Genomic DNA, 60,110 nt, shown 5'->3' with positions numbered 1-60,110 from the left:
AAAAAATATGAAAGCATGTATGGAGATAGTTTAGTGCCTAAAATAATGAGATAAATCATCTTTATATTTCTCATATCTCTCAGATATTGGACAGACACTCCAGAGCAAACTTCATTTAGATTTTTGGGGGGAATTATCTGTTGTTCCATGTAGTTGTCGTGATGTGATTAATGTGACAATGGCTATTTTATCAAATCAATGAACTATGTTTAAGTATTACCTGATTCAATTAATAATGTAACAATTAACTCATTAGTAACTTGGGGCACCACCGAAAAAGTTTGTACAATGTGTTACCATTTCTCGAATTAACTCAAGAATATGTCGATGCCATTCATACTTATTTCCCTCATTAAAATGCAAATCAATTTATAACATTTTAGACATACATTTTTCTGGATTTTTCTGTGTTATTCTGTCTCTCACTGTTCAAATAAACCCACCATTAAAATTAGAGACGGATCATTACTTTGTCAGTGGGCAAACGTACAAAATCAGCAAGGGGATCAAATACTTTTCCCCCCTCACTGTACATGTGGAAGCTATGCTCATGAAAAAGGAACATGAAATACCACCCATTCGAAAAGAAATGCAACACACATTTACTCTTGTATTCCTTTGTCATCTCTCTGTTGAAACCACTCGTCCGTCTATGGTGAGTAGTTCGATGTAAGTCTCTGGTTGTCCACCAGAGGTCACAATGTCCTCAGTTGTAGTAGTTCATTACACTAGATCCTTCAAAGGTACACACGCGGTAAACAGCTGCAGACTGAAGGTTCCGATGTAGTCTTTATCTTCTTCACTCGAGAGTTTGAGTCTTACCATTTTCTGGTCTGGTAGTTTTAAACGCATTTCAACGTATTCAGCTCACACTGCACATATACTGGTTTTGATGTTTGAAACAATTTTAACGTGTAGCCACCACTCCACACTTTCTGGTCTAGTAGTTTTAAACCATTTCAACGTGTAGCCACCGCTCCATGCTTTCTGTTCTAATGAAAATTTTGTTAGCAGTCGTTTTATGCACTCACCTTGAAAGACGGTTCCATCACGTTGTCACTGACTGGGCAAAAGCTTACATGAAAAACAATTATGCTCTAGAAGGCTAAAATCCCATTTAATGTTCACACAAATTTAATATTTAATCACAATTTTTACAACATTTAGATGTAAATCAGATATCTGGGATGTATACAGTTGTAGAGTTACAGTTATTTAGTTATACCGTCGTAATGATATCACAAAACAAACTTTTGACAGGATTTATTTTTTGGAATGGTTGGTGAGGATACAGATGTTTGGATTTGAAAACTAATGCTCCCATGTCCAATCTTTTGAGGTTTGAGATTTTGGCAATAGTCTCTCTCTACATAAAAAGGATTTTTGACTTATCCATACTGCAGTGCAAGAGAGAGAAAGTTTACTACCGGTCGTTGAAGTCAAAGAACCGGCCCCACTCCCCCTCTTCCTCTCTGGTGGCAGAGTGAGAGGGAGGGGGCTATCTTTGATCCTCACCCAGGAGCGAGAGTCATGGCATAGTGAATCTGTTATTCAATGTGTTTCTATTGGCGAATAACAGAAATGCCAAATTACATTTTTCATCCAATAATTTTTTTATATATATATTTTTGATACCTTAATTCAAATTCAAATATCTAAATGATCCTTGGTATGACCGTCTTAAAACAATTCAATTTGTTAGTCTGGGTCACAGTGACCTGGCCCTGCCCAGAATAACAGTCAGAGACAATTAGACCTGGATTCAAATTGTAATTGTTTTCTTTCATGAGAGTTTGATTGAAAGTCCCTTCCCATCCTGCACTCTAGGCAGTTTCAATCAAATATTGAAAGTGTTTAGAAGAAAACAGATACTATTTGATCGCAGGTCTGGAGCGAGCCATCCAACTCCACTGTAAGCCATCAATCTCTTGTGGCAGACAACTGATAGCCCTTTAACATTTAGAGGTACTTTTGGGGCAGTTGTTTGGGGATAAGGGTTGAGAGGATTTTGTCATTGGCCGTGAGTGTTTTTTCTGGGACTCACAGAAACAATTAGGTGCCATTGTTGTGAGAAAGGACCCATCTTGAGGGACACAAATAAACAATAGAGCATATAAGTCTTTTAGCCAAAGCAAGATATGGTTACTTGAGCATGGTTTACTCCACCGACTCGCCTCTGTTACATCAGTTGCACATTGACAACATTAAAACATATTCTGCCCCACCATAACCCTCATGCTGCCTCTTCCTATAATAGTATGCGTGATCATGTTCTCGATTAAACAGCCAGGCCAATTAAACCCCCTTGAGTGAGCATAACAAATCGCCCGAGAATCCAACCACGTCCTTCCTTTTCAAAAGCAACAGATGTGCCCGCCGACCGTCGCTCCTCTCTTCCTCACCTTTCCTCTCCTCTCTGCTGCGGACGGAAACACTCACATTACACATATGAATGACTGGTCTGAAAAAACACTAGTTGGGCAAGCGAACAAGGCCTTTTTATCCCTGCTTAATTAAAAAACTCCCAGCATGGTTAATTAATAGAAATACATCCGCCATGCTACACTTGAGACAGAAAGTGGTCCCCATCCCTGGCTGAGCTGGAGAACCCAGGTATGTAGAATAGGGGTGGGGAAATTGGCTCCACTTTAATGCATTACTGGGCAGATGAAAGAAGAGCGTGAGAGCCAGGGTGCGTACCAAAGGCACCCTATTCCCTAAATTATGCACTGCTTTTGACCCGGGCCGTAGTCAAAGGTAGTGCACTATATAGATATTAGGATGCTATTTGGAACACAGCCATTGTCTAGTGGTTGGAGGACAGTAGGGATGGTAGGTACCTATCAGATGCTCAGGTAGTCACCCACTATGCACTTATGCTCATGTAACAGGGTGGTTTGGAACCACACTCAAGTGAAGAGTAACCTTGCCTGAGACCTGAAGACTTGCATTGGCTCCCAGAGTTAATGCCTTGGCTTTATCTCTGCGGGCTAATATAGTCTTGTGGGTAGTAGTCTTGCACAGTATGTGAGTCGTTCCTATCCTCTGGTAGAATCAAGCTGATAGAGTCATGGATGTAGCGAAGGTGTCTTTAACAGAGGGATGAAAGTGAGAGACAAGTGTCAGTATTAGCATCACAATGCCCAACCCTGCCTTTCCCCGAGACCACCTCCCTTTTTGTTACCCATCCACCCTTTTGTGTACGATGACAGGGGACTGTCTTAGTTTACCTTGATTAGTGCCTTTCATTAGAGCGATACACACCTCCGCGTCTCCTCGTCCCTTCATCACGATGAGAGATGAGCGATAAGAAAGGAACCAGACTCGTTGTCCTGTGATGTGAAATGAGGACGGACGACCAACTGTCTCAATCACAGGTGAGTACTATCGTTCCTTAATGTGCTTTCACACTTTTCCTGTTTTCTTAAAAAAAGGTGTTATTCTTTTGTAGATAAAACATTTTCACATCAAGAGTTGGATGAATTGGAATTCGTCTCTATTGACTACAGATATGGTATCTTGAATAATTTGACTCAATTTTGAGTGCAGATGAAAATTAGCCGGCTGGTTAAATCCGGCAAATTCAAATACATTTGGATGAATGTGCAAAGTTACAGTTTACAGCTTTATTATACGTTTGATAACAATATCGGTCGCTCTTTAGTAAACTATTTTTCACATTGGTTAGACATGTTGTGTTATGTGTGCTTTGCCATTGTCTTGCTTAGGTTCCCTGTCTTTTTCTCACTGTGGCATAACATGCCGTTTTTGAGCAGTGACAATATTATTTTCTACATTGTAAATTTAGTCCAGTCCCAGTTTATATCAGTATCAGTTTCCACATCTCCACAATTAAATACACAATCCACAGCCATACATGTGAATTGACCCTTGGTGAACATCTAGCATTTTTAATCTGTGATAAATCTGTCGGCACCGAAAGTAATAAAACTCATATAAACCGGCCAGGAGTCAAATTAGGATTCATTTGAATGAATAATTTGCAATTATTACTAAACTCACATGCTACCCTTCTGACAAAGATATCAAGTGATACTCTCAAAATGATAAATGATGGATTTACAGTAATGATAAATATACTGCTAGACAATTTGGAGCAACCCCTCACTTCCAATAGAAAGTGAAGTGAATCTGCTTACTTTAGATAATGCCATAGGAGGGCTCGTACAAAAATAACATGACTCCAAAGTGCAATAGGCTAACTCCACTCCAAGGTCTTTTTCACAAGGCACAAAACAGAAGAAACTCGGCTGAAATGGGAAGATACGTCTTTCCCGTTGCACAATCTTTTGAAATGCTGCACCCTAATGAACAATCCCAACATACAATCCCTCTGCTTTGAATGTGTGGATAGATTAAAAGGGATGAGAAGGAAACGACAAGTGTCAGTCATTAGTAATGATTAGATAAGAGGTAGAAGCTAAACAAATAGAGGACATCCAAACTCGATTAGAGTGGGGAGCTATGTGCCGTCCACTCCAATGGATTTTATTGAGCTTCATGCTATTATGGGTTTTATATAGACTAACTGTGTTGCACTCCTCTGGTCATGGAAAGTAAATGTTTAATGTTGGTGGTTGTCAGCAACGTTGCATCAAATCCTCTCTGCAGCGATTCTCAAATGATGCAGATATATGGACACAACACTCGATAGACAGGAAGACCAGCCTGATCGCCACAGATAGACAGCGATTTTGGAGTCTGGAAAGGTCTTGAGGACATCGATATAGGCCTTCTTCGGCACTCAACTCGTGGTGTTCGGAGCCGAAGAAGGATGCTTAGAACACTATACCGCCGCAGTTCACAAGCCGCGAGAATACTTGAAACTTCAAAGTAATTAGTCCTAACCTTTTAACCACTCAGAATTCAATACCTACTGTAAAACTTAACTCTTTGAGTTGTTTATAATCAAGACGAATCTAAGTGCAGACTATATATATATATATATATATATATATATATATATATATATATATATATATATATATATATTTGTTTGTGTATATGTATATAATGGTGTGTTTAGACAGTATGGACAGTATTTGAATAGAAAAGGTGTACAGCAGTAGTTATATAGGATGAGCCATGACTAGAATACAGTATAAACATGATTAAGGTGACCAGTGTTCAATGACTCAGTTTCTGTTCTTATCCTGTAACCACACAAAATGAACGAGTCAAAAATAGATGTTCAATCCATATTACATCGAAAGTATGAGATCCTGTTGAGGAAGACAGGCTCTCTCTCTCTCTCTCTGTCACACACACGTTCTTCCAACCTCACAGAAAGACACGCACAAACACCCACACACATTCCCTGCTGCTGTGTTCTGATGTGTTCTGCCCTCCTCTCTTGACCACTCAGTAGTGGGCACCGTGTTCTGTCTGTCTGTGTCTGTTCACACGCCCCCTTCTTAGAAGACCAGAAGCAACAAGCAACCCTATGTGCACTGGGTAGAGTTATTATTTTAGCTTGTACTCATACTGTGTGTTGAAGGTGTTTGTGTGTGGGTTGGTGTGTGTGTGTGTGTGTGCGCACTGTGTGGAGTCTGTCTGTCTGTGAAGTTGGGAGAACATAACATATTTCTGTAATCACATCGACCCGAGATCCATCGTGGCCCTTGATCCATTGAACCAATGTCCAAAACTCCCCAAAACCCATCATGCACTGGAAAGAGCCAACACATCGAGTTTAGTGGAGATTAAACTCTCTGAAAAATGTGGAGTCTGGGACAATCCAAATCGAACTGCTTGTCCCATTAATTGTCCCACAGACATTGTCTGTCTGCATGGTAAATGGCACCCTACACTCTTTATAGTGGTGTGGGGCCCTAGTCAAATGTGTGCACAATATAGGGAATATGTTGACATTTGAGACAAGACATTCTGTGTCAGGCCGAGAACTTTGATTAGATTCTGTTTCATTGCAGAGCCGATATAAGTAGGTTATGTGGAGTTGCTTGTTTTTAAGTATAAATAAGGAAAGGTGAGAACTATCTGATAGAATCAGGTCAACTGTCATAAGATGAGAGGAATGGTGTTCCTTCCTGCTCTTTGCTCTCTCGTAAAAGCGTGAATTCTGCCCATGAGAATGATGACAACGATGACGACTAAGATGACCAGAATATGAATGACAGTGTTGTTGATGATAATGATGGTAGTAGCGGCAAGAATATTCACAAGTATCGTGACCGTGATAAAGATGATGAGGATGACGAAGGCCTTTGTTTTGACATGTCAGTGTGACTGACAGGAGCAGGGGATATTGCTTCACTCGGCCCCCTTCCCTTTCCCCTCATTACAGCACTACAGTCCCTTTGGTGTTAATTAAAAAGCTATTCTTACTGAACCAGAACCGTTTCTCTATGCTTCCTCTGCTTTAGTCTCCCAAACAATGAACACCTCCAGCTGCTGCTTTCCTACCGTAGTCACTCGATGAGTTGCGTACCAAACGCCCATCTGAGTAATATTATGTTCACTGTGCATGATAATGCCTAGCAGATTAGACATTATCACTGCAACAGCAAAGCAGTGCTCACCCTGCTTTCAATCAGCCCCTTTCAGGAGTATAGTGGACACATTAGAACAGTTTCTGGACAGATGCTATTCTGATATGGACACCATACTTGACCACTAACAAGCTAGTATGCCAACCAGCCAGATAGGAAATCCCCAGAACACCCTGCAAGCATCAGTTATGTTCAGGAGAGAAAGGAGTATACTGCTTTGTGCCATGGTTAAATGGGCCACTCAAAGGGTTCAGTTGAAAGGTGTACAATGTTCTGCCTGTCTATCTGTCACAGTGTGTGATTATGTTTCCTGCTGGACAGTTCCATTCCAACAGAACTGATGACAGCTGTATCCACAGGGGAATATTCTTGCAGGTTCCACTGGGGAAAAGGGAGCCCAGGGAAGGTCAAACAAAGTGCTTTCTTTTGCATTGTGCTTGACAGTTTTCCAAAATGGCCGCCTCCGAGTCTCACATAGGCATCATCCCAGCAAACATGACCCCATTGGCCCCATGTGGGTAGATGAGCAAGGTGAGCATGGGCTAGCACACACCAAGTCCACACCAGCCCAGCTCGAGCTAGCCCCCTGCAATCCAACACCAGCCCAACGGGCTAGCCCACACCAGCCCAACAGGGGCTAGCCCACACCAGCCCAACAGGGGCTAGCCCACACCAGCCCAACAGGGGCTAGCCCACACCAGCCCAACGGGCTAGCCCACACCAAGCCCAGCTAAAGGCGGGGACTCTTTAGAATAATTGGTGGGGGTGGTTTGAACACAGTTCTTTTTGAGAGTGTCGTTCCAGTTTAAGTGTTCTGTTGTGTGACGGATACATTTTTAAAATTCTTGTACACTGCCCATGATGAAGTCATCTTACTTAAAAAAAACTTAAGTGCATATGGTTAGAGTGGAGGACTAGCAACCGAGAGGTTGCAAGTTCAAATCCCTGAGCTGACAAGGTACAAATCTGTCGTTCTGTCCTGAACAGGCAGTTAACCCACTGTTCCTAGGCCATCATTGAAAATAAGAATTTGTTCTTGATTGACTTGCCTAGTTAAATAAAGGTTTAAAAAATATATATATATATATATGAGAAACTTAAAGGTAGACTCAGCAAAATGACTTTGCCACAAGCAGCACTGCAGATATTGAGATGAGTGAGATTCAAGACTTCGCTCTCTGTGCGTGTATTTGTCCATGTGCATGGGCTCGCTTCATGCTGTTCATACCGTGGTAGACATGGCACCAAAACAGAAGAGAAGTTGTGCCTCGCGCTTTGACGCTCTTAGTTGTTGCGAAAAATGACCCACTGAATTTATGTATTTAATTAAGTTGTATAAAAAAAATAATGAATAATTCCTATTAAATAGCAAAGGCGCATTACATCATGCCAGTGTGAGCATATTTACTGGGATGTGTCTCGCTGTTTGATTGTTTCGAATAAGATTTGCCAACATCGTTCATTTGTCATTTCCTTTGTGCTGAGAGAGAGAGAGAGAGAGAGAGAGAGAGAGAGAGAGAGAGAGAGAGAGAGAGAGAGAGAGAGAGAGAGAGAGAGAGAGAGAGAGAGAGAGAGAGAGAGAGAGAGAGAGAGAGAGAGAGAGAGAGAGAGAGAGAGAGAGAGAGTTGGTTTTCCTCAGATAGATCACCAGGGAGATTGCCGTCCAGATAGGAACCCGGCACCAGAACTATTAGCTTCTTCTGCCAGGCTAAAAACACACAATTTAAGGTTTAACTATCGATGAAGTGCCTCGGAGAGGGATGGATTAAGCAGAACCAACATAATTCTGGGTGGTTTGTTTGTGTTGATAAGATTGTTTGAGCATACGGAATGCTCACAGGGGCAGTATTTTCTGTTTTGTCTGACCATACTGCTAAATCATGCCGAAACGTTCACATCATAGATGTTGTGTGTATTTTGACAGAACAAGACCAAGCCATGGATAATACCAGTTTGGGATGGCCCGAGGATCTGGATGGTGATGCCAACCTTTCTTCTCTCCATGGCAACCTGAAGAACTTCTGTGCTACGTCGTCGAGGCACCAGGCATCCCGGGTAATCCTGTATGCCTTCTTTACGGCAGGCATCTTGTGCACGGTGGTGGGCAACTTCCTGGTGGTCTTGGCCATCGCTTACTACAAGCAGCTGCAGTCGCCCACCAACTCGTTCGTCATGTCCTTGGCGGTGGCCGACTGCCTGGTGGGGTTGGTGGTCATGCCCTACAGCATGGTGCGTACCGTGGAGGGCTGCTGGCTCTTCGGCGCCCTCTTCTGCCGGGTCCACTCCAGCCTGGACGTCATGCTGTGCACCGCATCCATCTTCCACCTCAGCTGCATTGCCTTCGACCGCTACTATGCCGTGTGTAACCCCTTGGTCTACCACCTGAAAATGTCCCAGGGCCGGGTAGCCTTCCTGATCGTGGTCTGTTGGGCCGTCCCGTTACTCATCTCCTTCGGTCCCATCATGCTGGGCCTCCACAAGGCCGGGGTGAACATGGTGCCCATGCCGCCCGAGGACGCCTGCGTCTTCCTGGTCAACCGCATCTACGCCGTCATGGCCTCCCTGGTGGCCTTCTACCTGCCCATGGGTGTCATGCTGGCGGCCTACTGGAAGATCTACAAGGCGGCCAAGCGGCAGGCCATGCAGATCAGCGCCATGGAGAGCCAGTTTTCGGCCGGGGTGGGCAAGGACTCCAGCAAGAAGCAGAGGCACCGCAACGCCATGAGGAGGGAGAGGAAGGCAGCTAAGACCCTGGGGATCATCATGGGGGTCTTTCTCCTCTTCTGGCTTCCCTTCTTCACCGTCAACATCGTGGATCCCTTCATCGACTACAGCACAGCGGTGGAGGTGTGGGAGTTTTTCCTGTGGCTGGGGTACGTTAACTCGTCGCTTAACCCGTTCTTGTATGGGTTCTTCAATAGATCCTTCCGTAGGGCGTTTATGATGATTATGGGATGTCGGATATGTCTGTCGAGCTCCTCACCGGGTATGGACTTATCAAAAGAGAGCAACGAACGCAAGGTCAACCAATAGGAGACTAGAATTGTAACACTCCACACCTGGACGTGGCATCGACCTATCACACGCCAAGAAAGAGGGCAACACACAGACAACCAATAGGAGATTGGAGACTTTTAAAATGCTTCAATACCGGCTAATTGTGTATAGGTAGAGGGCAATTTAAGGGATGAAGTTGTTATTGTTATATTAGAGAGAATTAAGCCCCTGACTGATGAAGGAATTGACATTTAAAACAATCTGTGCATTTCTGAGGGACAAAACTGAAATAAACACAAGATTGAACTGCAAAACACTCAAATGACAGGGTGCAAATAAACATTGTATTTTGGTAGCAGTTATACATAAAAAAAGATAAATAAAATACATTTAAGAAAGAAAGAAGTGAATTACTCTTCAGCAAATGTTGTTCTAGTTTGTAAATAAATACAATGTCTGGCTCTTCTTTTGTATTTCTGAAAACATCAGCAATCCAAAATATATTGTCATGTCTGCTTGTCTGAATTGGTTACTCGATTAAGTGTTTGGGTTTTCTATGATGATTGACGTCATTATAATATATAATGATGTACATAACCAAGGTTATTGTAGTTTTTGATATTTTTCTTGTATTTCTATTCGTTTTTTTATTTTTATTTCGAATTCAGTTTAGTTTCAGTTAGCTGAGGTGATTTGGTCAAGTGTTAAATGATCTATCTAGAAACAATTGATCCTTGACTGAATGCTCAACTTGATTATCATACAAAAATAACTTTACAAATGAAAAAGATACACTTACAGTTTTACCACAGATTTCCACAGTAGTTTCTTTTGTGTAACACAGCTTTGGGCCGACCAGTTTTTTTTGGTTCCCTCCCACGTTTCCATTAGCTCAAAAATCCTCAGTGGGAATCTGTGTTAAAATGTATTTGTAAAATACTTTTGGGCTGATATGAAAGTAGAATTTCTGAAGTTTCCATATTGAATGCAGTGATTATCAACTTGTAGGCACGGCGTCTGTACAGTTGTACATGTAGGCCCCTCTGTGTTCAATTGTTCAAATTAGAACCCTATGGCTGTATATCCCTGGGTTCTTGAGAGCTAAGGTTAGGCGAAGTTTAAATTATAAAGTCAATCTTAATGTAACCTTGTCCCCAGGCTATTGCTCACAGCGCATATAAGCCTGGTACAATAACGATTCAAAGTTACCCTTAGTGGGGCTGACCATAGAATTCTATGGGATTGACCTTGAGTAAAGTATTTGTCATCATCAAATCACACAACTGCGAGGCATGGCTTTGTGCTTGTGCTAGTGTACCGGGAAGGGCTAGGGGGAAAGTGTTGTGGGAGATGATTGGTTGCTAACGAAGGCCAAATTTGACATGTTGGTTCACCAGTCTCTTCGCACATTTGGGATTTATCTTAATGTGACTTGGATTTGAAAGGAATAGCGCCGAGAATGGTGCAAAAAATATGGTGATTTTCATATAAGAATAATTCAAGTTAGCCACCTAGAGGTTTTTTGATCTTTTAGTAGGTGATCGCTAGTGACAGTGATGCACAAGCTAGGCATTTTTGAAACATCGCCATCTCCTGGCCACATTAACCCGCCAGATTCAGTTGCTTGAAAATGATCAAAAAAGCTTGAAAACCCCATTTAGAGTTTTGGCCAAATTTGAACAAAAACTAAAAATAAACATAATTCATGCTGGGTTTTATTTTATTTTAAATCAAAGGGGTTTGACAATCTGGACCCTCTCTTTCTAAAATTATCCGCAGCCATTGTTGCAAACCCTATTACCAGTCTGTTCAACCTCTCTTTTGTATCGTCCGACATCCCTAAAGATTGGAAATCTGCCGCGGTCATCCCCCTCTTTAAAGGGGGTGACACTCGAGACACAAACTGTTTCAGACCTATATCCATCATGCCCTGCCTTTCTAAAGTCTTCGAAAGCCAAGTTAATAAACAGATCACTGATCATTTCGAATCCCACCGTACCTTTTTGCTGTGCAATCCAGTTTCCGAGCTGGTCACGGGTGCACCTCAGCCACGCTCAAGGTATTAAACGATAGCATAACCGCCATCGATAAAAGAGAGTACTGTGCAGCCATCTTCATCAACCTGGCCAAGGCTTTCGACTCTGTCAATCACCGTATTCTTATCGGCAGACTCAACAGCCTTGGTTTCTCAAATTACTGCTTCGCCTGGTTCACCAACTACTTCTCAAATAGAATTCAGTGTGTCAATACGGAGGGCCTGTTGTACCCCATAGTACCCCTGGCAGTCTCTATGGGGTACCACAGGGTTCAATCCTCGGACCAACCCTTTTCTCTGAATATATAAAAAATGCCGCTCTTGCTGCGGGTGATTCACTGATCCACCTCTACGCAGACGGCACCATTCGGTATACATCTGGCCCTTCTTTGGTCACTGTGTTAACAAACCTCCAACGAGTTTCAATGCCATACAACCCTCCTTCCGTGGCCTCCAACTTATCTTAAGCGCTAGTAAAACTAAATGCATGATTTTGAACCAATCGCTGCCCGCACCCGTCCGCCCTTCTAGCATCACTATTCTGGACGGTTCTGAGTTAGAATATGTGGTGAACTACAAATACCGAGGTGTCTGGCTAGACTGTAAACTCTCCTTCCAGACTCATATTAAACATCTCCAATCCAAAATGAATCTAGAATCGGCTTCCTATTTCATAAAAAATCCTCCTTTACTCACGTCGCCAAACATATCCTCGTAAAACTGACTTTCCTACCGATCCTCGACTTTGGCGATGTCATTTACAAAATAGCCTCCAACACTCTACACAGTAAACTGGATGTAGTCTATCACAGTGCCATCCATTTTGTCACCATTGCCCCATATACCACCCACCACTGCGACCTGTATGCTCTCGTCGGCTGGCCCTCGCTACATATTCGTCGCCAGACCCACTGGCTCCTGGTCATCTTTCAGTCTTTGCTAGGTAAAGCTCTGCCTTATCTTAATTAGCTCACTGGTCACCATAACAACACCCACCCGTAGCACGCGCTCCAGCAGGTATATCTCACTGGTCATCCCCAAAGCCAATACCCACTTTGGCCACCTTTCCTTCCAGTTCTCTGCTGCCAATGACTGGAACGAATTGCAAAAATTGCTTATGTTGACTTATATCTCCCTCACTAACTTTAAACATCAGCTATCTGAGCAGCTAACCGATCGCTGCAGCCCATCTGTAAATAGCCGATCCAATCTACCTACCCCATATTGTTTTTATTAACTTTTCTGCTCTTTTGCACACCAGTATTTCTACTTGCACATCATCATCTGCACATCTATCACTCCAGTGTTAATTATCTGAATTGTAATTACTTCGCTACTATGGCCCATTTATTGCCTTACCTCCTCACGCCATTTGCACACACTGTATATAGACTTTTTTTCTATTGTGTTATTGACTGTACATTTGTTTATTCCATGTGTAACTCTGTGTTGTTGTTTGTCTCGCACTGCTTTGCTTTATCTTGGGCAGGTTGCAGTTGTAAATGAGAACTTGTTCTCAACTGGCCTACCTGGTTAAATGAAGGTGAAATAAAAATTTAAAAAATGTTTTTTTTTTGGAGTCAAAGATAATAGTATAGTATAGTTTTAGTTTATTCAAAGAGGTTTGTTAATTATTTTATTTCAGTTTACTAAGTATTTTTTTCATGATTGGTTTTCGTTTCAGTTTTTGTTTACTATAATGACCTTGTACACAACTCTGATGAAAGTTTTAATAATCTTATATAGTCACCTTATAATGAGGATACTGCCCACACTCTGTTTGCATAGAGTTCTTCTCACTACCGACTATCGTGTTGATTAGAGAAGAGAGAAGCACACAGAAGTAATTTGGCGCAACTAGTTTATAATAAGAGGATTGTCTCTCTATGACTTGGCCCTGAATGTGCGATGTGTCCCCTGCCAATTGTGGACCCATTACTAACTAGTTTCAAATTGATTGCTGTAATAAAGCAGTATGCACAGACACACACACATGCACACACACACGGTATAAACACTTGGGTTTAGATTGCCTCTCAGGACATATTTGTTCGAGGAAATAGCCGGGGCGAAAATAGAATCTGAAATATGGTTATGTTTTGATTAAATGGTGCTTATGAAATGATTACTCCCTGTGACTGGATAGACAGGGTCAAGCACTGGCACCAGCCAGTCTGGCCGTGCCAAATAAGAATAATAAGGGAGAGGATGGACTTTAGGTCCATGCCAAGGAGAGAGAAGGAGAGTGGGAGAAGAGGAGAGAGAGAGAGGGGAAAAGGAGAGAACAAGTAAGAGAAGGAGAGGGTGTAAGTGAATAACAATGTGAAGAATGAAAAGAGGGAATAGAACGAGATGAGAAAGGAAATTCCACCTGTGTACTTCTATGTACTTTGTCCAAAAACAGATCTCCCAAACGTTCTCTCTATTCTAACAAAGTGAGTCTCCACTTTATTTTAGAGACCAGATGAACCACAACTAAATCAGATCCTGACCAACATTGGAAACAGCCAAGAAAAAAATATATCCTTCAAGCAGAATACTGAGTGATATAATTTTGGGAACATTTATTTGAATTTTACAGGATATATATTTATGGCAGAACCAGGGGGAGTGGAGAGACAGATTGTGACTTGAAGCATAGCTTTGTCATGCTGAGTGCTTTCTGTTTACGCCCAGAGAGATTCACATCTCACACACACCTCAGGTGGATTAGTCATCTGGAGGTGCAACAGGAAGAACCCATGCACACACATGCACACACACACACATGCACACAGGCACATCACACACACATATTTCAGATGTGCTTCTCAATCCTTCATCTGTGACAAAGAGTCTTGAGATCAGGCTTGTGTGAGGGAGACGAGAAGAATAGGAATGCATATTTCCCATGTTAACCAAAATACACAACCTGACATGTAACTGCATACGGTTTACCTTCTCACTAGAAAATGATCAAAACGTTCCATTATTCTAATGTTTCTTCCTATAACTTGCCCTAAAAAGGACCCTACCCTATTTCATCGCAGCGGGAAGCCTTTTTGAGAGGCGTTAAAACACGTGTCCTCCTGGACTTCCCAATCTGCCCTTGTTTGGATGATTATTGTGATAACAACAGTTCTCCCTGCATGGGATTGGTGATTTGGAAGAGAGGAAAAGGAAAATGTAACTTCTCTCCCTGTGAAAGGTTACATAGGCTGTTTGATGAGTATGGCTGATATGTTATGGCTGTTTTAGTCTGCAAGAAACATCAAAACAAGCTCTGATGGGGGATGAACCTCCTAGACTGGGTAATAGTTTATGTTATAACACAGTAGGTTACCACCCTACAGCTGTGTTGCACCAGTTAAGTTAGTCAGTAAAGTCACATGTAAATCGTACTAAATCCTTAGGGATTACTAGTGAGATTATAATGAGTGGTTTATTGCATTTGGTTACACCATGGACATGTACAGTGCATTTGGAAAGTATTCAGACCCCTTGACTTTTTCCACATGTTTGTTACGTTACAACCTTAATCTAAAATGTATTAAATTGTCCCCCCCCTCATCAATCTACACACAATGCCCCATAACTTTTTAGAAATGTTTGCTAATTTACAATATATATATATATATATATTTTTTAATTTAATTTAATTTCACTAGGCAAGTCAGTTAAGAACAAATTCTTATTTACAATGACAGCCTATCCCTAGCCGACTCCAAATCACAGCTGGATGTGATTCGGCCTGGATATATCACATTTACATAAGTATTCAGACCCTTTACTTACTCAGTACTTTGTTGAATCACCTTTGTGGCATCGATTACAGTCTTGGGTGTTCTTGGGTATGACGCTACAAGCTTGGCACACCTGTATTTGGAGAGTTTCTCCCATTCTTCTCTGCAGATCCTCTCAATCTCTGTCAGGTTGGATGGAGAGTGTTGCTGCACAGCTATTTTCAGGTCTCTCCAGAGATGTTCGATCAGGTTCAAGTCTGAGCTCTGGGCCACTCAAGCTGGGCCACTCAAGGACATTCAGAGACTTGTCCAAAGCCACTCATGCGTTGTCTTGGCTGTGCACTTAGGGTCATTGACCTGTTGGAAGGTGAACCATCACCCCCACGCTCAGGTCCTGAGCGCTCCGGAGCAGGTTTTCATCAAGGATTTCTCTGTACTTTATTCCGTGTATCTTTCCCTCAATTCTAACTAGTCTCCCAGACCCTGCCACTGAAAAACATCCCCACAGAATGATGCTGCCACCACCATGCTTCACCGTAGGGATGGTGCCAGGTTTCCTCCAGACGCTGTTCAGTCCAAAGAGTTCAATCTTGGTTGCATCAGACCAATGATTAGTGTTTCTCATGGTCTGAGAGTCCTTTAGGTGCATTTTGGCAAACTCCATGTGCCTTTTACTGAGGAGTGGCTTCCGTCTGGCCACTCTCCATAAAGGCCTGATTGGTGGAGTGCTGCAGAGATGGTTGTCTTTCTGGAAGGTTCTCCCATTTCCACAGAAATTCTGGAACTCTATCAGAGTGACCATCAGGTTCTTGGTCACCTCCCTGACCAAAGCCCTTCTCCCCCGATAGCTCAGTTTGGCCGGGCGACCAACTCAAGGAAGATACTTGATGGTTCCAAACTTCATCCATTTAAGAATGATGGAGGGCGCTGTGTTCTTGGGGACCTTCAATGCTGCAGAAATGTTTTGGTACCCTTCCCCAGATCTGTGCCTCAACATAATCCTGTCTCTGCGCTCTGAGGAAAATTCCTTCGACCTCATGGCTTGGTTTTTGCTCTGACATGCAATGTCAACTGTGTGACCTTATATAGCAAAGGGTATGGAATACTTATGTAAATACAGTACTTCTGTTTTTATTTGTAATACATTTGCACAAGTGTCTAACACCTCTCTTTCGCTTTTCCAATATGGGGTATTGTGTGTAGATTGATGACGGTTATTCTTTTTTTAAATCCATTTTAGAATAAGGCTGTAATGTAACAAAATGTGGGAAAAGGGAAGGGGTCTGAATACTTTCCGAATGCACAATGTCGTAACTACAGTAGTAATGTATTATTAGTGTTAGTTGTAGTTAGTGTTAGTAATGTAGGCAATTGTTTATTAAAAATAGTATGCCGTTGTGATAACGTAGCCAATCAGTAATCAGAAGAAGACTCCTATTACCATGGTTACCAGGCAGATAGCAAGCTATCTAGTTAGCTAGTTCAGCTAGCTAGCTGACATTTATAACCAGTCAGGGAAAAAATTGGAGAACAGATGGTTTGAAAACAGAATTATGTCATTCTTTCAAGGCTGTGTGTGTGATTCAGTGTGGGACAAACTAAAATGTGTGTGTGCATTAGTGTGTGCATGCCTGTGTGCACATGCGTGCAACAAAAGGCTGCACCCTCAGCTACAGTACCACACCTCCCACTAGACAAACAAGCCACAGCTGAGACAGATCAGGGTCTGGCCGTTAGCTTGTTAGCCGGTCAATACCTTTCAGGTGTGCAGATCTCACTCTACTAGCTCGGCAGAGCAGTCCAGTGAACGTCAGTCTATGGTGAGCGGAAGTCCTTGATTCTCACTGTTGTGCTTTGTTAATGTTACTTGCTACGAAATACGCTTTTTGTTTTGATGTTTAAAAGTGGAACTCTGTAGAGCTCCGACAGAGCTAGGTTTTGTTTTGTTCAAAATGTTTGCTAACTCAGGTGGATGTCCAACTTTTTCCAAAGCAGTGGTCCAAAGAACTGCAGACTGCCTTGAAAGGCCAAGTTTTAGCCGGGGGTTAAAATTCTATTCAAAAGCCTTCTTGTTTGCACCGCGCTCCTTTTTCCTGTGGCTTATCCCCTTAGTTTCCTGGGAGCCCCTGCCTATGCTTGACCACCAGACAGTGGCAAAACCCTTGCACTGTCACAGGCCATTGATTTGGATACAAAGTAACACTGGCAATCCTGTCGTCATTCCTGCAGAGATATTCACCTACATATGAAGTATGTCATGGCACCTTACAAGAAAAAGATTGTAGTTTTTAAATCTGCAGTAATACTGCAGTCGACTGTGGTATTTTGGACACAGTAATTGCAGCATACTGCAGTTATACTGCACTCCAACTACAGTTAGAGTGCAGTGTACTGCAGTTACAGTATACTGCACTCTGACTGCAATTAAGGGATGCGGTGATAGAGCTGACAGAGCTAAAGCGGTGGCAGAGCTAAAGCTGTGTTTGTCAGACCATGAGGCATCCCGAAAATTGGTCTTCTCACAAAATCGTCTGTAGTCTCCGAACGGTTTGGCTTACAAACTATTATGACCCCTCTGTGGAGAGATGAGACTCTCACAAACACAATGGTTTTGGTCTACGACTTCCACAATGTCAGAAGACTCGCCAACTTCTGTTTGTAGTGTCTAAACCGCTTGGGCTACACACTAATATGACCCCTCTGTGCAAAGGTGAGACTGTCAGGAACATGTACGGTACCAGTCATAAAATTGGACACACCTGCTCATTCAAGTGTCTTTCTTTATTTTTACTATTTTCTACATGTTAGAATAATTGTTCATACATCAAAACTATGAAATAACACATACGGAATCATGTAGTAACCAAAAAAGAGTTAAACAAATCAAAATACATTTTAGATTTGAGTCTTCAAAGTAGCCACCTTTGCCTTGATGACAGCTTTGCACACTCTTGGCATTCTCTCAACCAGCTTCACCAAGAATGCTTTTCCAACTGTCTTGAAGAAGTTCCCACATATGCTTAGCACTTGTTGGCTGCTTTTCCTTCACTTTTCTGTTCAACTCATCCCAAACCATCTCAATTGGGTTGAGGTTGGGTGATAGTGGAGGCCAGGTCATCTGATGCAATACTCCATCACTCTCCTTGTTGGTCAAATAGCCCTTACATAGCCTGGAGGTGTGTTGGGTCATTGTCCTGTTGAGAAACAAATGATAGTCCCACTAAGCCCAAACCAGATGGGATGGTGTATTGCTGCAGATTGCTGTGTTAGCCATGCTGGTTAAGTGTGCCTTGAATTCTAATTCTCACTGACTTTGTCACCAGCAAAGCACCCCCACACATCACACCTCCTCCTCCATGCTTCACGAAGGGAACCACAAATGCACAGATTATACGTTCACCTCCTCTGTGTCTCGCAAAGACACGGCGGTTGGAACCAAAAATCACCAATTTGGACTCATGGCCTGAAATCTGAGGTGCAGTTAACTCCAATGAACGTATCCTCTGCAGCAGAGGTAACTCTGGGTCTTCCTTTCCCGTGGCAGTCCTCATGAGAGCCACTTTCGTCATAGCGCCTGATGGTTTTTGCGACCGTACTTGAAGAAACTTTCAAAGTCATTTTTTTTCTGGATTGACTGATCTTCATGTCTTAAGGTAATGATGGACTGTCGTTTCTCTTTGCTTATTTGAGCGGTTCTTGCCATAATATAGACTTGGTCTTTTACCAAATAGGGCTATCTTCTGTATGCCACCCCTACCTTGTCACAACACAACTGATTGGCTTAAAGGCATTAAGAAGGAAAGAAATTCCAGAAATGAACTTTTAGCAAGGCACACCTGTTAAAATTGAAATGCATTCCATCATGAATATGGTTGAGAGAATGCCAAGAGAGTGGAAAACTGTCATCAAGGCAAAGGGTGGCTGCTTTGATGAATCTCAAATCTAAAATATATTTTGATTTGTTAAACACTTTTTTGGTTACTACATGATTCCGTATGGGTTATTTCATTGTTTTGATGTCTTCACTATTATTCTACAATGTAGAAAATAGTAAAAACAGAGGCACTTCAGAACACACTTCCTTTAGATAATTTTTTGGAACCATCTGTTGTTCCATGTAGTGAATATGTTATTCAATACGTTTGTATGGGCTAATAGCAGTAGGGACAAAAATACTTTTTCATCCAATAATGTGTTGATATTTCTTTTTATACTTCAAGGGGTCTTCCATTTCAAAATCAAAGAGCAAAATGATCCTTGGTATGACCTCCTTAAAATAATTCCATATAGAAGAACCTTGTATTCAGACTTACCTTATGAAGGTGCGTAACGGGCTTTGCAGGTGTGGTTCCCTTGCTCGCTCTGAATAAATATAATTCAACCACTGAAAACCCTCCCATTTGCTGGACAACTCATTTTCTCATTCAGCAGGGTTTTCAGTACATTTATCTTAAGCCATCCCTTTAAAAACAGTGTACCTTTCATTTGAATTTGGTTGATAGACTAGAATACATCAAGACAACGGGCTCAGACGATAGGGCTCATTGAAAGAAAGATATCTAAATATATGCATATTCATCTCCGTTTCAACACCAACAGGTAGATTAAAAAATGATGTAGATAGTTTGGGCACATTTTGGGGTTAGAGAAGTATGTATGGAAAGCTTTTTACGCAGAAAATATATTACCCATGGTAATGTAAGACGATTCGTGTAAATAGAATTATAATATGGAGAATAGCGAACAATAGTAGGCTATACTCTCCTCTATTGCCTGCACTAACCATGGAACAGTGTGATGACAGCCAAGTATTGGGCCATGTGTCAGGTTCAAACTGTTGCAGCTTAGTCTGTGCTCATCTCCATAACATTTTAATTAGCCTACATTTCTTTTTATTTTATTTTAAGAACTGTTCCTCAGCAACAACCACATGTCCGCGACAGTGTATACAGAGGAAACAAATGAAGGTAAATGAAACAACGTAATTAAAATGGAATGATAATACCCAACTAGGCTATACCAACTGAAGGGAATCAACAGTAAAGTGGCTGTTGAATACGTGTGATTACTAGGCCTACTGACGGTCAGTACTGATAGTGGCATATATTTAACATGATAGATATAGGAAACGGAGAACGTCGGGGGGGTAGCCTATAATTAACACATTCGGGACTTAACATGCAGGAATGGGCAAAGGCTGTACAATTTAAATTCGACCTAATGGCACAGCATTTCATAGACTTTGAAACGTTTTGCTGCCATGTGACTTGTTTTCACATTTGTCTCTAGAGATTATTAGGTAAAATATCGCTTATCCAAATGGATAACTCATTTACATAGCTCTTATCAATAGTTATCATCAAGTTGTGCATGGGGAATGCTGCTATTTCTATCATTAAAAAAAATGAAGTAGATGATTTTTCCACTTGGTACCGGTAGATTCATGAGACCTTATTCATGGTTTCCTCTCGCGTAAAGGTAGTGGAATTATGATGGAATTAAGTCAAGGTCAGAATATCTGTAGACATACCTCCACCACACCTTAATTTCTTACATCTCCACCCAGAACAAATAGCAGGTGAATATCATGCTCTTCTCATGCTTACAGTAAGTTCAAGGTCAGGATACACAGAGAAAAGGGAAAAAAAAGGGAAATAACGTTAAATTTACGCGCTAAAAACATTCACTGTCTTTGTGATATGCAACTCCAGTGTAGATTTGGCCTTGTGTTGTAGGTTATTGTCCTGATGAAAGGTGAATTCCTCTCCCAGTGTCTGGGGACAACCAGATTGAAGCAGGTTTTCCGCTAGGATTTATCCTGTGCTGAGCTCCATTCCGTTTCTTTTCATCCTACACTCCGCAGTCTCTGTCGATGTCAAGCAAACTGTTACGAAACCCATTTACTAGCCCGCGGATATCGTTGCACTCGCTTTCTCTAGGGTTCCTAGGCCTAGATACATGGCCTTTAACCTGAATGAATGTGTGCATTTTTGTGAGAAATCAGTATTTGAGGACTGTGTTGCAATTTACAGAGTTAGGGCCAGCTCCGTCTTGACCTCTTGGTCGAGCAGTTCAGGCTTATGATGATTTTTTTTCAGAGGATGACAAAACATAAATACAAATAAATAAAGGTACGCCAAAACTCAAAAACACTCTGACAGATCACTTTAATTGGAAACACCTGATGTGCTTATCAAGTAGGCTCAGCATTTAGACAAGATTGCTGCTGCCCCCTGGGGGAATGGAGTGTGGAAGTGCGTTTGTCTATGTCCTGACACTAACCTTCCCCCCATATCACAACAATACCCGTACCGTGATGCATCTAACCACCATGCTTGGAGGCAGTTACTCAGTGATGCGTTGTGTAGAATCTGCCCCAAACACAAGGCTTTACATTCAGGTTGAAACGTGTACTTTTTGCATTGTTTGTGTTGTTGTTGCTGTATTACTTTAGTGCCTTGTTTGCATATAGGATGCATGTTTTGGAATGTTGATATTCCGTGTGTTTTTATTGTTCTTTTCACTCTGTCACTTAGATCATTCTTGTGGTGTAACTACAATGCTGTTGATCCATCCTCAGTATTCTCCCTTCGCAGCCGCTGAACTCTGGAGCTGTTTCAACATCACCATTGGCCTCATGGTGACATCCCTGAGCAGTTTCCCTCCTGTCCTTGCAACTCGGTTCAGAAGGATGGCTGTTTATTGTGTCTGGGTGGTTTAATGCATCCTCCACAGCATAGTTATTAACTTGGCTATTCTTTAAGAGATGTTCAATGTCTGATTTGTTATTGTTACCCATATACCTACCAATCACTGCCCTTATTGAGGCTTTCGAAAAGGTCCCTGGTCTTTGTAGTTGAATCTGTGCTTGAAATTCAATACTGACTGAGGGACCTTACAGATGATGTATGTATGGGGGGCAGAGGAAAGGGTAGTCATGCAAAACTCATGTCAACCTCCAAATTTGACTCCTGGTCTAATTTAGGCTTGCCTAAACAAAAGGGGAGAAGACTTCTGCAAGAACTCTATTTTAGTTATTTCATTTGTATTAATTTGTTAACATCGTAGAATTATCTTTTCACTTTCACATGAAGGAGTATTGTGTGTGTGTCAATGAAGAAAATCACGATAAATCTGTTTCAACCTTGGTCATGCAACAATGTGAAACAATCCAAGGGGGGTGAATACTTATGATGCCGACTGACTCCCCCCCCTCCCCTCCCCACGCGTAGCAAGTAGTCTGCGTATAGGCTATACGCACACACGCACAAACACACTCTCTCTCTACCCCCCCACCCCTCCCTCTGCAACGTTGAGAGAATCTTGAATGGCTGCATCACTGGTTGGTATGGCAACTGCACCACCCTTGGGCGGCCCAGTACATCACTGGGGCCGAATTTCCTGCAATCCAGGACCTCAATATCCAACCTGGTCTCATAGACTAGACGTAAGGTAGTTAACGTTAATCTGGGACACTCAAATGATTATGATATGTTACGTTTGGTATGGACAGAAAGTTACTTAATTAACCCTTTAACCTTACTCCTAATCTTAACCCCTAACCCCGAGCCTAGCTAACATTAGCCACCAAGCTAATGTTAGCCACAATGTTAATGTTAGCCACATATCATTAATTTAACACATTTGTAACACATTGTACATATTGCAAATTCATAACATATCACACAAATTGTAAATCGTGACATATCATATGAAATGGATGATGGACATCTGAAAATGAATAAATACCAGTGTCTCGGATTTACAAAAAGAGTTATACGAAATGATCTAAGACCAGGTTGCCATCCCAGGCGGTGTGAAAGGAAGACCTGGGAAATTGTTAAAGACTCCAGCCACCGAAGCCATAGAACAGGGATGGGCAACTTTGATGGGGATGGGGGCCACAAAAAACATTATGCAAAACATTATGAACACCTGCTCTATCCATGACAAGAGACTGACCAGGTGAATACAGGTGAAAGATATGATCCCTTATTGATGTCACTTGTCAAATCTACTTCGATCAGTGTAGATCAGGGCTGTCAAACTCATTCCATGGAGGTCCTAGTGTCTGCAGGTTTTTGTTTTTTCCTTTCAGTTAAGACCTAGACAACCAACTCTATATTAGGAAGGTGTTCTTAATGTATAGGGTATAGTGTCTTAGTACAGTATTAGTGTATAACACACAGAGACAAGGAACATCTTTTCTGCCCTCATCTGTGGTAGTTATACTATGGTAGTGCTACTATTACTCTATTGTGTCAGAGAAGCTATCTTTGATGTGATCATGGAAATTTGAAGTGAATTGTGATTGTGAGGGATTGCAGCTGGTAGGGCATTGCAGTAAATGGTAAATATCAGCTGCCAATAGTGACACCTGCTGGGAATGACAGGTACAGTACAATAATAGTTCAAATGCATATTTGCTGTGCAGTGGCGACCCGTCATTCAGGACTGGTGGGGTAGAGCCCCACATGTTTTGAGCCCCACATTTTTAGCAAAAATAAATTAAATATATTAACAAAACAATTGGGGGCTTGCCTGTTAAGGCATGTTATTTTAGCATTCATACGTGTCACATATCAGTTTGCAAATAATTAAAAAATATATATAATTCAGCTAATAGAGCTGCATACACACATGGTCTCCCTTTTGTTTTCTAGAGTAAGGCAGCTCCAAAATGCAGGGGCTTCAGCCTAGTTCAGTGCTTTCTGTGGTGGTGGGGCAAGTCAGCAGAAAATAGGAGCTCTGCGCCGTGATTGTCGCAGTGTTCTGTCACTCACAGGGACAGTACGTCATCGGCAAGTTTAAGTCCTTAGTAAGTGTAGGCATCCGACATTTCAGCCCTTTGGGTCCGGCCATAGAGTTATATTACAAGTGTCCTTACAAGAAGGCTCAAGGTCATTGGCCACAGATACAATGATGTCAACTCACGTTATATGTACAATAGCTCTGATAGTACTGATCATGTCAACATCTTACTTTTAATGTCTTAGTGAGCAGTCATCATCATGAATCAAGACCACAATCTACTGGCAAATCCTTTTTTAATCCTTGTCATATGAAGAGAAATAATGAAGATTACCCTACAAGTTGGAAATCGCAAATTCAACAATGAGACGTTTGGAAGGAATCAGAGGCTAACTGCAAGCATTGCAAAGCAACCACTAACGTTAGCCTGCTATTCAATGGAGTAGTGTGGTTTTTTTCCCCGAGTTCCCACCATTAATCCAGAAAATGCCAGACTTTGATGACAAAATTTGCCCACAAAGGACCGCTGCGCCACCTTCACAAGGTGAGTCCAAAAATGTATTGTATGATGCTGTATAAATGATGTAATATGCAAGGGAGATATATATATATATACTGTAGCTAAGAAACTAATACTAAGTGCATGATGTGTAGTAAGCTGTTAGTAGCCCATGTGCCTCACCCTATTAATTTGGTCTATTTTCACCAACGCTGTATTGTAAACACATCGTAAATATTATCTGCTTGTCGTCCCCTTATGCCATAGTTTGTACATCTCAATTGTCAGTAGAAACCACATTTGTTTAAACAAGTCAGCCATATCAGCAATGTTTTTTTAAAAGGCAGTAAATGAGTAAGGCAGTAAACTGTTTCGCTGCCAGACAAGGCTCCGCTGATAGTCAGGTGTAGCGGTGGTAAGATGTTGGGACTGGTGTTGGGACAGCTTTATGTAGGCCATAACAGTTTGTGGGCACCCTTTGTCACTGTTATAGCGCAATACATGTATTGTTTAGTGTTGTGATGTGTTGTTAGTGGCTTGGCTGGCATGCATCTCACATTGTTTTTTTTGCCCCACCAAGATTCGCCACTACTGGTCTTGTGTAGTTTGTCCAAACCTCGCTACTGTACAAAGTACCTGATACAGTCAGTTAAGGTTTCGCTAGTTCCTCAGTTGAATCGTTAGGCTAGAACAAAAGTCTGCACCGACCATGGCCACACTCCAGAAATGACATAACATTTTTTAAAACGTGGTATTTTTTTCCATTTTATTTTGCTTGACATTGACAGACGTCATTGAACCATCAGCAGATACAAACAAAACGAAAGCGTCTTTTTGGCAATGCAAAGAACAGACAAATACGATAATCAATGGGTTCAAGGCTTTGATTCTGTCAACCCTTGTCCATTCAAAAGATAAATGACCTACCTTCTCTCTGGCTCTGAATGCAGTTAAGGTAAATACACCACGATACTTATTCAACTGGTCCAAACATTGTTTTCATTCTGAACGTGACCTATCACTTTTATAATGCAATTTCACAGAGGTCTGCTCATGTCAGTTCATCACAGCTCACTTCACTCATTCACTTAGCAAAATCATCAGATGCAATTATAATTACCCATACGGTACCCTATGTTTACCCATATCATCCCGAAATTGTCCTGTGCAATGGTTTCGTCAATTCAAGTCAGTGGCTGTCACTTTGTTATATGCGTTTGCTCTGTTAAGACAACACACACCTGTGCCCGGCTGCATTGTGTTGAGCTGGATGGTCTGATACCCTAGAAAAGGGGTGTTTGTCTGTAGGTTATGGTCAAACGGAGGTTCATAGTGTCTCCATGTTGCTGCTGGTTGTAGGGGTTGAGCTGCTTGGAGTTGAGAGTGAGAATGCTCAAAGGGCACAGTGACCGGCTGCTGAAGAGCCCAGCCTATCATTGAGCAGAAAGTGACTTTTCGATATCCACTCATTGTTCTGCATTTTGTCTTTTTAACGCAGCTCCAAGAAATAACGTTCCATTCCACTTCACTTCAATTTCCATCCAATAAAATGAAACAAACACAACACAATCATTAAAGGTTTGATATCATATTTTGGGGCAATTTGTGCTTGGATCAAAGTGGGCCATTTCCAGACAAAATGAACTCGGCCCTTTGATCGATGTCCAAACAACTCTCTGCAGACAAATGTTCTTTTCAGGCCTGTTTGTTTGCTGGTCAAATGTTCCCATGATAACCCCATGTTCCGATCTTACATTTTGTGGAATTTCCGCATTCCATTCCATGGTGCAAGTGGAAAAGAGCACGTTCTTTTTCCTCTGACCTCTTTCTGGCTTGCAACGGCAAACGCCATCTAGGTGTTTTAAGGCGGAATTATATTGGTTATTCCCCATGTTGATACCCCAAAGGCAACCATCAACCGCTTTCACTTGCAGCGACACTGCAAATGTCATTGAAGAAGGTTAAGCAATTTAATGACAGTAGCCATCCACATTAGCCACTCCCTTTGTCTGTCCCTCAAGAATCTAGATGTCTGTCTCCTTCAGGCCGTAGCACTCTGTGAGGTCATAGATCTGATAGCAGCTCTGCTCGGCGACATCGTTGTAAATCCCCATGGAAACCGTGTCTATCTCAGTCCTCGCCAGGGCGGGGGCCGCGACGCCTCCCTTCCCACCTGGACCTCCCTTAATCTTATTTGACAGATTGTTCATCTTCTCTTTGAGCTGGAACGATGACTTTTGTAGCGGCGGGAACAGGCTCCAGCCTTTAAAACTCAGTGAAGGTCCTTTAGATCCCTTGTAGTAGTGCGAGCTCCCGCACGACTCGTGGTTGAGGGTGTACTCCGGTTGGCAGTCTGTCACCCTGGCATTGCTGATACCCATAATATCCATTTCCCTACCACCTATGCCCTGGTGGTGGGGTCCCTTGACGGCCGTGCGCCAGCGCTGGTTGTAGAAGCGCCGCAGGACCCGGCGGCGGCGGTGGCACTGGCAGCGGAGGAGGCGGGTGAAGGCGCGCTGGAACTCTTTGCTGGAGCACGGGTAGATGACAGGGTTAATGCAGCTGTTGAAGTAGCCCAGCCAGAAGATGACCTTAAAGACCATGTCAGATGGCTTCAGTGCCGGGAAGAAGGAGCCTGGGAGGGGACAGGGGAGAAAGGCGTTAGGATCTGTGATAATGTTTAAGATAACTTATGCGCTAGGCATTTTGATCTCTCTTCATTTATAAACTTGGACTTTTTGTGTGTAAGACAAGAATTGGCCTGACATGAGACATCTAGCTGGTTTTTCTATGCATCACCAAGAACGGCAGCTTCTTCGGGTAAGGTTAAGTGGGAGGTGTGTGTTTCTGTGTTAACAACAGCTGGTGCGCAATCTCTAATGTTAAGAAAGTCTCTAGGTTTTGCTCACTTGAGTTAGAATACCTAATAATAAGCTGCAGACCAAACGATTTACCTTTTGAGTTTTCATCTATATTTTTCGTAGCTGTCTATTTACTACCTCAAACCGATACTGGCACTAGGACTGCACTCAACAAGCTGTATAGGGCCATAAACAGCTGTATAGGGCCAGTGATTTTAATGCAGGGAATCTGAAACTGTTTTACTTAATTTTCCCCACCATGTCACCTGTGTTACTAGAGGGGAAATGCTCTAGATTACCTTTATTCCACACACAGAAATGCATACAAAGCTCTCCATCGTCCTCCATTTGGCAAATCTGACCATAACTCTATCCTCCTGATTTCTGCTTACAATGAAGTGGATGCTAAGCTGGAAGACTGTTTAGCTAGCACCGAGTGGAATATGTTCCGGGACTAAACAGTTTACCACATAAATCACTGACTTCATTAATAAGTGCATCGACAACGTCGTCCCCCATAGTGACCGTACGTACGTATATATCCCAAGCAGAAGCCATGGCTTACAGGCAAAATCCACACTGAGCTAAAGGCTAGAGCGGAAACGGCGGGCCGAGGACGCCCCCATTCACATCGACAGGGCTGTAAGCGGAGTGGATCACGAGCTTCAAGTTCCTCGGTGTCCACATCACTAAGGAATTATCATGTTTCCACACACACCAACACAGTCGAGAATAATCAAATAAAATCGTATTTGTCACATGAGATACAACAGGATACAACAGGTTTAGACCGTACAGTGAAATGCCTACTTACAAGCCCTTAACCAACAATGCAGTTTTAAGACAGTTTTAAGAAAGTAATTACGAAATAAGCTCAAGTAAAATAAAGTAACACAATAAAATAACAATAACGAGGTTACAGTATTTACAGGGGGTACCAGTAACGAGTCAATGTGTGGGGGTACAGGTTAGTCAATGTAATTGAGGTAATAAGTACAGTGGCTAGGCATACATAATAAACAGCGAGTAGCAGCAGACTGAAAAAAGGGTGTCAATGCAAATAGTCTGGGTGGCCATTTGATTAATTGTTCAGCAGTCTTATGGCTTGGGAGTAGAAGCTGTTAAGGAGACTTTTGGACCTAGACTTGGCGTTCTAGTACCACTTGCCATGAAGTAGTAGAGAAAAAAGTTTATGACTTGGGTGTTGCTGGAGTCTTTGACAAACTTGAGGGGCCTTCCTCTGACACCGCCTGGTAAAGAGGTCCTGGATGGCAGGAAGCTTGGCCCAGTGATGTACTGGGCCGTACGTGCTGTAGTCAATGAATAGCCGTTCATGACTACAGACGTGAGTGCTACGGGTCGGTAGTCATTTAGGCAGATTACCTTAGTGTTCATGGGCACAGGGACTATGGTGGTCTGCTTGAAACATATAGGTATTACAGACTAGGTCTGTAAAATGTCTGTGAAGACACTTGCCAGTTGGTCCGGGTATGCTCTGAGTACACGCCCCATGACCTCTTTAAAGGTCTTACTAACAATGGCTACAGAGAGCGTGATCACACAGTTGTCTGGAACAGCTGGTGCTGTCATGCATGCTTCAATGTTGCTTGCCTCGAAAGCTAGCATAGAAGGTCGTCTGGTCGGCCTGTGTCACTGGGCAGCTTCCGGGTTTCCCTTTGTAATCCATAATAGTTTGCAAGACCTGCCACATCCGACATGCATCAGAGCCAGTGTAGTAGGATTCAATCTTAGTCCCGTATTGATGCTTTGCCTGTTTGATGGTTTGTCAGAGAGCATAGCAAAATCTCTTATAGGCGTCTGGATTAGTGTCCTGCTCCTTGAAAGTGGCAGTTCTAGCCTTTAGCTCGGTGCAGATGTTGCCTGTAATCCATGGCTTCTGCTTGGCATATTGTCACTGTGGGGATGACGTTATCTATGCACTTATTGATGAAGCCGGATAAATCCCACCATCTGATAAATCCCGGAACATATTCCAGTCTGTGCTAGCAAAACAGTCCTGTAGGATCCGTGTCATCTGACCACTTCCGTACTGGGCGAGTCACTGGTACTTCCTGCTTTAGTTTTTCCTTCTAAGCATGAATCAGGAGGATAGAATTATGGTCAGATTTGCCAAATGGTGGGGGAGCTTTGTACTCATCTCTGTGTGTGGAGTCAAAGTGGTCTCGATTTTTTTCCTCTGGTTGCACATGTAAACATGCTGGTAGAAATGAAGTAAAACAGATTTAAGTTTTCCTGCATTAAAGTCCCCGGTTACTAGGAACGCCGCTTCTGGAACTGCATTTTCTTGTTTACTTTTGTCCTTATACAGCTTGTTGACTGCGGTCTTGGTGCCAGCATCGGTTTGTGGGGGTAAACGGACAGCTACAAAGAATATAAATGAAAACTCTCTTGGTAGTGATGTTTCAGTGGAGAGGAATGCTTTGTACAGCCCCCACATCCCTAATCTCATCTCATCCCCGCCACGGTGTTGACCGGCCCTCCTTTCCCTCATCTCTCCTTGCCCTGGCTTGAGCCCTCTCCCTAGGGACCTGTGGGCAGTTTAGTTTAGATTGGAGCTGACTTGGCACACATGGACACACACACACGTTTGTTTTTACTATCCTTGTGGGGAACAAACAATTGATTCCCATTCAAAGTCCAATTTTCCCTAACCCCTAACCCTGAACCAAACACTAACGCTTAACCGTAACAGGAAATATCACAATATTTTATTTCATATTGGTCATCTCCAGCACCACCCCAACATCAACATATGTGAAAATGGCTCTTTTCTATGTTTTGTACTAAAAAATATAGAGGAAGATAAGTGTTTACAATGACATCATCAACCAATTAGTAGGCAATTAATTAGTAGGCAATGCCTACTCATAATTGGTTAAAATTACATAAGACAAACCGATGTCTTTGGAAACACTTGTCTCCCTCGATCTTATTTTACTACAAAACATAGAAACGCCCCATTTTAACATATGTTGATGTTGCGGGGGTTAAAATGTCCTTTAAACCTTAACAAACCCCTAACCTTAAATCCAAACTCTAAACCTAACCCCTAACCCTAGTTCTAACCCTAACCAGGGGTGAAAGTTGAATTTATTTTTTCACGGAATGGGACCGTCTATTAGTGCACACTCTTGCATGTTTTTTATACACCAAATCATATAATTTAATATAGAATCCCTATTAATTCAAAAGGATCTCTGTGGGCCTAGTCAACATGTATTGCCTTTTATTATTGTGGCATAAACACAACCAGTCATGGTTTCATATGATTGTCAAATAATCGCTTCAAATGGCTCCTTTTCTAGGCTACCCGTGCACGTTCATCCACTCGCAACATATTACCAGCCTCATAAACAGTGGTCAATGGAAAGAGACATCTGCAACACAAAACACCAAGAAGTTTAATGACATTTGGCGATTGTCATCAGGCCAAAATTTACAAGTCCACTGCTGTCCCACTGCTGTCCCGTTCCAAGTACATTGGCGTAATAGCCCACAGTTTTGTTGTCATGTTGATGTAATTATTGTGACCTTACAGTGAAATGCTTACTTACGAGCCCCTAACCAACAATGCAGTTTAAAAAAATACGGATAAGAATAAGAAAAAAAGTAACTAAGTAATTAAAGAGCAGCAGTACAATTACAATAGCGAGACTATATACAGGGGGGTACCGGTTAGTTGAGGTACTACATGCAGTTAGAGTTATTAAAGTGACTTTGTATAGATGATAACAACAGAGAGTAGCAGCGGCGTAAAAGAGAGAGGGGGGGGGTCAATGCAAATAGTCTGGGTAGCCATTTGATTAGATGTTCAGGGGTCTTATGGCTTGGGGGTGGAAGCTGTTTAGAAGCCTCTTGGACCTAGACTTGGCGCTCCGGTACAGCTTGCCGTGCGGTAGCAGAGAGAACAGTCTATGACTAGGGTGGCTGAATCTTTGACAATTTTTAGAGCCATCCTCTGACACCGCCTGGTATATAGGTCCTGGATGGCAGGAAGCTTGGCCTCAGTGATGTAGTGGGATGTTTGCACGTCCCTCTGTAGTGCCTTGCGGTCGGAAGCCGAGCAGTTGCCATACCAAGCAGTGATGCAACCAGTTAGCATGCTCTCGATGAACCTTTTGAGGATCTGAGGACCCATGGCAAATTTTTTCAGTCTACTGTGGGGGAATAGGTTTCGTCGTGCCCTCTTCACGACAGTCTTGGTGTGCTTGGACCATCTTAGTTTGTTGGTGATGTGGACACCAAGGAACTTTAAGCTCTCAACCTGCTCCCCTGCAGCCCCGTCGATGAGAATGGGGGCATGCTCGGTCCTCCTTTTCCTGTAGTCCACAATCATCTCCTTTGTCTTGATCACGCTGAGGGATAGGCTATTGTCCTGGCTCCACACGGCCATGTCTCTGACCTCCTCCCTATAGGCTGTCTCGTCGTTGTCGGTGATCAGGCCAACCACAGTTGTGTCATCGTCAAACTTAATGATGGTGTTGGAGTCGTGCTTGGCCTTGCAGTTATGAGTGAACAGAAGGTACAGGAGGGGACTGAGCACGCACCCCTGAGGGGCCCACGTGTCGAGGATCAGCGTGGTGGATGTGTTGTTACCTACCCTTACCACCAGGGGGAGGCCCGTCAGGAAGTCCAGGATCCAGTTGCAGAGGGAGGTGTTTAGTCCCAGGGTCCTTTGCTTATTGATGAATTTTGAGGGCACTATCGTGTGGAACGTTGAGCTGTAGTCAATGAATAGCATTCTCACATGCGGTGGTACTTAATGAATATGATGTCAGTTCGGTTGTCATCTGAGACATTCTCATCAATGATAAGATGACAAACTCTACAGTGGAAAGTCTACACATCAGAGTTATCGGATTCAGATGGAATTGTTGTTCAATTTAAATGTTTAAATATAAAATTATTCGTGATGGGATGAAATGTGATTTTAGCTTCTAAAATGTGAGATTTGGGTTTTCATAAGATAGGGCTCGGCTCAATCAGTGGCCTACCCCTGTGAAGGGACATGGGCTATAAAACTGTTCAAACACGCCCTCCTCTTCCTTCCTATATAAAGCCTTGACGACAATATAACCTCCTGTTCCGAGGATGTAGGACGACGGTCCGTGTCAGAATTGTTCAGATAATTACTCCAGAATGAAGCCAACATCAGCGTGAGCTTTGGTTGCGAATGGTATGAACTTTGAACTCTTATTCACTACAGAAGTGATACCTCCTAGCCGTTGAGTTAACAACAGCAGCTGCAAACGCAGTTTAGGAAGGAACAGACAGAGTATCCCGTCTACCACACAACGACGTTACTACAACGTATCCAATTGACAACCAGAGACATTCTTCAAAGGACTCGGTTGGGCAACACGGCCTTCCATCTACCACCAACCTACCGAAGCGCAGCTCAGAGTAAATATTTATTGCATTTTCCTAATCCAAATGGGTGGAAATTTAGAATGCATAAGATACTGTATTTACGATAGCACAGCTTCGCCTTTTATTCCTCAGTCTTCCCACTCTTTCACTCAAACCCAGCCCCTTTTCTTTTGTGTAACCAGCTGTCATATCTGTTCCACCCACTAGGGACGTTTTCCTTTATGACGTAATTTGTAATCAAGTTATGATTTGATTATGTGTATGTGTAATTCTATGTGATTAGTTAGGTATTTAGTAAATAAATGATTAAACCCAATTTTGTATTGCTGATTCAAATTGTTAGCCACGGTTCGTGCAGATAACCAAGAATTTGCAACTTTCAGATGATACTGAATTAAGATGACGATTAATATTGACTGCTATTGATGTCAAATATTACTAGGTCTTTAAGAGTTTATTCGGAAGATAACAGCTCTATAAATATTATTTTGTGGTGCCCGACTCTCTAGTTAATTACATTTACATGATTAGCTCAATCAGGTAATATTAATTACGGAGAAATTATTTTATAGAATAGCATGTCATATCACTTAATCCGGCATAGCCAAAGACACGACAGCAGGAATCAGGAGGATAGAATTATATTCAGATTTGCCAAATGGAGGGTGAGGGAAAGCTTTGTATGCATCTCTGTGTGTGGAGTAAAGGTGGTCCAGAGTGTTTTTTCCCTCTGGTTGCACATTTAACATGTTGATAGAAATTTGGTAAAACGGATTTCAATTTCCCTGCATTAAAGTCCCTGGCTACTAGGAGTGCCGCCTCTGAGTGGGCGTTTTCTTATTTGCTTATGGCAGAATACAGCTCATTCAATGCTGTCTTAAATGCCAGCCTCAGTCTGTGGTGGTATGTAAAACAGCTACGAAAAATACAGATGAAAACTCTCTAGGTAGATAGTGTGATCTACAGCTTATCATGAGATACTCTACCTCAGGCAAGCAATAGCTCGAGACTTCCTTAGATATCGTGCACCAGCTGTTATTTACAAAAATACATCATCCGCCACACCTTGTCTTATCAGAAGCCACTGTTCGATCCTGCCGGTACCGCATATAATCAGCCCACTGTATGTTGATATTGTCGTCGTTCAGCCACGACTCCCTGAAGCATAACATCTTACAGTTCTGAATGTCCCGTTGGTAGTTTAATATTCCGTGTAGGTCATCGGTTTTATTCTCCAAAGATTGTGCGTTTGCTAGCAGAATGGACGGAAGTGGGGGTTTATTCGATCGCCTATGAATTCTCAGAAGGCTGCCCGTTCTCTGGCCCCTTTTTCTCCGCCTCCTCTTCACGCACATCACGGGGATCTGGGCCTGTTCCCCAGAAAGCAGTATATCATTTGCTTCCTACTCGTCAGACTCGTTAAAGGGCAAAAAAATATTCTGCAAATCCATGGTGAGTTATCGCAGTCCTGATGTCCAGAAGTTCTTTTCGGTTATAAGTAGCACCAACATTATGTACAAAATAAGTTACAAAATAAGTTACAAACAACGCAAATAAACAAACAAATGAACACAATCGGTTGGGGATACGTAAGACGTCAGCCTTCCTCTTCGGCGCCGTTGTTAAATTGTGTTTTACCGATACGGCATACCCACACTATTTATTTTGCTGGGACGCTGTACCGGACCATACCGCCTTACTTTTACCCCTAACCCTAAATATAACCCTAAATCTAACCCTTAAGCCAAAAATAGCCTTTTTAATTGTGGGGACAGGTGAAATGTTGTCCAAATGTTACTTATTTTACTATCCTCATGAGGAAAACACACACACACCCTCAGACACGTGAGAAATTGTCAGATTTGCTCCGGCTTCACAGGCACAATATCCGTAGCAAAGCTATAAATAACACAAGAGAGGGACACTTGCAAGTGGAGAGGAAGGGAGGTAGCGCAGTGAGAGAGGAGAGGAGAGGTTATTATCACCCATCGTCTTCCACTGGAGTAGCTTTAACAACCTGACAGGGTCACAACGGGCACCGTCTCTTGGCTAGCATGGCGGTAATTTGTGGGTAATCAGGCCTCTGAGATGAAAGCGCGTTCCTTTGGACAAGGTGTGTGTGTGTGTGTGTGTGTGTGTGTGTGTGTGTGTGTGTGTGTGTGTGTGTGTGTGTGTGTGTGTGTGTGTGTGTGTGTGTGTGTGTGTGTGTGTGTGTGTGTGTGTGTGTGTGTGTGTGTGTGTGTGTGTGTGTGTGTGTGTGTGTGTGTGTGTGTGTGTGTGTGTGTGTGCAATGGGTAATTGGTGTGTTTGCATGTGCTTGTGTGTAATATGGGTAATTGGTGTGTTTGTATGTGCTTGTGTGTAATGGATAATTGGTGAGCTTGTGTTCCTCTGAGGAATCCACCACCACCAAGCAGGATGTTTGGGGCATTACTGAACATAAATATTCCTTTAAAGAACCAGAAGACCCCTGTGACCCCCTGTGTGGGATCTGAATGATGACACCATTATAGACTACTGTACTGTTGTTGGATGTATGAGGCCCATTAGGCTACTACTGTACTGTTGTTAGAGAGGGCCCTACAAGGGGCCCCACAGGAAGCCACGGTATCATTAGGTGGGTGATGTAGACAGAGTGAAAGTAACTGGTGGTTCATTGTTTGAGGCGTGCTGGGTTTTTCCTCATTGTTAGTGTTGTGGTACTTTATGTAGAAGGCTGATGATGAAACAAAGATACAATTATCAGTGTGTTGTATACAGTACATCCTCTTTTCTGCCGTTTTGGGGAAATATACAATAGTTCGAAAACTTTTTAAATCTTTCAAATCTATTACTTGCTGTTATTGAGCTTGCCTGGTGCAATGGAACCAATGAAAAAGTCCCTAAAGTGTGCCCATCTGGCACTCCAGGCAGATTTAAGAGAACGTTCAATGTATTTGAAAAGATTTCAGACCCAGGTCTGTTGTGTATACAGTACACACAGATGTATTATTTACATTCGCATGCACACACTATTAACTTTGCCGCAGGGGGTACGTATCATCTAAACAACGCTATACCCTCCTTCCCCTAGTCTGCCCTCAACTGCCCAGTTTGAGATTGGCTTTCATCTGGTGTGGAGCTAGGAATCGTGTTTCAAGAATGAGTCACGCCAATTTACATCTGCCAGAAGGAGAGATTTATGTCCCTTTGGTCCTGTTCTTCCAAAAGGCTTCACTGCTAACTAGTTCAACACAACAACACAGCATTAAAATGAACTATCAGACACAACGCATCATGGAAAAAGTAGTTGTGTATTGATTCGAATTGGCAAAATGACAACTGTGAGCGATGACCTCCGATTGTAGTCACAAGTCATATGCTACTTAGGAAGTGCCTGGGTTGAATGGGCTTGTTGCCTTGACACATCGCCGCTGTTGCCATGACCACATCAGCAGCGGGAGATGATGAACTACTTTATAGTACTTTAGCTGCTTTTAGGAGATGGTGGAGTCTCTTTTATGGGGAGCTTCTCTGTCGATAAGATGTTTTGTTTTAGTCTTTTGTGAGGATATGGTTTTGAAAAGTTCAATCGTGACCGTTTAAAAGAGTTCACAGAGTCCCAGCCCTACAGTGCCTTCAGAAAGTAGTCATACTCCTTGACTTATTGCACATTTTGTCTTACAATCTGAATTCAAAATGTATTAAATATTATAATTGTACACACAATACTCCATAATGACAAAGAGAAAGCGCATTTATTGAAAATGAAATACAGAAATATCTCATTTGCATAAGTATTCACACCCCTGAGTCAATACATATTAGAATCAGCTTTGGTAGAGCTTTGCACACCTGGATTGTAGAAAATCTGGTTTCTAGGTATGTTCAAACTTTTGACTGGTATTTTACCTCAACTGGCACAGTGTGCCATCCAGCCCTGGAGTTTCCCTGGACTTGGAGGCTTTAATTGCATCTAGAAGTTCCTCCTCTGTAATTAGGCATCGGTGAGTCTTTCCGTATAGCTGTTCATTTTTCACTATTCATTTTTTTTAAAATCCTTTCAATTAACTTCAGTTAGTGGAGATGGAGGAACTTAAATAAATAAAAATATGCTTAAAGTAAGTTCCTTCCTCTTTCAAAATATAGTTTGGTGGATCATGAATGACTCCGTCATTTGTCAATTATTTCAAAGATTTTTCAAGCTCTGTCAAGTTGGTTGTTGATCATTGCTAGACAGCCATTTTCAAGCCTTGACATAGATTTTCAAGCCCATCTAAGTCAAAACTGTAACTAGGCCACTCAGGAACATTCAAAGTCGTCTTGGGAAGCAACTCCAGTGTATATTTGGCCATGTGTTTTAGGTTATTGTCCTGCTGAAAGGTGAATTTGAATATACTTTATTGCCTTATTGCAAACAGGATGCATGTTTTGGAATATTTTTATTCTGTACAGGCTCCCTTCTTTTCAATCTGTCAGTTAGTGTAGTGGAGTAACCACAATGTTGTTGATCTATCCTCCGTTTTCTCTTATCACAGCCATTAAACTGTAACTGTTTTAAAATCATTTTGTAATCCCTGAGCGGTTTTCCTTCCTCCAACAGAGTTAGGAAGAATACCTGTATCTTTGTAGTGACTGGGTGTATTGATACACCATCCAAAGTGTATTTAATAACTTCACTATGCTCAATGTCTGCTTCTTTTTTTTATTTTTACCCATCTACGAATAGGCGCCTTCCTTTGCTTGGCATTGGATAACCTCCCTGGTCTTTGTGGTTGAATCTGTATATGAAATTCACTGCTCAACTGATGGACCTTACAGATAATTGTATGTGTTGGGGTACAGAGATGAGGTAGTCATTCAAAAAAATAATGTTCAACACTGTTATTGCACACAGAGTGAGTCCATGCAATTTATCTAACTTGTTAAGCAAATGTTTACAACTGAATTTATTTAAGCTTGCCACAACAAAGGGGTTGTATACTTACTGACTCAAGACATTTCTAAAAATATAATTCCACCTGGACATTATGGGGTAAAATGTGTAGGCCAGTGACAAAAGTAATCGCAGTTGAATCCATTTTAAATTCAGGCAGTAACACAGCAAAATGCAGAAACAGTCAAGGGTGTGAATACTTTCTGAAGGCACTGTATACATCAATTAAAGTGACAAGTTGAATGCTTTGAAAAATGCAGGTTGTGAGGAGCTGATGACGTCTTAGCGGTAATATTCCTACTTCCAGGAGAATCTCTGTAACACTTAGAGCCAGCAGATATAATGCGTTATGATACAGTTATAATGCATTGTAAGACTTATAATGGCTCATACAGTACATGCTTATAAAAAGTTATAAAGCATTATAACAGCAGGCTTTAAGTTAAGTGTTACCGGATACTATTCTGCATGGCAGCCATTTCTAATATGCAAATGAGCTGCCTGTCAATCAACTGTGGTGTAGTGTTGGGGGAGAGGATTACTTCATTGAAGACGACACTCAAAGTAAAGGTCATTGTTCTATGAATCCATGCTTTGTAATTGAAACCTTGAGTGGAGAGGGCTACAAAGGACTGTGCAGTGTTGTGTGAGTGTTGTGCAAGCTTTGACAGGCGCCACTCACTAGGGGTGAGTCACCTACAGGTCTGGCTGATGGAGCTGGCTGGGCCATATGATACTTAGATACTTTGAATACAACATTGTTTTTTTTTTAGGGGGTTGATCAGCTTTAATATTGCAGATAGATTGTAGCTTCCATCAATGTAATTGTCTGCATCATTTCAAATCACCAATATATATTTGTGCAAATATACATACATACACATACATACATACATACATACATGCATATAAACATACATACATACATACATACATGCATATAAACATACATACATACATACATGCATATAAACATACATACATGCATATAAACATACATACATACATACGTGCATATAAACATACATACATACATACATACATACATACATACATACATACATACATACATACATACATACATACATACATACATACATACATACATACATACATACATACATTTACACATACATTCATGCATATATGTACATACATATATGTAAATATCTTTAAAAATATATGTTTCCTTTATTACCCTCCAACCCTAGTGAACAACAACGCTTAGACATGCATTTCCAGCTTATACATACTATATACATTTTATGGATAAAGTGTATTTTACAATAGTTCTACTTTGTTTGTTTTCCTTCCTCGACCCTCAACCTCTCCCATTCTATTTCTGATGTCCATCCAGTTTGATTTCTGTTTACCATATCTTTCAAACTGTGCTCTTTCAAAAAAGTTCTTAACCTATGTACGTTTTACGAGCACAGTATGTTTTATATGAGTTATCTTGTTGTTATTAGTTGTCCCAACCTTCAGCTCCATTCAACCCCTACCATCTATCTCTTAACACCATCCATATTGGATTTCTATTTGCCATATATTTTTCAACTGTGCTGTGATGTTTCGCAAACGTCCTGAACCTTTCTATTCTCATTTCTCTAGAGAATGTAAATTTAAAATATTTTATTTTGTTAAAAGTATTCCTATATTATTGATCGATTGACTATGATTTTTCAGAAAGCCCAGTAGTGCTATCTGCAGGGTTAGCTCCAGGTAAATGTTGCAATTCTTCAGCCATTCCTGGACCTGTGACCAAAAACAAGCTACATATGGACAGTACTAAAACAAATGATCGAATGATTCTGCCTCTTCGCAGCAAAATCTGTAGAGCTGGAAAGGTTGTATCCCCATATAAATAACATTCTATTGGTTGCAAGAATTTTGTACAACAATTTAAATTGAGTTTAAATTGTTGAATCCGGCGTCGTTTTGAATCCGGCGTCGTTTTGCATATCAGTTCATACACCATGTGCCAGAGGGAGATGTTTAGTCCCAGGGTCCTTAGCTACGGTGTTGAACGCTGAGATGTAGTCAATGCAGAGAATTTTCACATAGGTGTTCCTTTTGTCCAGGTGGCAAAGGGCAGTGTGGAGTGCAATAGAGATTGATTCATCTGTGGATCTGTTGGGGCGGTATGCAAATTGGAGTTTGTCTAGGGTTACTGGGATAATGGTGTTGATGTGGGCCATGACCAGGTTTTCAAAGCACTTCATGGCTACAGATGTGAGTGCTACGGGTCGGTAGTCATTTAGCTAGGTTACCTTAGTGCTCTTTGGCACAGGGACTGTGGTGGTCTGCTTGAAACATGTAGGTATTATAGACTCAGACAGGGAGAGGTTGAAAATGTCAGTGAAGACACTTGCCAGTTGGTCAGCGCATGCTCGGAGTACACGTCCTGTTAATGCGTCTGGCCCTGCGGCCTTGTGAATGTTGACCTGTTTAATACATTTTCAAGTTCATAACTGTGCACTCTCCTCAAACAATAGCATGGTCTTCTTTCACTGTAATAGCTACTGTAAATTGGACAGTGCAGTTAGATTAACAAGAATTTAAGCTTTCTGCCCATATCAGATAGGTCTATGTCCTGGGAAATGTTCTTGTTATCTACAACCTCATGCTAATCACATTAGCCTACCGTCCCGCGGGGGGACCGATCCTGTAGAGGTCAAAGGTCTTACTCACATCGGCTACGAGGAGCATGATCACACAGTCGTCCGGACAAAACTCCACCAGTCCTATTTCTGATAGAATTTATGAAGATTATTATGAAGATTATACCTTTTTTTATTACATTTTTTATCAATTAGTATATTTGATTTGAACCACAATATTTGTTGTAGTATTTGTTCTGTCTTTTCTGGTGGATTACATTGAAATGGCAACCAACTTTCTATGTCTTGTTTTAAAAATAGCAATATTTGGGAGATTAATTCCTTTCCAAATAACGGAAAGTAATAGGTTGTAATCTGAATAAAGAGAAAAAGGCCTTTCTTGAACATAGGGTGAGACATTCTTACTAATTTGCTAGAGAACCAGTTTGGGTTTTAAGTTTAACTTTTGTATGACTGAAGCCTTTAGTGAGAGGTCTAATTCTGTAATATTTTATAATTTCCGCCCTCCAAATTCATATTCATTATATAAATAGGCCCGTTTAATTTTGTCTGGCTTGCCATTCCAAATAAAATTGAATATTTTTTTCTCATATAATCTAAAAAAAACTGTTTGCTAGTTTTAGGCAAGACCATTATCAAATAGGTAAACTGGGATATGACTAAAAAGTTAATCAGGGTGATTTTTACACACATACCTTTCCATGGTAGCCATGGTAGCCATGATAGTTTATGGTAGCTTATTTATTTTTTCTAACTTTCTATTAAAATGTATAGGAGTGAGATTATTTATCTATTCTATTCATATCTATATCCACATCACCATCAGACCATTTTATTGGTAAACTACATGGCAATGTAAAAGTTGTATTTTTTAGTGATCCAATACATAATATAGTACACTTCTCATAATTTGGTAATCCAGAGAAGATAGAACAAATAACTAGATCCTATATGAGGCTGTGGAGGAATCCAAATTTTGTATTTAAAAGAATACATGAATCATCAGCATACAATTATACCTTTGTTTTTAAGCCCTGTATCCCTTGATATTATTGTTGGATCTGATTTTAATAGCTAACATTTCGATGGCCATAAAAAAATACATATGCTGATAGTGGACAACCTTGTTTTACTTCTCTTGACAGTTTAACACTTATATATTATATATTAACACTTTATGAGAAATAGCCATTATTTACGATTTTACACCTAGGGTTACTATACATGATTTTAACCCATTTTATAAGAGATTCTCCAAAATTGAAATGTTCCAGACATTTACACCACCATTCAAAAGATTGGGGTCACTTAGAAATGTCCTTGTTTTCCATAAAAACATGCATGAAATGAGTTGCACAAAATGAATAGGAAATACAGTCAAGATGTTGACAAGTTATAAAATAATGATTTTTAATTGAAATAATAATTGTGTCCTTCAAACTTTGCTTTCGTCAAAGAATCCTCCATTTGCAGCAATTGCAGCCTTGCAGACATTTGGCATTCTATTTGTCAATTTGTTGAGGGATTCTGAAATGATTTCACCCCATGCTTCCTGAAACACCTCCCACAATTTGGATTGGCTTGATGGGCACTTCTACATACCACAAGGTCAAGCTGCTCCCACAACACCTCAATAGGGTTGAGATCCGGTGACTGTGCTGGCCACTCCATTATAGACAGAATACCAGCTGACTGCATCTTCCCTAAATAGTTATTGCATAGTTTGGAGCTGTGCTTTGGGTCATTGTCCTGTTGTAGGTGGAAATTGGCTCCAATTAAGCACCGTCCACAGGGTACGGCATGGCCTTGCAAAATGGAGTGATAGCCTTCCTTCTTCAAGATCCCCTTTACCCTGTACAAATCTCCCACTCTACCACCACCAAAGCACCCCCAGAACTGCACATTGCCTCCACCATGCTTGAAAGATGGTGTCAAGAAACTCCTTCAGCATCTTAATTTTTTCTGCGTCTCACGAATGTTCTTCTGTGTGATCCGAACACCTCAAACTTAGATTTGTCTGTCCATAACACTTTTTTCCAATCTTCCTCTGTCCAGTGTCTGTGTTCTTTTGCCCATCTTAACATTTTCTTTTTATTGGCCAGTCTGAGATATGGCTTTTTCTTTGCAACTCTGCCTAGAAGGCCAGCATCCCGAAGTCGCCTCTTCACTGTTGACGTTGTTACTGGTGTTTTGCAGGTACTATTTAATGAAGCTGCCAGTTGAGGACTTGTGAGGCATCTGTTTCTCAAACTAGACACTCTAATGTACTTGTCTTCTTACTCAGTTGTGCACCGGGGCCTCCCTTTCCTCTTTCTATTCTGGTTAGAGCCAGTTTGCGCAGTTCTGGGAAGGGAGTAGTACACAGTGTTGTACGAGATTTTCAGTTTCTTGGAAATTTCTCTCATGGAAAAGCCTTAATTTCTCAGAAAAATAATAGACTGATGAGTTTCAGAAGAAAGTTATTTATTTCTGGTCATTTTGAGCCTGTAATCAAACCCACAAATGCTGATGCTCCAGATACTCAAATAGTCTAAAGAAGGCCAGTTTTATTGCTTCTTTAATCAGGACAACAGTTTTCAGCTGTGCTAACATAATTGTAAAAGGGTTTTCTAATGATCAATTAGCATTTTTAAATGATAAACTTGGATTAGCTAACACAACGTGCCATTGGAACACAGGAGTGATGGTTGTTGATAATGGGCCTTTGTACACCTATGTAGGTATTCCATAAAAAATCTTACATTTCCAGATACAATAGTCATGTAGAACATTAACAATGTCTACACTGTATTTCTGCTCAATTTTATATTATTTTAATGGACAAAACATTTGCTTTTCTTTCAAAAACAAGGAAATGTCAAAATGACCCCAAACTTTTGAACGGTAGTGTATATTTAAACTTCAAAGTCGTAAATTAATCAAAAGCTTTTTCAAAGTCAACGCGGATTTGCTGTACCTATGTCACAAAACAATTCAGGTATACCTTTCTCTGTCCTAGTTAAAAGTTATCATCCAACAGGCTTTAGTTACATTTCCAACATCCTCACCCTTGTGGAAACTTAGTTAGAGTAATGTATATGCCAATTATCTGATGGTCCAACCGCATTCTGTCCCCTATCAACACTTTTTAAAAACGTTTTGTGCCAAAGAGACATGAGAAAGAAGTCAAGACGACCACCTTGATTGAGCCTCCTGCCATGCGTTTCTCACTAACATCCTGTATTTACTTACACCTTCTGTAAGCCTTTATAGGGTATGCGTTTTCAAGAGAGCATTACAGGTAGAGTTCAACCCCAGACGCAGAAACCAATGTGTCATTTCGTCATTTGGATGAAGGATCCATTTAAGTCTGCCTTAGGTTGTGTTCAAGGTGAGTTATAAGATGCTTGGACCAGACTAATGACTTTGGATGTCCTATAGAGATGTGGCTGAGAAAAGCACAGGAGGACATGGTGGGACACACTCTGATTCAACATTCTCTTTTCACTCTGATGGTTTCTGGCAATATTATGAATCGGAGTGAACGGATCAGTGCAACGGAGAAAGGAGTTGATTGCAAAAGTGCTTAGAAGTGCTAAGAAGCATCCTTCTCTGTACAAACGGACAGATATCCTCTTTAAGTGTAAACGTACAAAACAGTTGGCTGTACAAAAAAAATGTACGTAAGAATCATTGTTATTGCGTCTGATAGGCCTACAGCAGGTTGAAAATACGATCAACATTGATCACTATATATATATATATAGCCAAGGGGGAAGGGTGAAACTATGCTTACAGAGGTCGTCTATTGGTGGACACAACCTGCTAAATTGGACAAGCCCTCACAATCTGTCTTCTTTCAAATAGATGATGAGAGAAACAAATGGCAAAGCCCCTCCCGCTATTGGCCAAAGTCTTCTCAAGACCTATCAAGAATGTGAAATAAATAAAAATCCCCTCAAAGATAATATCGGACAGGCCTGTTTTTCCTGAGCTAATTATTTCCTTTGGCAAAGCAGAGCTCCCCTTGCCCCCTCCCACCTCTCCCCCATCACGGTTATGGGGATATTCTCAGTGGCATCATGGGAAAAAAGCACAACAACATATTAGTCATGGGGTATGTCCCAAATTGCACCCTATTCCCTATATAGCGTACTACGTTTGACCCATATGGCTCTGGACAAAGTAGTGCACTATGTAGGAAACGGGGTGTCATTTGGGACAAATCTATTCAGCAGTCTCGTTTTGCTTGGAGTCAAAGGCCTCCTTCCTTACAACATCAGTGTCCTCAATAACATTTTGATAGTGGTGTTGAGGCCATCATCAGATGCCTTTGTAACAATCAGAACCGATACGTAGCTACAGTTTCAGATTACGTACAACGTGTCTGTTCAGTTTGTAAAAGTATTGAGTTTGGATATCTACAGAATATGTTTAGAGTTGTAATACTAATGTTTGTAATGTGTATCCTTTATCAAGGTTTCTGTCACATTACTGTACACATTGGATACTGAATACAGCATATCACTAGTTTATCTCCTTAAGGTAGAGACATTTGGCCTCAAAATGTCTTGGTTGTTTTGTTCCTCGACTTTAACAGCACACGGCCCCAAAGTTGATATTTTCTCCGTTTTAGATTAGACCTATGGACAGCACTGACATTTGGTTTATAGGAAGAAGTCAAATGTTGGGCTGACTGTACTCCATTATTTTCTCTTGCTGTCAGTCTGTCTCAGTTTCTCCACCACATTAACACTGACATTCCTACAGCGATAAGGCTCGTGGATGAAGTGTAAAACGTGATCTCTTTTGAACTGCTCTCTATTCCGAGAATTCGAGGGTCACTCAACATTTGAGTGGTGAGGTGATGACATTTGAAAGACTTTGGTAACTAAGGGTGTGTGTGTGTGTGTGTGTGTGTGTGTGTGTGTGTGTGTGTGTGTGTGTGTGTGTGTGTGTGTGTGTGTGTGTGTGTGTGTGTGTGTGTGTGTGTGCGTGTGTGTGTGTGTGTGTTTGTGTGTGCGTTTGTGTGTTCGGACAAATTCTGAAGCTTTGTGTTCCAACACAAATAGATGTGTCATGTGGACTGGAGCCACAGAAGCGTAGTTATGAGCATCATCAGTGTCACATTTCTTTAGCCTAAGATAACGACAATGCCTTCAGTGGTTGCTTGTTGTGGATTTATTGTTGCGCCCTGTCTTGGTCGCTGCCTTCCTCGCTCTGTGCACTATCAAGAGGTTACCAAGCCATGTTTCTCACTTCAGTCTACCAAGCCATTGCATGCAAAGGATAGCTCTGAGACATGGAGAGGAAAGTCAGAGAGGAGAGGCATGTTTTGAGAGAGAAGGGGGGAGAGAACAAAAAAACGAGAGGGGTATTGTACGTGTGGAATGGTGCCATCTTTACCTCCTCCCTTCCCCCCCATCCTTTTTCTTCCCCCCATCCTGGCTGTTGGGCGTGTGAGGAAGAGGGGGGGGGCAAACCCCCCCACTCTAATGAAGTTCAATTACAGCTGTCCTAATGGCAGTGGACCGTTAAGTTCCTGGAGTCAGCGGCCTGAATACCACAATTAGAGTTACCCATCTCTCTTAATAGACTCTCTTTTGTGCCGATGAAATTTAAACATCCTTGTTTAATATTTCACTGTCTAAATAGTGCTCTTGGAATACGTAAACATAAGCACAGTGAAAGAGATATGTAACTTAAATGTAATTGAATCAGGGTTGGGGAGCTGGGGACTGAGGGACTGGAAGTTGGAGGGCTGGAGGCCTGAGAAGCTGGGAGGTTGGAAGGCTGGTGCTGGGGGGCTGGGGGGAGGCACAGCTAGCCTGGCACAAGTAGCAGAGCGTGCTGGTTGGGTCTGAGCCAACAGATGCTATCAGCCAACCAACAGCAAAGTATGCACAATAACATTCCGGGGGATTGGATGAAATTAAATCTAAGGAAATCATGTTGATTAGTAGGCATAGCATGTTATGTGTAGGCTTATACAAAACAAGGCTGTGGTGGCTTGCTCTATATGAGAAGAATGTTACAAACAATGGTCCATTGACACGGAAATCCCCAATGGTTTTAAACACACTTTTCTGGCTAAACCTAACACCTGTGGTGTGAAAAGGATTTCCCATTAAAAGAAAGCCCTATTGCAAAGTTAGTAGCTGTCCTCTAAAAGATGCCTCCCTCTCTAAACTATGTGGTGCCTGACTAAACTCCCCCATTGTTCCAAAAGCAATGCTTGCCAGAATATTGCTATTAGAATTGCCCATCTCTAAAATCTTTTGTTGGTCTTGGGGGCACAGTCCATTTGTTCTATTGTTCTGTTGTTAAGAGTTTAGAACTGAGGCCAAAAAATTGAGCGCTGGGTGGAACTGGTTTTCTAATGAAGTGCTTGGAATCATTTTCCTGATACATACTGTAAACCACGGATGAGAAAGGATGATGTATAGAGAGAGTGTGTGTGTGTGTGTGTGTGTGTGTGTGTGTGTGTGTGTGTGTGTGTGTGTGTGTGTGTGTGTGTGTGTGTGTGTGTGTGTGTGTGTGTGTGTGTGTGTGTGTGTGTCAGTGGAGGACCATACTCCTCAGTGAATTTCATAAAAATGAAAATGTTAAAACATTTTTAAAGTTGTATTTTCTAGGTTAAACTATACGAAATATATTCACATCAAATAATTGATGAAAATACACTGCTTTGCAATGAAGGTCTACAGTAGCCTCAACTGCACTCAGTAGTACGGTAGCACCATGGTGTACCCGGAGGACAGCTAGCTTCTGTCCTCTTCTGGGTATATTGACTTAAATTCAAAACCTAGGAGGCTCATGGTGCTCCATAGACTTACACAGTAATTATGACAACTTCCGGAGGACATCCTCCAACCTATCAGAGCTCTTGCAGCATGAACTGACATGTTTTCCACCCAATCAAAGGATCAGAGAATGAATGAGATAACGGCCAGAGCTGCCGCTTTCAAGGGCGGGACTCTAAGAATTCCCGCTATGCCCTCCGACGAACCATCAAATAAGCAAAGCATCAATACAGAACTAAGATCGAGTCGTACTACACCGGCTCTGACGCTCGTCGGAGTGACACGAGCCTACCAGACGAGCAAAACTACTTCTATCCTCACTTTGAGGCAAATAACACTGAAACATGCATGAAAGCACCAGCTGGAAGACTGTGTGATCACGCTCTCCGCAACCGATGAGAGTAAGATCTTTAGACAAGGCCGCAGGTCCAAACGGATTACCAGAACGTTTACTCAGAGCATGTGCTGACCAACTAGCAAGTGTCTTCACTGATATTTTCAAGCTCTCCCTATCCGAGTCTGTAATACCAACATGTTTTAAGCAGACCACCGTAGTGCCTGTGCCCAAGAACACTAAGGTAACCGGCCTAAATGACGACCGACCCGTAGCACTCACGTCTGTAGCCATGAAGTGCTTTGAAAGGCTGGTCATGGTTCACATCAACACCATTATCCCAGAAACCTTAGACCCACTACAATCTGCATACCGCCCCAACAGATCCACAGATGATGCAGTCTCTATTGTATTGCACTCTACACTGCCCTTTCCCACCCTGACAAAAGGAACACCTATGTGAGAATGCTATTCATTGACTACAGCTCAGCGTTCAACATCATAGTGCCCTCAAAGCTCATCAATAAGACGAGGACCCTGGGACTAAACACCTCACTCTGCAACTGGATCCTGGACTTCCTGACGGGCCGCCCCCAGTTGGTAAGGGTAGGTAAACAACACATCCGCCATGCTGATCCTCAACATGTGGGCCCCTCAGGGGTGCGTGCCCAGTCCCCTCCTGTACTCCCTGTCCACTCATGACTGCACGACCAGGCACAACTCCAACACCGTCATTAAGTTTGCTGTTTACACAACAGTGGTAGGCCTGATCACCGACAACGACGAGACAGCCTATAGGGAGGAGGTCAGAGACATGGCCGTGTGGAGCGAGGACAACAACCTCTCTCTCAGCGTGATCAAGACAAAGGAGATGATTGTGGACTACAGGAGAAAGAGGACCGAGCACGCCCCCATTCTCATCGACGGGGCTGCAAGGGAGCAGGTTGAGAGCTTCAAGATCCTTGTTGTCCACATCACCAACAAACTAACATGGTCCAAGCACACCATGACAGTCGTGAAGCGGGAACGACAAAACCTATTCCCCCTCAGGATACGGAAAAGATTTGGCATGGGTCCTCAGATCCTCAAAAGGTTTCTACAACTGCACCATGGAGAGCATCCTGACTGGTTGCATCACTGCCTGGTATGGAAAACTGCTCGGCCTCCGTCCGTAAGGCACTACAGAGGGTAGTGGGAACAGCCCAGTATATCACTGGGGCCAAGCTTCCTGCCATCCTCTCTGCTACCACACGGCAAGCGGTAACGTAGCGCCAGGTCTAGGTCCAAGAGGCTTCTAACAGCTTCTACCCCCAAGCCATAAGACTTCTGTACTGCTAGTCAAATGGCATTGCCCCCCCCCCCCTCACACTGCCCCGCTCTGTTGTCATCTATGCATAGTCACATTACTTAACTCTACCTACATGTACATACTACCTCAACTAACCAGTGCCCCCGCACATCAACTCTGTACTGTCATTTATTGTTATTTTTTACTGCTGCTCTTTAATTACTTGTTACCTTTATCTCTTATTCGTATCCATATTTTTTAACTGCCCTGTCGGTTAGGGGCTTGTAAGTAAGCATTTCCCTTTAAGGTCTGAACCTTTTGTATGCGGCGCATGTGACTAATAAGATTTGATTTGATTTGAATCTAGTACTGAAAGAATAAGCTACTGCTAGCTAGCACTGCAGTGCATAACATGTGGTGAGTAGTTGACTCAAAGAGAGAGAAACACAATAGTTGACCAGTTTTGAACACATACATTACATTTCTTCCAAAATAAAGAAGAAGCAAGAGACAGAGAGAGATTTAATCTTTTCTATTTATTTTTCATTTTCAATTTAAATTACTTTGCAAGCTAATGCAGCTAGCTAGTTTAACCTACTCAAACACCCTGCTCAAACAGAGGGATGCTATATTAGCTGTCTGGTTACACTGGAACTCTTCAAAGTAAGTTTGGTTTTTACTAATATAATGCCTCCGGGGCCCGAAGGTGTAAGTGCTGAACTGCTGACTGACGATACACTGTAACGTTACTGCAGGATTGTAGCGGGTTTACAAACGCGTTCGTTCTAATAACTATGTTTACTATGACTTTACTTTGGTTAATTTAAGTGATAATGCCCAAGAAGCCAGTGTTTGGAGGATATATTGGCACGGTGTTGTTAGACCCGAGACAAAGTTGAGGTCCAACAACTGGCTTCAAGGGCATTATCACTTTTATACAACAAGTTACCAACATATTCAATTAATGATTGACATATTTTTCTTTAAAACGTTATTTTGATGAATTTATTCATACTATTTCATCCTTCCACAAGATATAGTCCCGACACAAATCTAAGGTTGCTACCCAAGCCGGTTGGTCGTACGTTCTATCGGTTCGGTTGCCAGAGACACAACCCAGTTGTTTAGTCTTTTTGTTCTGTGTCTATGGACACGAGACCCAGTCGTTCGTTCTAAATGTTCCATTTCCATACCGGCTGGCAACGTTCTTATCCCTTGCTTGGTAGCAAGCTAACTATGGCTAACTTACAGGTTTAGCATATGTCTTGCGTAATTGTGAGTAATTGTGAATTTGCTCAGTCTGCTACGTTTATCTTCCAGAGACAATAGTGGTCATCTCCGTACATTTACTGTAAGGGCAAAAAATTTAAATAAAAACCTCAAAATTCCAGATATAAAAATTGTGTTTCGTATTGGCAGTTTGCACGCTGCCGGCAACCTTCTCATAATAATTATGCACTTGGAGGAAACTTGGCATCATCATGCTGCAGGGAGGTTTTTCAGCGGCAGGGACTGGGAGACTAGTCAGGATCGAGGGAACGATGAGAGAAAAGTATCAGACTGGGATGGTTTACTTTCCAACAGGACAACAACCCTAAGCATGCAGCCAAGACAACGTGGAATTTACTTTGGGGAAAAGTCTCTCAATGTCATTGAGTGGCCCAGCCAGAACCCGGACTTAAACCAGATCGAACATCTCTGGAGAGACTTGAAAGTAGCTGGGCAGCGACGCTCCTCATCCAACCTGACAGATTTTGAGAGGATCTGCAGAGAAGAATGGGAGAAACTCCCCAAATACAGGTGTGCCACGCTTGTAGCGTCCTACCGAAGAAGACTTGAGGCTGTAATCGCTGCCAAAGGTGCTTTAACAAAGTGCTGACTAAAGGGTCTGAATACTTATGTAAATGTGATATTTATGTTTTTTTGGGGGATACATTTGCAAAAATGTTTAAATACCTGTTTTTGCTATGTCATTATGGGGTAATGTGTGTAGATTGATGAGGGGGAACAACTATTTAATCCATTTTAAAATAAGGCTGTAGCATTACAAAATGTGGAGAAAGTGTGGTCTGAATACTTTCCGAATGCACTGTATATCCATAAAAATGATGCTGGCTGATTCATGATTTTGACTGGCTGAGAAATGCTGCCTGCCTGTCTGTCTAGTCCCAACTCCCGACACGTTCCTTACTATGGGGCAGCTGGAGATCGAATTTGAATATTGAAGCAGTGTTGCAAATGTCATAGACAGACAACAAGGTTCATACAAATTTCCGACGTTGAAAACTAAATGATAGTCTAAAAGATATGTGAGATAATGTCTAGATGCTTTTTATAGTGGAGATCAAATTCATACATTCCCTGGCTGGGCTGATGAGACAATGGATTGCGCAGTCAGATGGAACAGAGTAAATAGGCATTCTAATGTCTTAGATTTTGCCGGTGTGTTGTGGATTGGAGTCCACAAGCGAAGTGAAAAGGTAAGAAGAGGAGAGCGCATAGATGCGAGAAGGAATACAACGTGGCTGCTATGAAAGGGAACTGTGTTTACGTGTGATCAGGGGTGTATTCATTTAGCAAAATTCAGTTGAAAAATGTTTCTTAAAACAGAAGCAAACAGAACGAAACAGGGACAAACTTTCCTGAATTTGTCCAATAGAAACACTCTGTTTGCAACTGTTGGACTAATGATTACACCCTAGATCAGCTAGATGCAGGCTAGTGTGTAAGGCAGTATTGAATGCGTCACTGTCTGTCCATGTGTCACTTTCTGTCACCTTAAAATGTTCTCTCGACCAGTGTGCACCTACGTTGTAAACTTTCATTCCTAGGCTAGGTTGTAGCAACCTCATGATGAGTATAGGGAAAATGTGAGTATCATGTAGAAACCTAAAACTATCAATGTTACATTGAACTGGGTGAACGGAATGTGAATGACAGCCATCCAATATGCTGTAAGAGAAATAAGGCCATGCTCATGAAAAGAAAGGTGTGTCCTCCCTCATCTTAAATGGCACTGACTGCCATTGGTGTACAATGTGTGTCTTTCTTACTTGACATCAAACTGGGCAGAGACGCCAGATCAACATCTAGTTAAGATTTTTTTGTATGTAATTGTTTTTTAAATGGATTTAACCTTTATTTAATTAGGCAAGTCAGTTAAAGAACAAATATGTATTTACAACGACGGCCTATCCCAGTCGATGCTGGGCCAACTGTGCGCAGCCCTACGAGACCACAGCCAGATGTGATACAGCCTGGATTTGAACCAGGGACTGTAGTGACACCCCTTGCATTGAGATGCAGTGTCTTTATACCACTGCGCCACTCAGTTCTCAAATAACGTGAATTCAACAAAAAATGTCACCATGTCATTGGATTTCGGTAAAAATTTGGGTGAAAAAAATATGAAATGCTTTTAAGTTGATCCAATCAGTTTCCCATGTTGATTCAATGTCATCACGTCATTCTGTGGGGTTGAAATTACGTGGAAACAATGTTGATTCTACTAGTTTTTGCCCAGTGGGATGTTATCCTAAATGGCTCCGCTATTCCCCAGTCTTTCCCATTGATGCTCCTAATAAAACCTATTACCTGACATAATCAGTGGCTTTTGATTCCTCCTGTTATGCCTCTCATCTCTACACCCGACCCCATTTCACCATTAAAGCACCTTTCTATTCGTTAGCATTTTATTGACCGTCTGCTGCTCTGTGAACAAGTCACCTGTTTGTTTCTCAAATCATCATCAGCCAAAGGTTCTAACACTTACTCTTACACATGGATTTTATTGCTGTTTGATTATCTGTATAGTATATAGTGTTGTGTATCTATGCGTTACTACACCTTCTACTCCCTTTCGACTCCTTTTTCTATTGAGCTGTTGTTGCAGATAAATTCACTGTAAAAAACAACAACAACACAACTCTAGTTATTTCAACGAATTATTTCAAGTTTTCCGCTCAAGTGTTACCTGAACAAAAATCATTTAGTTGGTCCAAACCAAGCTCCAACTTGGGAAAACTTTGTCAAACATTCGGTCAATTTAAAATGACGTTTGCTCAACTCATACCTTCATTCGACTTGAAACTACTATTTGGGAATCTTAACTGAAAATGGTCGTGCAACTGATTACTCACAGCTTAAAACATGAAATGTTTTCAATTTAGTTGATTTAAATGGTGCATGTTCATTTATATAGTAATTATGATTCGACATGTCCTCACAACCGCTTGGTTCATGACATGCCCATCTTCCTGCTACACCACCATGTCTGTGTCAGCTGTCAGTTCATCTGACTATTCTCTCGTCATTGATTTCATTGACTTCTTTACGCAATTTGAGTTTTTCTGTATAGTTGTCTAATGTTGGTGGGGCATATTATATATTTGAATGTGACTCCTTAATCACTATGATAAATAAAATTGTTTTTCTTGAGTGTACTTTTATGTCTGGACAGAATTACAATGGCTTGTTTTTGCTCTTCAACATACTGCTACAAAACAGTAGAGCTTTAAGCACAACTGATGACGCCATTGAATGATATTTTATGTCTATGGACTGCGAACAATAAATCGATGAATTGCACATGTATATGCAATACCGGACTTGAAGTTATGTTTGATGATGCCACAATTAGAACTATTCCTGATTGGTTTAAGTACAGTATTACAGAGCATATGTCGTGCGTAATTGTGCGTCATTGTGATCTACCAGAGACAATAGTGCTCATCTCTGTACGTTTTACAGTAGGGGCAAAAAATAAAACCCCAAACTTCACAATTCCAGATATCAAAAGATTGTATTGTATTGGCAGTTTGCACGCTGCCCCGAAAAACCTTCTCATAATAATTATGCACTTGGAGGAATTTTAAACATCCTTGTTTCACGTTTCATGTTCTAAATAGTGCACTTCAATATGTAAACATAAGCACAGTGAACAAGATATAACTTCAAAGTAATTGAATCGTATTTGAGTACTGTGGACACGTTGGATCGGCTCAATCCAGGCAGCATTGAAGTGAACACTCGTCAATCATTACAGTGAATCCTACTGATTACACACGCGAGCGCGCACACATATTTGCAGATTCCGAGACACATATTTTACATCCGTTTAAAAAAAACACAGAACCAATTCAACTGTACCCTCAATAAATTGCAATTTAAATGTTGATAATCAATCCAACACTTACCCAGTGGTAAAACAAAGAAAAACGGTAGCCAACACAGGATGAACATCCCGACGACAATCGCCAGGGTTTTGGCAGCCTTCTTCTCCCGGGAGAACTTCATCAAGCGCACGGACAGCGAACTCCGGAACGGGTGGTTTTTACTCTTGGAAGTATCCTCCAGCATGCTCCGACAGTGAATCCTAAGCACCACTTCTATCGACTTATTTCTTTCCCGTTTGACCCCCGCTTCTAAACTCTTGGTAGTCCTCCGAGCCACCACGTAGACCCTGAAATACATCACTAGGATGACCATAAGCGGGAGGTAGAAGGAAAAGAGCGAGGAGAAGAGGGCATAGCCCGGTTCTTCGGTGATGCTGCAGACGCTCTCGTCGGTCGGCGGCGGTTCCTTCCATCCCAGCAGCGGTCCTATGGAGATGACCATGGAGGAGACCCAGACCAACACCAGAATGACGGCGGCTTTCTTCTCCGTCATGATGGTGGGGTATTTGAGGCAGTGTTTGACCCCGATGTACCTGTCTATGGAGATGATGCAGAGGCTGAGGATGGACGCGGTGCAGCAGAGAACATCCACCGCTGCCCAGACGTTGCAGAAGATCCGGCCGAACACCCAGCATCCCAGCACTTCCAAAGACGCGGAGAAAGGAAGCACAATAATGCTCAATAGCAAGTCCGCTATGGCCAGGTTGACTATAAAGAAGTTCGTGACGGTCTGTAAGTGTCTATTGCATAGCACCGAGAGGATAACCAAAATGTTTCCAACGATAGCCACCAAGATGAACACGGATAGAAAGACCCCGACCGCAATGACCTGGGGGTCCAGTGTGATGTTCTTGCAGCTGGTGGAGTTGGTGCTGTTGTCTGTGAATAAGATTTGATCCAGGAAAGATTCGTTGAGAGCTTTTTCAAAATATATTCCGTCATTGCTTTCGTTCATCAAATTAGAATATGTCATTTTGAAACTCCATAAAGAAAACTTTATAGTTGGATCCCAAGGCAAAACAAAGTGGTATTCGTAATGTGTTTTGTTGTTGTTCAGTGTTGTTTGTTTCCCATATTAAAAGAAAACGAGATGAAATGGAACATTCTTCTCACATATGTGAATTGTCTTCAATTTATGAAAAGCTCCATTGGTATCTAGATTGTTTCATCTATTAAATGCGTATTTTTTCCCCAACAACAAAATACAACTGATGCGCAATAACAGCACATTCCCTCTGTCTGAAAATGCAGGATCAACTATTCCTTCTTTTTTTAAACTGAAGACTGCTCCAGCCAAGGATAGTCTTGGAGATCTTTGAGGTAGCAAAAATGTCACAAAATCTCAAATGAAGTACCAGTAAATATATTTTTGTAGCTCAATAGCACCGGATGGTCCGATTCTATTCCACTGGCGGCATTCTTTTAGTGAGAAGTCCAAACCAAACCACAGAGTCGCAGCCTGCCTAGGACCCCAGCATCTGAGCCCTGCGCTCCTCCCTAGCAAGTGGATTAAGTGAGGCGTCGCATAATAACTGCGACGCCACAAGAGGGAGTCGCGCCCGTATCTACACACTCAACAGGCATTCCAGTGTAGCCAATAGTGTATAGATTTGACCCATACCCTAATATTCAGTTGATGTTTAGACTACTTCAGTATTACATCACAGACATATACAACCCGAAGCCAGACTACATGCAAACTAAACCCTTCAGTAGAATATAATACACTACATCTCATTCAAAAACATTTGCATTAATATGGAGTTGGTCTGCCCTTTGCTGCTATAACAGCCTCCACTCTTCTGCGGGGACTTGCTTCCATTCATGCACAAGAGCATTAGCGAGGTCGGGCACTGATGTTGGGAGATTAGGCCTGGCTCGCAGTTGGCATTCCAATTCATCCCAAAGGTGTTCGATGGGGTTGAAGTCAGGGCTCTGTGCAGGCCAGTCAAGTTATTTCACACTGATCTCAACAAACCATTTCTGTACGGACCTCGCTTTGTGCACAGGGTCTTTGTCATGCTGAAACAGGAAAGGGCCTTCCCCAAACTGTTGCCACAAAGTTAGAAGCACATAATCGTGTAGAATGTCATTGTATGCTGTAGCGTTAGGATTTCCCTTCACTGGAACTAAGAGGCCTAGCCTGAAAAACAGCCCCAGACCATTCCTCTTCCATCAAACTTTACAGTTGGCAGTATACATTGGGGCAGGTAGCGTTCTCCTGGCATCCGCCAAACCCAGATTCATCCGTTGGACTGCCAGATGGTGAAGCATGATTCATCACTCCAGAGAACACGTTTCCACAGCTCCAGAGGCCAATGGCTGCAAGCTTTACACCACTCCAGCCAACGCTTGGCATTGCGCATGATGATCTTAGGCTGCTCGGCCATGGAAACCCATTTCATGAAGCTCCCGACGAACAGTTCTTGGGCTGATGTTGCTTCCAGAGGCAGTTTGGAACTCGGTAGTGAGTGTTGCAACCGGGGACAGACAATGTCTACACTATACGTTTCCACTTCACAATAACAGCACTTCGAGTAGACCGGAGCAGCTCTAGCAGGGCACAAATGTGAAGAACTGACTTGTTGGAAAGGTAGTATCCTATGATGGTGCCACACTGAAAGTCATTGAGCTCTTCAGTACGCGCCATTCTACTGCCAATGTTTGTCTATGGAGATTGCATGGCGGTGTCCCCTTTTTTCATACACCTGTCAGCAACGGGTGTGGCTGAAATATTTGAATCCACCAATTTTGAAGGGGGGTCCACATTCTTTTGGTCTTGTAGTGTACACAATATAATAGAATGGAATCGATACTTAATTGTGCATTTTGTGACTCTGGTACATAATGCTAAATGTGTTTTGTATTATTTAAATTTTGTTGTCAGAGATGTTTGAAACATAACAAAAATCAAAACCACAAGTGAGTTGAAATGACCACTGCAACAATAACACTGTCAGTCATGGCCCCAACCCAGAGCTGTTGGTTTGAGTGAAAATGGCCTCATGGGTCCAAGCTGTAAAGTTCCAAGTCCCCAGTGACTCTGTGCAGCTGCTGCCGTCCCCCAGGGAGGGGCGGAGGGGGTGATTGGTCGTTACGAGTCACCAGGGAGCTCAGGGGGAGAGCAGCGGAGGGGACACAAGCTCTGGGAAAATGGTGCGAGGCAGAATGCAGAGTCGTAGCCCGACTCACAAGGGGGCAACACACATGCTGCGCTTCAATCTGCACTCCCTCTTCTTCTTTGCGGTTGCATTTCAAAAGATACCTAAATGGAGAAAGCACACAAAAGCATAGAGCAGGATGCTTGGCAGAGGAGTATAGGCTAACCTTCAAAAGAGGATTGAATGATATATTTCTATGCACATTGCATGGGGACGTATGACAAGTATGTCAGAGGAGGAACTGAATGAGCACAGGCCTGCATCTCATTTTTATCACCACTGGTCATGGTTTAATAATACCTGATTCAGAATAATCACTCCGTAGGCTGCACATTCTGGGTTAATCCTCAAAACAAGTCTAAAATATTTCCCTTTCCGTTCCTTTCTGATTCGTTGTGTCGTACGGGTGAGAAGGGGGTGTGATATTTTGTGTGTGCAAATTACAATGTGCATGGTTATACCTCCCCCCCTTCTCCCCTGTATGACAATTGCATGTTTAGTAACTATTCACTGAGTAATAACTCTCATAACCGCGCCACCTCATCAACCTTTTCCATACGCCAGCAATCAATAGTCAAAATATGCCAAGAGTTGGGGCACCGTCTGATTGGGTGCAGCCCCCTGTTTTTGTGAGCAGATGACTCGATGATGCCTGTCAGGGGTCCGGATGCTGGATGATTTTCTGCTGATGCAGAATAATGCAGTAACTAACGATACAAAGTCAGTCACTACAGAACATATGAGGGAATGTGTTTACTAGTGTACTGTGTCAGTAGAACACTACTGTTATCCAATCCAACATACTATACCCCCCCAAGTTTATTATTCCACTTTTGGACACCTGACACAAACAGACATGTAATTTTCTTGTTGCCTTATGAATGTATGAACTTATATGGACAAATGTGTACCTTTTCTGTGAGGTGCTTTAAGGAATAATGAGTCTAGTCTCCTTCGGTGACAAACAGCTTTAAAACGAGGATATTAATTAACATGGTCTGTGATGTGACTGTGTAGTGCAATTGACAGGTCTGGGTGAAACCAACCTCCATCATCGTTCTGCTTTTTGCAGTTGTCACGACTTCTGCCGAAGTCGTTGCCTCTCCTTGTTCGGGCGGTGCTCGGCGTTCGACGTCACCGGTCTTCTAGCCATCATTGATCCATTTTTCATTTTCCATTGGTTTTGTCTTGTCTTCCCACACACCCGTTTTCAATCCCATTCATTACCTGTTGTGTATTTAACCCTCTGTTTCCGCTCATGTCTTTGTCAGAGATTGTTTATTGTCAGTGTAGTGTTGTATAGGTGCGCGACGGGTCTTCGTACCCATATTTTGTTTATGTTCTTTTCCTGTTTAGTGTTATGGAGCATGTTACTATGACATTATTAAAAGACTCCATTTTACACTCCGTTTGACTCTTCTGCGCCTGACTTCCCTGCCACCTATACACATATGCCTGACAGCAGTAGGGATGACCAGGGATGTTCTCTTGATAAGTGCGTGAATAGGACAATTTCCCTGTCCTGTTAAGCATTCAAAATGTAAACAGTACTTTTGGGTGTCGGGGAAAATGCATGGAGTGAAAAGTACATTATTTTCTTTAGGAATGTAAGTGAAGTAAAAGTTGTAAAAAAAATATCAATTGTAAAGTAAGTACAGATACCAACAAAAATGACTTAAGCAGTACTTTAAAGTATTTTTTACTTAAGAATATGTTGCACTTCTGTGCTGTGTGAACGAGAGCACTATGGACGTGTGCATGTTTAGGTAACCATACCGTGAAGCTGCTGTTACCACTGACGTTCCTGGACATGTGATAGTATTTAAACCCAGGTCTGAGTGGGAAGGAATGGGAAGGGACAGAACCTTTTAACAGGACAGGAGCCCGTGTTGCACATACAGGTTTCTGACTGGGAACTGTAACGAGGCAGTGTGCTGCGACAGCTGAGCGTCTTCAACGCTACATTGGAAAGTGCTGGACTCACGGTTCAATTTCAGACACTCTTACCAGTTTGGACAGGGTGGGATATCCACTATCCAGCGTGTATTTAAAATCTAAAAAGTCATAACAGTTGATTTAGCGACAGGAGGAAAACAGATGTATGGGAAATGTACCTCATCTGTTTTTCATTCCTCTTTTACATGTTTCAAAAGTAGTGCAGTGTTAAGATATACCGAAGCGAGTCGGCTCGATAATTGGATTTGGATATAGACTGTACTACTGTGGCCTTGGGCCAAGGAGTTCTCCTAAATAGCATTAGTCTCTATCCTCCTTGAATAATGGATAATATGTCAAATATGAACTTTGTAAGTCCCTTGTATGGTCAAGGGTGTCTGCAACAGTACTGCCTCTGATCTGGCCGATTCACTAAACACAAATGCGTCATTTGTAAATGATGTCTGAGTGTTGGAGTGTGCCCCTGGCTATCCGTCTGGTTTGCTTATTTTAAGGAACGTGAAATGATTTATACTTTTACTTTTGATACTTAAGTATATTTGAGCAATTACATTTACTTATGATACTTAAGTACGTTTAAAACGAAATGCCTATACACTTTTTAAGTAGTATTTTACTGAGATTTCTTTCCCTTTTACTTGAGTCATTTTCTATTAAGGTATCTTCACTTTTAGTCAAGTATGACAATTCGATACTTTTTCCACCTCTGGTTCTCGGGTCACGTTTACATTACAATAACAACATACTGCCAGACATAGTATTGTAGAGACCAGGGAACCATTGCTATAGGAATGACTTTGATGCATCTGGTTTGGTCATTTTCGGACTCATAATAACTGGAAAATAGGATGGCGTGTAGAATTAAGTTATGAAGTGTCCTTTCTATTCACTGACATGTAAATTGGCCAGCAGCATACCACCCTGTATACCACTGCTGGCTTTCTTCTGAAGCTAAGCAGGTTTGGTCCTGGTCAGTTCCTGGATGGGAGACCAGATGCTGCTGGAAGTGGTGTTGGAGGGCTAGTAGGAGGCACTCTTTCCTCTGGTCTAATATCCCAATTCCCCAGGGCAGTGATTGGGGACACTGTCCTGT

General features: G+C 42.0%; 2 protein-coding genes across 2 annotated transcripts; one reads left to right on the top strand and one right to left on the bottom strand.

Moving 5' to 3' along the window:
• The first annotated feature begins 8,190 nt into the window (after positions 1–8,190).
• Positions 8,191–9,907, top strand: LOC118395671 (trace amine-associated receptor 3-like). Its single transcript, XM_035789540.2, has one exon. It carries the CDS (start codon positions 8,361–8,363, stop codon positions 9,561–9,563), a length of 1,203 nt encoding a protein of 400 aa, XP_035645433.1. The 5' UTR covers positions 8,191–8,360; the 3' UTR covers positions 9,564–9,907.
• A 15,376-nt stretch (positions 9,908–25,283) lies between these two features.
• adra1d (adrenoceptor alpha 1D) lies at positions 25,284–55,384 on the bottom strand. The gene is made up of 2 exons (XM_035789105.1): positions 53,922–55,384; positions 25,284–27,169 (listed from the first exon to the last, which is right to left on the bottom strand). Exons 1-2 carry the CDS (start codon positions 54,871–54,873, stop codon positions 26,559–26,561), a joined length of 1,563 nt encoding a protein of 520 aa, XP_035644998.1. The 5' UTR covers positions 54,874–55,384; the 3' UTR covers positions 25,284–26,558.
• Positions 55,385–60,110: the final 4,726 nt, after the last annotated feature.

The sequence above is a fragment of the Oncorhynchus keta genome, chromosome 16 (genome assembly GCF_023373465.1).
Source record: "Oncorhynchus keta strain PuntledgeMale-10-30-2019 chromosome 16, Oket_V2, whole genome shotgun sequence".
Classification (NCBI taxonomy): Eukaryota; Metazoa; Chordata; class Actinopteri; order Salmoniformes; family Salmonidae; genus Oncorhynchus; species Oncorhynchus keta.
Note: the sequence above shows the minus strand (reverse complement) of the source record. Positions and strands in the feature narration are given on the sequence as shown.

What these genes read in the sequence shown, in the direction of transcription:
- LOC118395671 (XM_035789540.2), top strand. Translation starts at nt 8,361, where the DNA reads ATGCTCACAGGGGCAGTATTTTCTGTTTTGTCTGACCATACTGCTAAA.
- adra1d (XM_035789105.1), bottom strand. Translation starts at nt 54,873, where the DNA reads ATGACATATTCTAATTTGATGAACGAAAGCAATGACGGAATATATTTT. An exon ending in TTTCTTTGTTTTACCACTGG is followed by an intron (nt 27,170 to 53,921) that starts GTAAGTGTTGGA and finishes GTCCCCTCCCAG; the next exon opens with GCTCCTTCTTCCCGGCACTG.